The sequence below is a fragment of the Arachis ipaensis genome, chromosome B7, assembly GCF_059453495.1.
Source record: "Arachis ipaensis isolate K30076 ecotype BB chromosome B7, ASM5945349v1, whole genome shotgun sequence".
NCBI classification, from domain to species: domain Eukaryota; kingdom Viridiplantae; phylum Streptophyta; class Magnoliopsida; order Fabales; family Fabaceae; genus Arachis; species Arachis ipaensis.
In genome coordinates, this window is record NC_142442.1 from 12,593,881 (window position 1) to 12,665,969 (window position 72,089).

At 32.1% G+C, this 72,089-nt stretch overlaps 5 protein-coding genes and 1 long non-coding RNA gene across 6 annotated transcripts in view; 3 read left to right on the forward strand and 3 right to left on the reverse strand.

The window, feature by feature from the left end:
- The window catches only part of LOC107609506 (uncharacterized), a 3,453-nt gene extending 2,414 nt beyond the window's left edge, over positions 1 to 1,039 (forward strand). The window contains exon 2 of the mRNA XM_016311499.3: positions 1 to 1,039. This exon is cut by the window's left edge and continues 1,035 nt beyond it. Coding sequence (XP_016166985.1) covers positions 1 to 861 — 861 coding nt within the window. The 3' untranslated portion in view covers positions 862 to 1,039.
- A 13,476-nt stretch (positions 1,040 to 14,515) lies between these two features.
- LOC107608305 (uncharacterized) lies at positions 14,516 to 15,820 on the reverse strand. The gene is made up of 2 exons (XR_001612800.3): positions 15,332 to 15,820; positions 14,516 to 14,859 (listed from the first exon to the last, which is right to left on the reverse strand). It is a non-coding gene; the product is annotated as an uncharacterized LOC107608305 (long non-coding RNA).
- Positions 15,821 to 21,597: 5,777 nt separating this feature from the next.
- Positions 21,598 to 22,791, reverse strand: LOC107606597 (uncharacterized). Its single transcript, XM_088494456.1, has 3 exons — positions 22,176 to 22,791; positions 21,695 to 22,092; positions 21,598 to 21,606 (listed from the first exon to the last, which is right to left on the reverse strand). The coding sequence occupies exons 1-3, from the start codon at positions 22,789 to 22,791 to the stop codon at positions 21,598 to 21,600; spliced, it is 1,023 nt and encodes a 340-aa protein (XP_088350582.1).
- Positions 22,792 to 25,635: 2,844 nt separating this feature from the next.
- Positions 25,636 to 34,621, forward strand: LOC110264987 (uncharacterized). The gene is made up of 13 exons (XM_088494457.1): positions 25,636 to 25,646; positions 25,725 to 25,869; positions 25,963 to 26,230; positions 26,902 to 26,972; positions 27,063 to 27,152; positions 31,651 to 31,703; positions 31,789 to 32,054; positions 32,137 to 32,156; positions 32,246 to 32,717; positions 32,796 to 32,984; positions 33,124 to 33,317; positions 33,402 to 33,636; positions 34,296 to 34,621. The coding sequence occupies exons 1-13, from the start codon at positions 25,636 to 25,638 to the stop codon at positions 34,619 to 34,621; spliced, it is 2,340 nt and encodes a 779-aa protein (XP_088350583.1).
- Positions 34,622 to 34,627: 6 nt separating this feature from the next.
- Positions 34,628 to 35,962, forward strand: LOC110264988 (ATP-dependent DNA helicase PIF1-like). Its single transcript, XM_088494458.1, has one exon. The coding sequence runs from the start codon at positions 34,628 to 34,630 to the stop codon at positions 35,960 to 35,962; it is 1,335 nt and encodes a 444-aa protein (XP_088350584.1).
- Positions 35,963 to 42,175: 6,213 nt separating this feature from the next.
- On the reverse strand, positions 42,176 to 44,980 carry LOC107609169 (protein phosphatase 2C 37). Its single transcript, XM_016311023.3, has 4 exons — positions 43,847 to 44,980; positions 43,412 to 43,726; positions 43,067 to 43,172; positions 42,176 to 42,913 (listed from the first exon to the last, which is right to left on the reverse strand). Exons 1-4 carry the CDS (start codon positions 44,357 to 44,359, stop codon positions 42,576 to 42,578), a joined length of 1,272 nt encoding a protein of 423 aa, XP_016166509.1. The 5' UTR covers positions 44,360 to 44,980; the 3' UTR covers positions 42,176 to 42,575.
- Positions 44,981 to 72,089: the final 27,109 nt, after the last annotated feature.

Here is a 72,089-nt window from a genome sequence, read left to right on the forward strand (position 1 = left end):
TTTGAATTGGAAAACGATGATGGAACTGTTGACACATGTACTTATTTTGGTGGATTGTGTAAGATTGTGAAAATAAGTCAAAAGGCATTTGTTGATGATGTGGTGAATGCGTATCAGAAATTGAGTGACGAGAAGAAGTCTAAGTGTTTGGAGTTTTTGTTGGGCAATCATCCAGTGGAATTGTTGCATCCGTATACTAAGGAGTGGAAGGCCAAGTTAGAAGAGGAGGAGCTGGGATGTGATGCGCCCGAAGATGATGATGACAACCATGCTTTTGCTGGTGATCCCAATGAAACTGAGGTTCTTGATTGGATTGAGGATGAAGATAGTGATGATGATGATGAAGAAGAAGATGAAGAGGAAGAAGAGGAGGAAGAAGATGAGGAGGATGATGAATATGATGATGAATTTATGGACATGGAAAAAAGTGAAGACGGTAAATTTCACGCCATGGAAGATGATACGCTCATCGATGAAGACGAAAATGAGGAGGATTGGGATGAGGAGTTTGAAAAGGCAACAAAAAGTGCAGACGCGATGGAAAATCTGGCGAAGAAGAGTGTTGAGTTCACTACAAATTTATATAAGAAGCAATTGAAAATGATGGAAGGACAGGAAGAATCAGAGCAATCAGCAGATGGAGACGAAACCTTCTTGAGAGGGAAGCGAGCTAAGGTTAAACCGGAAGAGTGGAAGTACATTGGGGTTGGTCCATTTAGAAAAAGGATCAAGAAGAGCAAACTTCCGCCGGAGATGTTTCTGCAAGCAGCCATTAGGCCATTCACTTACCGGAATCTTGTTAAAGAGATTGTCTTAACTAGGCATGCAATTTTGGATGGTGAGATTGGTAGGAAAGATTAAAGGCAAGTTCCTTTTTTTAATTGAGGCTACAGTTGTGTAGATTGTAGAATATGTTGTCAAGAAAAGTTAAGGATAAAATTAGCTTACGGTTTAAGATGGTCTAGGACATCAATTTTGGATTATAAACTATTTATCTAATAATTATTTGAAATCAGAAGATAGTTCTATCTGTCATCACGTGGACTGCTTGATCAGAAGATAATTTCAACTGTTCTATTTAAAGATAATATAGCATGTATTGCTCAATTTAAGGGTAGATACATCAAAGGTGATATAATACAGCATATTTCTCCCAAATTCTTTTTCACTCATGATCTTCAAAATCAAAAAACAATTGATGTCCAACAGATCCACTTAAGCAATAATTTGGGAGATTTATTTACAAAGTCACTTCCAAAATCCTCCTTTAAAAAATTAGTACATCAGATTAGGATGCGCCGATTTTGAGACACTAAATGATGTTGACAACAGGGGGAGACTGTACTCTTTTTTCCTTGGTCAAGTTTTTTCCCTTTGGATTTTTCTTAACAAGGTTTTTAATGAGGCAGTTTCCGGATATTGTACTCTTTTTTCTTCACTAAAGTTTTTTCGCATTGGGTTTTTCTTTAGTAAGGTTTTAATGAAGCATAATCATAAATAGTCATCAAAAGAGGTGTGTTGTGATAAGAACAAATGAGGAGGATGCCCATTAATAATATAGGTAGCTGTGATTTTCAAAGGAGAGACTTAAGATTATTAAAAAGACCAACTTTTAATAGGAAAAAATTTGGTAACAAAAAATTTTTAGCCATAATTAGCCAAAATTTTTCATAATTTATTTCATTTATATAACTTAATAATATTTTAATTTTTTATCTCACTCTTCTATCAATCCACTTATCATATTTTTATCAGTCTCACTTATTAATGATATTAATTATAATATCATATCCTTAATTATTAGACATTCTTGTAATCACTATTTAATATTTCCTTTTATAATTTGAATGTTATATTTAAGAATACAATAAAGACTAATAACAATTAAAAACAGTAATAATAATATTCATTAAATAATTTTAATTGTAATTGATTTTTATTTTCTTTAATTCATTTATTATCATTGCAAGCATTGGCAAATATGAAAGCTTGGTTTAATAGATTTTTCATTGTTAATTTGAATAAAAAAAGTTATTTATTCCCCAAGCCAAAAATCACCATTCTATTTCAATTACAAGCACAATTAGGATATGCTAAGAAAATTTACAAGAAAGAGTTGAAGAATAATTTGAACCAAAGACAAACTCACCCGATGAGATTGTTATCAGTCAACTAATTTTTGAGAATATGAAAAACCATATTAGTTTTGATGAGGTATGGTAATAAGCTAATTTAATTTTTTTGTTTTTGTTTTTATGTGCATTTATAATTTTATTATACTAACTAACTTTATACACATAACATTCATAAGTTCATATATATAATATATAGGAAAAACTACCAAAAGTACCCATAAAGTTTACGAACGATGACAAAAGTACCCATAAACTAAGAAAATTAACGCCGTACCCATAAAAGATGAGTTCCGTATGACAAAAGTATTCAAATCTTAATTTTTTGTTGATTTTTTAATAAAATTTCTAAACTACCCTATATTCAACCTTAACTCACTTTTTCACCCTTTCATAACTCAATTTGCACCAACATTTGCCATGGAATCCAAAACTACTCCTACAACAAATCAGACCGAAATCAATAGTAGTGGTGGTGGTGGTAGAGGATCAGACCTCAATCGATTCACTCATAAGTTTATAATCCATACCCAAATCAAATTAATCAAACACCAAAAAATACTCAAAACATAAAAATTTTCAAATCCATTCATCCAATTTCAATTCACTTTAGCAAAACTAGAAATAGAAAAAGCCATCAACCATAAAAAATCAACAAATCCATTAATCCAATTTGAAATTTATTTCAGCAAAAATCAGAAGTAGAAGTAGCCATCAACTGGATCTTCTGTAAATCAATCTCAGCCTTCATAAAAAATAGAAGCAGATTAAAAAAAAATAGTATCATTTTAGTAGTAACTAAATCAATTTTTGAAAAGAAGAAAAATAAAATAAAAATATTTTTTAAAAAAGAAATACCTTTTTCTTCGCCGGCCGACTATAACATCGTCAATGGCAGAACCTCCATCCACATTGCCGCCTTCCTTTCTTCTCTGATTTCTCTTTACCGAACCCGCTTTCTGCATGCAAGAGTACCACGACCCATCTCTCTTCTCAGGTGTGCGACGACGGTGTTCTCCTCGGCTGGGTCAGACGCGCCACAACGACGTTCTCCTCGGCTGCAACAGGCGCGCCACGGCAGCATTTTCCTCAGGTTGGGTCACAGGTGTGCGATGAAGGTATTGTAGTCACCTTAATAGTGAGAGGGGAAGAGATTGGCGGTAATGGAGTAGGTGGGTAGCGGACGGCAATGAGGAGGTAGGAGGAGAGTTTCTATGACTTTGTGAGGGTTTTTGAGAGATAAATAAGGAGAGAGGAAGAAGAAAAGAGAGGGAGTGACGGTAGAATGGGGTTAGGGTGGGATAGTTTAGGAATTTTATTAAAAAATCAACAAAAAATTAGAATTTGGATACTTTTGTCATACGGAACCTATCTTTCATGGGTACAACGTTAATTTCTTTAGTTTATGGGTACTTTTGTCAGCGTTCGTAAACTTCATGGGTACTTTTGGTAGTTTTTCCTAATATATAACATCTATAATTACATACAACTAACATCTAAAGATTAAATTCATGTTTATTAGATATTACATCCATATACATATCATTTTTTAGTTATTACATAAGTAACTATCAAATTAACATAGATATTTTTAAATTTTATCATAATTGAATTTGAAAAAATGTCAAATTCTTAAATTAATTTATTCAATTGATAAATTTACTCATAACATCCATAATTTTATATTAATTACATCCATAATTTTGTACTCATAATATTTATAATTTCATATATATGATGTCTATAATTAATAAATTTTTATAATTAATATTACCAAATTTTAAATTATGTATCTTATTGTATTTTTTAAATTATCTCATATGTACACTAATAGGTCATAATTTTAATTATTTTAATATTTTTTATTTAATATTCATATATATGTTTATTTATTGATTTTAATATAACGAATTAATAATTATTTTTAAAAATTTATTTTTTAATTTTTGTTTATATTTTATTTTTATTTTTTATTTTTTAATAGTCTATATGTAAAATATGAATTGTATAGTAGAAGTTGTTACAATTTTTTATTTTGACCTCTATAATTTTTGTAGAAAAAATTGTATTTTAATGAGTAATAATGTGATTGAGAGATATTAGGGATTTGATTTGGAAGAAACTGAAATTGATTTTGGAAAGAATATTAATGACTCTAAATACGCAGAAAAAAGGTGGATGATAAGGAGGGTGAGTGATAAGAAGGTGTGTCACTTGCTTATCAAGAGAATAAAAATTTTTACGTGACATTTTTATATTGTAATTAATCTTTGGCTATCTAACATTACCGCTTTTAATAAAGGTTGAAAATGATGAATTTGTACATGTATAAATAAGGCTTCATAGCCAGAAATATAAGACACACAATAATAAAATATAAAACTCTCTCTTTCTATTTCTCTAGTAGATTTTTAAGTTACAATATACTAGTAAATATATAAATTACTTCTATTATATCGAAATAATTATATTAATAAATATTAATACTAGTGTCTTTTATTTACACATTTTTATCTTATATTTAGTACATTTTTTTTATTTATTTATTTTACAATATTTTGCAACCCCAAATCCGTTAGGGTTGAACTGCATTATTTGAGATACAACAAAGTAATTATTAAGATAATTGATAGGAAAATAGCAAATTTCTTTTTTTTTTTCAAAAAATAAAATAAAAAAGATCGAGCTAGTAAAAGTAAAAATACTTCATGGGAGTTTACTTGGGGTTTTTTTTGCCTCGAGAAAAAAGGTCTACTTTAGCTGGGGTTGGTAATGGGGTCCAAGCCCAATAGAGGAGTTAGGCTTGGTTTACTTAAGGAACAAGCAGTTGTATATCTCGAACAAAAATACCACCCAAAAAAAATATATCTCGAACCAAAAAAAAGGAGCTGTTGGATTGTGATTAGTTTTGAAAATAGGAGGACAAAACACCGAGAACAGAATACAAATCATAGAAATATAAAAGTTAGTATTTTTGTATTTTATTTAATAGTAAATTAAATATAAAATTGAACAAATAATAATAAAAAAATCTAATTTATTTTTTTTTCACATAAAATTTAAAATAAAAATAAAATAATAAAAAAATATAATAATAAAAAGTTAATAGTGATAATAAAAGAAAATATATAAAAAAAAATTATGTCTCTATGTCTTTCTCATACAAAAGAATACAAAATACACATGTGTTTCAGACATAATATTTCTATTTATATTTCACCTGCTAAACATAATTTTGTATTTTATTGTCCTATTCTTATAAACAAACATAACCTTATATATATTTTATTCCATCTCAAGACCAGTAAGAATCGTGAAAAAAAAAACAATAAGATAAAAAAAGTTATATTCCTTCTTATTAGTTATTAGTTATTACTCATTGCATAGATCATACGCATTACAATGAGCAAGATTTTTTTTTTTTTTGAGTGGGGGAAAGCAAGGATGATGAAAAATGTCTTAGAATCATGAAGCCTTCATCCAATATTCTTACTTGTTCATGTTCTTGATTATCTTCTTTCTTTTTGTTCTTTTTTGGTAGATTTTCATCTAGCTTATTACAATAACATCTGTTTTTCGTTGAAGTTGCTTATGATTCATATATTGGTTCATATGATTTCTCACCCTCAAATTAGAATAAATTATCATTTGTATCCATAAAAGATATAGATACTGATAAATGTACCCATATAAGAATAAAAGGACAATTGTAACCATGGTATCAATGATAATTTATTTCTTAAATTATTATGATTTTCTGGATGTTTGGGAAGCATGCTGGACCCATATGGCTGATATTTTGTGATCCATGATTGATATTGTTACATCATGTCTTAATAGTCAATTAGGGAGTCAAATTTTTTTGTCAATATCAACTATTTTTTATTTTTTTTTATTTTATATCCTAAATCATAATCCCAAATTCCAAATTTTTCAAAGGAACGAGGGTTAACAAAATAATTTTACAATAAAGAGTTGACTAATGGCTGGTAACTAATTAAAATTTGGTTCTCCATACTTATTTTAATAGTAATAGTAAGGGATAAGTATTGTTTTGGTCCCTCACGTTGAGGGTCGAAATCGAAACCGTCCCCAACGTAATTTCCAATTTAGAATCATACTTAACGTTTTCTTTCGTATTAAAATCGTCCTTTTAATTTTTTTGGACAAAAATACCCTCACCACTACCAACACAATTACCTCATCCACCAGCACTACCACCAACACCAACACCACCACCACAACCACTACCAGCACCACCACTAACACCAACACCAACACCACAACCACAACCATAACCACAACCACCACCACCACCACCAAGACCACCACCAAGAAAACAGGAAACAACACCAAACAGAAACGGAAACAACACCAAACAGAAACAGAAAGCAAGAAAGCAGAATCAAGGCGTGAGGCAGAGGCGGCGAGGCGTGAGGCGGCAGAAGCAAGGCGGAGGCAGCGACGTGAGGCGGCGACGCGGAGGCGGCGAGGCGTGAGGCGGCAGAAGCAAGGCGGAGGCGGCGAGGCGTGAAGCGGCAGAAGCAAGGCAGAGGTGGCGACGTGAGGTGGCGACGCGGAGGCGGCGAGGCGTGAGGCGGCAGAAGTGAGACGGAGGTGGCGAGGCGAGGCGGCAAGGCGGACTCCAATGGCAGTGGCTCGTCGTCCCCCTCCCCCCCTCCCCTTCCCCCTCCCTTCCCCCCACCCCCACCCCGTGTCCTTTCCGCCTTCCCCCTTCGCGTCGCTGTCCCCCTCCTCCTTCTCCTCTCCCCTTCCCCCCACCCCCACCCCGCGTCCTTTCCCCCTTCTCCCTTCGCCGCCGCCGCCGTCCCCCTCCCCCCTTTCCCCTTCACCCCCACCCCGAACCTGCGTCCCCTTCATTTTCTTCCTCTTTTTCTCCGGCTTCTTCCACTTCCCCTCCTCCTTCTCTTCGCCGCCGGCGCCGTCCCCCATCCCCCCCTCCCTTCCCCTTCCTCCTTCCCTTTGTATACCCTTTTCTTCTCCCCCAACCAACGTGTTTTCTTTTTTTTTTTTTAATTTTATAATTTTGTTTATTATAGGGGTAGTTTAGGAATAAATTAAAAAATTTTATTAGAAATGACGATTTTAAATTCAAATACGACTTTAAGGATGATTTTAAATCAAAATATACACCAGGGACGGGTTCGATTTCGACCCTCAACGTGAGGGACCAAAACAATACTTATCTCTAATAGTAATGATAATAACACCACTAAGGAAAATGAATAAGTCACGGGTCCAAAAAATTAGTCGGACTAGAAGAGACTAGTAGAGAGTTCATTCGCCAACTACCTTACTTGATTGACCATGATTGCCATCCATAATCCATAAACTTATTTCAACAAATTGGAAGTAGTTCATTCTTGACTTTCTTTTTTACATTCATTACTAGTATTAATATATTTGTTGCCTAGACGCTACTGCCAGTTGATGATGAAATTATGAGTTTTGACAATGGTTCCAACTTCAAACAGTTGAAATAATGCTTGTTCATTGTTTCTCATCAACTCATTGAGATTCATGAATGCTTCAAGATAGTAGTTATACTTGATACTTTGAACCATATTAAATCATAAAATTAGAAGATATTTTACTTTACTTATAGATATCTCTACTTGTAGTTTATACAATTTAGTATTTTGGTACTAATATGAATGAAGTTGACTAGTTAGAGAAGTTTTACAACAATAACCAAGTAAATGCATTCAGATATCTAAATTACAAATTTATGATATTTTATATTTTCATCATATTTAATGAGGTGATTTATATTGATTCTCGTTTATCCAACGTATCCATATCTTGATTTTATTTATTTATTTTGGGTCGTGATATCTTGATAGTTTTTAAATAAAAAATGCTATTTATATACTAAAATCAACCACTAAAATTAATCACTAATATATTTGTGTATAAATACATGTGTGCTTAATTTATTTTCAATATGTATTTGTATTCTAACATATATTTTATTTTGATAGCTGACTTTGATAGCTGATTTTAGTATACATGTAGCATTACTCTTTTTAAATATATACCGTATTCACGTACCATACTTTGTATTCGATTTGTACACCAACTTTAAAACATTGGTCCGTTTATTCGGAGTAACATTTTTTCTTAAATATAACCCAATATTTTTTAGGGTTTAGTGTTGGGTCGAAAGACCTTAACTGAATTTCCAATCTGCCCAAGCCCAACTCGTCAAAATTAGGTCATTTGCTTAGTTGCATTGAGAATTTATTACAACAAATTTGGCAAATAACAGCGAAAATTTTGCAACGATTCACCGAGATCGCTGCAAAAAGAAATCAATAATGTGGTGCAATAGGCAGTGTTGCAATGTTGTCAAGATTTAGCGGCGATTTGACCTGAACCGCTGTAAAAAAGACATTTTGCAGTGAAAAAGTGTGAGCTGCCAACAGCCAAAGAAATCGAAGGTCACAACAGTGCTAATAATTGTAAAGATACGGATTATTGAACTGTTAATGTCATTTGTATAGTTTTTTTTCTATGTTAAATACTTTAGATTTTTATTTCTTTGTATTCTATTTTTTTAGTGTATAATGATAATCACAAAAAAAAAAAAAATTTTTTTCTTAGAGGACCATATGATAAAAAGGATGAGTCTGAGCATCAAGGAGGCTATAATACTTCCATCTAGTAGAAAGATCATACTTCGAATTAACAGAGAGTTGTAACCAATTGATCAGGCGATTGGTTTATTAAATAAGTTTTTGGAAAGTTTGGGTGTTGACCTTTAACAATTTTTCATTTGTGAAAAGAGTTGAAGGACAATGAATAGGCTATCAAAGAACATGCCTATAACATAGTTAAGGTATAAGTTTTTAGTTTTTTTTTTTTTTTTTAGTTTAAGGAAATTTGATTATAAATATTTTTTGTTGAAAATTTTATACAAGTAGTTGAATTTTCGTAATTTGTATTTCACATGTTTAAATTTGATTAACTTATTTTGATTAACTTTTTTTTCCGTAATCCATTATCTTAGTTTTATACCTATTTAATGGTTTTGATTATTAACGATGTCAAAATTTTGTAGCGAGTCTTTCACTACGAAGACGACGATAGAAAAAAATAAAGTAGAAAATTATGCAAAGGATATAAAAAAAAAACTAGAAAGATACAAGATTTAAGTTATTTCATAAGTTTTATGACGAGACAAAGACTTTTGATGAGAATACTAAGTATCACCCATCAAAAATAGATGTAAATCACTGAAAATGGTTGATTCAATAGATGTTGAAAGATGACACAAAGGTAATAAATAATGAATTGGTATTTTATTCTATCTAATTTTAAACCCTTTGAAAGATGCTTAATTGACTCTGATAATAACAAAATTCTAAAATATCCTTACTTTAATTTCTTTTTCCTAAATCAAATATGCCTACGTAAAAGACTTCTTAACTTTTATTAATTTAAATCACGCTCATTTGTATTTGTCTTTTTATTTATAGGAGAAGTGCAGACAAAATATCTTAAATCGTTCAAAGCAAACTTACACATATTGGGAGTTTCAAAACATTCGCAAGACAAACAGATAAAAGAGGGAATCAACTTCTATTTTATTTCAATTTTTTTTTTTTGTAATATTCATTTGTTAGTTATATGTTTTTGTCAATATAAATCTTGTTATAGGAGTAATTACAGAAAAAACACATTAGTAGGGGAGAGATATGAAATATGGTTCATAAAAAGAAAGATGGTTCGTATATCCATGACGATACACGTGTTATTGGTGTAAATATTGTTTTAAAATTTTCTACTTCAATTTTTGTATTTATATTGGCTATAAATTTAGAGTCATTATAACCCAATTCTAATAGTCTATAGAAAGTAATTACGAATATTGAGAGTCAAGATGAATCCTCCAAGAAGCTTTCACAAAACGATTCATTTGCACAAGTCCTTGAAAATGAGCACTCAAAACGAGTTCATGGTGTAGGTTTTGTACTATGTCCAACTTAATTTTTTGGTAATACTACACAACAGTCGAACTCTGGTATGCAAATTGAAGAGTATCAGAAGATGATTGTAGAATTAAAGGTATAGGTAGTAGAAGAGATGGCAAAAAAATACCTAATCCAACAACAATAAGATAATTTGCCACATGATATTGCTGCAAAGTTAGATTCTTTGAGAAGAGCACTGACTTTATCGTGCGCTAGCAATTATGATCTAAAAAAAAACTATGAGTTTAAATCAATTGAAATAGATATTATAGAATTTTTTTTTGTGTTCATTGCTTGTTTACCTAATATTTTTTTTTAGTTTATAAACAATGATGCACTTATGACAAATTACTATTATATATAGTATTTTAATATATATTCTAGCATTTTGTTTTTTAATTTGATGGAATGTTATTTATTTTAGTTAAATTTTAATAGATTAAATTAACATAAAAAGTAACACAAAATAAAGGATATAAAAATATTGATTGTGACATACAATAAAAATTCAGTTATACCCAAAAGAAAAAACACAAATAAAAAATTTGGCGACAGTTGCTAATTCGCCGCAAAATGGACACTAAAATTTCAAAATTCTATTGGCATTTTGCGGCAATTATAAAGATGAGACAATTTCATTTTTCAATATAGCAATGGTTATAACTACCGTAAAAATAATCCGCAGTAAAATTCTAACTTGCAGTGGTTTGAAGAACCTACCACTAAAAATTTAGCAACGTTTAATTTTAGAGTGGTCCGAAAATCATCACTATCTATTTTCCGACAATTAAAAATTGCTGCTATCTGCCAAAAGTAATGTAGTGATTTGACATTCACATAGACAATAATTATAATTTTAACGACAATAACGACGACGACGATAATAATAATTATTATTTCATTAGTTAGATTTAAGAGATTGGATTTCACAAGGGTGTTATCCTTCTTGTGCGTTATTCAATCATCCTGTGTAAGATGGAGTTGCATCCACTTTTTGTCCTTCGACATACATGAATAAAATTATACAAGAATCTGATGCTCCAAAGTCCAAAAAATAAAAAATAAAAATTATTGGCCAATCTTTTTCATTGTAATCTTGGATGAATATAACGGTTTAATTTCTCAAGCTATTATTCCTTTACCAACATTATTCCCTATGGATCATAGTATATTTAGGAAATCATCAAAAGAGGAACATTCACCATCAATCTCAGCATAAAAGGCGTGGAAGTTTTAGATATGTGTGGTTGATTTGGCAACACCATGCTTCTAAATAAAAACATATTCATAAGGTTTTGTTCTGCCTTCCCTAATTTATCTAAAAAAATAGAAGGACGTTAGAGAAACGTGTGCATTTTATATCCCTAAAATATTATAACATGTGGAATTGTGGATGTAACTTTTTTCTCATATAAAAAGGAAAACAAGAAAATAATATTCTTCTCGTGATAATATTAATAATGTACGTGGCTCTCTTCTGATTTTCCAGCATGGAAACACATTAAATTTGCCACTTCCTTTTCTTCTTCTTATTTAATTATTTATTTTTTCATTATGGGTTTTGGCCTGTTGATTAGGACTCTTCTATAGTGTGTGCTTTGTTGGCAATTGATTGATTCTATGTAACAAGGTTTGGATAGAATAATAGCATATAACAACTATTGTTGCTAAAAATTTCTTTATCCTTATCCGATTCTATACCAGAGGCAGAATGAAAATGTGGTTTATGTTTATTCATGTCCTTAGAACCTTAGCTTATTACCTTTGAATGTGTTCATGTCAACCTTATCCTCACAACAGTTCATAACACTATAAAGAAAAAGGCAAAAAGGGAAAAAAAAAAAAAAAAAAGTGTTTTGTGTTACATGAAACCAGCACTATATGCTACACGTTAGGTAAATTAATGTGAATCATTTAATTTTGGTCCTAAGTCAATGCAAGAAAGAATGACTAATTTTGTATGGAAAATTTGGTAATCTAGAATTGGGGAGGGAGAAAGATTACGATAACTCAATAATGCAATAATAATGTATGTCTAGAAATTCCATTTTGATGATGTAATAATAAGCATGGTTCTCAATTCTCATTGAACATTTAGTATTTTGTATTTTTCAATGTTGTGTAATAATCAACTATGTGTGACTATTGTTCACCAGATGGTGCCATCTCATACATCTAGAAATTTAAGGGGACTAATCATATTAATACAAATTTCATGTCCAAAAGTTGGATTGGTTATCAAGATTATTTGATCCATGGGAGTGGGGATTGACTAATGCAATCATAGCTTTAAAAATATCTCTTAATTAATTTGGGTGGTAAACTAATATGTCATTTTTGTGTCGTTAGTTCTTTCTTGACTTCTTAAACATTTTTATCCCTCCTAAGTGATAACCTATCAGATATTAATACAGAAAAAGTTTTAAGTGTACCAGAAATATCGATGTTTCAGTTATTTTAACCGTTGATCTGAATTATAAAAAATATATATAATATATATTAATTGAAATCAATGGTTAAAACAACTAAAACACCGATATTCTTAATATACTTGAAATTTTTTTATTAGTATATATTTCAAAAGGTATTGTTGGAGTTAGTCTCATATCCATAATTTTTTTTTTGGGGTGGTGTTGTCATGTGCAGCATTTAATTTGAGGATGCCATGTTGCAAATCAAGAAGAATAACACTTGTCTCCTGGGTTTTGCCATATGAAGAAAGATTCAAAAGATTATCTTAATTTCTAAATTAGGTAAGCTAAATCGATCTTAAACACGCATTAGGTTATTATTATCATTATTAATTATTTTGTATTTATGGAACATGTTAGATTATTGTAGTGACTAATTTAAGGTCAATCTCAGTTTTATCCCAAAATTGTTGTATTATTTCATGTTATGTTATTCAATATATTCTTTAGCTTTTTGGTCAAGGGATACTAGAAATAATGAAAATAATTTTAGGAAATTAAAATGGATACCTAGATGGAACTGGTCCATAGGCCAACCAAAAGGGCATCAAATCTGAGCAAATCTAGTCCAGCTAAGAGATTGTGACCCTTAAAAAAGAGACCCATGCAACGTGGCCACTTTTGATTAAATGTTCGAGTGGGTCCAACAGGAACCAATTCCCAAATATCTATAACTTTTATAATTTTTCATTCCTATGATAAAATTATGTGGCATTTTGTTATAGGGTACAATTATATTATTCTAAGTTCTAACTGCAAACTAATTACTCGGTGAAGAACATATGCTAATTGCTGAGTAATTATATTTATATTACTCTTCCGTTTTCTTATCCCTCTTTTTTTAATACATAATTATTAAGAAAATTGTAATTTAGAAACCAATTTTATCAAACAACTTTTGATTTATAAAAATAGAGAATAATAACAGCATTTTTCACATTTGATATATTAAGAATATAATTAATAATTCAATAATAAATTTTACATAAGAAAAACATGATAAGTATATGCTGAGGAAAAAAAATTAAAAGTGAGAAATACCCTTTTTTATTTAAAAGAAGAAGATGAAGTGCTACTGTAAAAATAAGCAAAAATTAATCTTTTTATGATAAAAGTAAAGATGTAATGTAAATATATTGGATATTGGGAGAAGAGGAGTGCTAGGGGCCAGCAATTTTGGTGATTTGTAACCATTAAATAGCCATCAATGATGATTTTAATGGTGAAAAATTGGTGTGAGATTTCATCGAATAGATTACTTTTTCTTCTGGTTACATGCTGGCCAGAATTTAAAAAAATTGCTGGTCCACTAGACTTTTATTTGGGAAAATATACAAGTATGTGGTATGTCAGTTATGTAAAATGGCAGCCATGCAGGAGAAAGGCTCAGAAAGCGTTAGCTGCCTTGCGTTTACATCCAAATAGCAGGCTTTTTCATCAAACACAATCTGCATCTAAATAATTTAATAGTGCTATTAAACTAATAATATATAAATTTATTAATATAGATATAGAATTAATAATGGTATTAATTTTTTTTAAATTTAATAAATTATTTAAGAGTAAAGTATTTTTTATTTTAAAAAATTTACAAGTATCTTTAAATTTTAATTTATTCTAATTTTGTCTTTTAAATTTTTGAGTTACAACAATTATATTCCTAGTAGCTATTACCATTTAAATTAGAAGCTAACGTATATGAGTTGGCAAACTGATATCTGATGTGGTTCATAAGTGGTTGACTGAGTTAATAATTTTTTTTTTAAATTTATAAAAATATATAAAAGTTCTAATTTAAATTTTAATTTTTTCATTATCTTTGTTATCTTCTTCTTCTTTTTTTTCATTCTCTTCTAAAATCCTCTATTTTTCTCCCTGTCATGATTAAAAATTCCCTATAATAGAGTCATAAAACCCATCAAACTCTCAACCTTCAGTTATGCATTTCAAATTTAACAATCAAATATCAAACAAATAAATAAACCCTAATCCATAGATTACAAATTCAGATACATTGATCAAATAAACTCAATAAACACAATCTTTATCAAATCAAACCAAAACTCTCGCTGAAAAGAGAATCCTTCGTCGTCACTTTCTCTTTTCTGTTTCTTCGTCTCTCTTGTCTTCGTCGTTCTCACTTTTGCTCTCATTTTCTGTTCCTTCGTTAGCAATGAAGCTCGTTATGCTTTGTTTCAACGTTTAGAAGAGAATGACGCCATGATTTTTTCTCCGTTAATCGTCGAACAATGTGCCTCTCCACTGGGAATGAATGCAGATTGGATCGAGTTGAATCAGATATAGCCAAAATTTCAATCCAATCTACACTAAAATCGTAGGACCAAACCCAATATCCGCGTTTTTTAAACGATTCGCATATTTGCACATCCAATCAGATATCGGATATATTTACAAAATATAAAAATATTTAAAAAATTTTATTTTTATTAAAAATTATTAAAATATTAATAAATTTTTTTTCCTCTTTTAAATATATTTACTTCTAAAATATTATTAAATATATTTTTTAAATAATAAAAAAATAATACAATATACATAATAATAATTATTATTTAAAATAAAATATAAAAAAAATATCTACTTATTTATGTTATATGAATCTATTATCTACCTAAAATCCGTAATTCAATAAACAAATTCGATTCAATCTAACCCAATAGCATTGTAAATCAAATCAATATTCACAATTTTTAAATTAAATTCAAATAAATACCACACATATGGAGATCCAATTCAATCTATGAACAACCTTACAGCCTCCACAGCGTTGCTACCCATAATTCTCACCATATCGCCTAGACAAAGATAAGAGAATGGCGTGACAGTTTTCGTCCCTATTACTATTTGTGTTCCTATGTTCTCTCACTTCTCTTCCTTTGTGGCTAAGGAAAAGAAATCAGAGAGTGGTTTTTGAAAACAAGAAAGACTAATGGTTTAATTCACATAAAAGGTTGGAGCTTTGGATCGGTGATAAGGAGAAAGAATGGAGAAAAAAAAGGAAACAAAGCCCTCGTTCGGAAGGATTACATGGTTGGTGCTTTCAGGGAGCGGAGCTCAAGGCAGAACCTGCGGCACTTGACGAGTTTCAAATATGGTGGCATCTGTAGCAGTGACTACATACTGGATGAAGAAGAACTCGTCTCCTAATTTCTAGGTGTGTTGGTGTTGGGCTTTAGTCCAACAAAGATCCAAAATAAAAAAAATTCACATTTGGTATTTTATTTAGATTTTGTTAGGTAGAAAATAATTTTTGTAAATAATAGATTTTAAAATTAGCCTAATAAAATAAAAATATATTATACTCCTAAATTATTTATCTAAATTTTAATATTATGATGATCATTTGTACACCTAGTGAATTGAAACTCCGATATATCTATTGTTCACATTATTTAATATTTTTATTGTCTATTTATATTTTTTATTTTATTTTATTGCCATGTTAGATATATGATTTGCAACGTCATTAATACGTGTCCATAATTTAAACGTTGTTAATAAAAAATATATATTTAATATAAATTAAAAAAAATTTAAAATAAAATTGAGATATTAAAATATAAAAATATTTTTAAAATTTTTTATAAATTCTATAAAAAAATCTATTTTATTCATTATTTAATAAATTTATAATAAGCATGACTATTAATATATTAAATACTGTTAATAAATATTAGGGATAAGTACTTTTTTCGTCCCCAAGGTCTGGGGTCAAAATCGATTTCGTCCTTAGCCTTTTTTTTTTGTTAAAATCATCCTCAACGTTTAAAAACGCTTTAAAATCGTCCTTTTCTATTTTTTTGGACCAAATTACCCTCATCATCATCATTCTCCTCCTCTTCACCACCACCACCACCACTCCCTCACCCTTTCGGTAACCCCCACCCCCCACCCCCCACCCCCCACCCCCTCATCCCTCACCCCTCACCCCTCACCCTCCACTCCTCACCGCCTCACCGCACCCCCACCCCTCACTGCCTCCCCCTCACCCCCTCACCTCATCCCCCACCCTCACCTCACCCCCCACCCCTCACTGCCTCCCCCTCACCCCCTCACCTCATCCCCCACCCTCACCTCACCCCCCACCCCTCACTGCCTCCCCCTCACCCCCTCACCTCACCCCCCACCCTCACCGTACCCCCTCACTCCCCTCACCGTAACTCCCCCTCCCACCCCTCACCCCACTCGGTCATCATTATCATCATCATCAGATTTCATCAACAACAACAAATTTCATCAAAAATCACAGAAGAAGAAGAAAAGAATAAGAAGCAGCAGAAGGCAGAAAGCAAAAACAGAAAAACAGGGGCGGCGGGGGCTGGACGCAGGGGCGACGGCGGGCTGGACGCGAGGCGGCGACGAGGGGCTGGACGCGGGGCGGCGTGGGGCTGGACGCGGGGCGGCGGCGTGGGGCTGGACGCGGGGCGGCGTGGAGCTGGACGCGGGGCGGCGGCGTGGGGCTGGACGCGGGGGCGGCGGCGGCGGCGGAGGGCTGGACACGAGGCGGCTGCGGGTTGGGGGTGATGGAGGGTGGGTGTAGGAGGAAAGGAAAATTGTGTGTGGGGGGGGGGAGGAGAGAAACGAAGAGATCTGATGGGGGTGGGGGGGTGAGGGTGGAGTTTTTTTTTTAATTTTTATTAATAGTTAAGGGTAATTTGGTCCAAAAAAATAGAAAAGGACGATTTTAAAGCGTTTTTAAACGTTGAGGATGATTTTAACAAAAAAAAAAGGCTAGGGACGAAATCGATTTTGACCCCAGACCTTGGGGACGAAAAAAGTACTTATCCCTAAATATTATTATAGTGACATTATACAGAAATTAATTTCTAAATGGATAACAGAACGGTGAAGTGCAGATAAATGGATGCATGGAGTGATGTCCATAAATGTGGACCTGTGAAAATCAGAGACCTGCAAAACGCAGGTAACATTTTGCAGGAACAAGAAACAGAAAATTGCAGGTCCTGCAAAACGCAGGCTGTGATTGGCGTGAAAATGGAACAAGAAATTGAAACGTGTCCTGTATGCCGACAGGACCAAAGCTTGACCAACTTCGAACTGAGCAAAACGCAGAATGCGTTTGTTAGTGAACCAGAGCAAAACGCTGATTGCGTTTTGTAAGCTCCATACATGCATGCGTGCCACGTGTTTTGGGAGGGGTTCAGCTGGGTCCTTATAAGTGAGAAACGCAGATTGAAGAAGCATAGTTACCGAAGTAAACTCATTACCAAAGAAATAGTTGGGGGAGAGTGAAAGAGCTGTGAATCAGCTCGGTGAAGAAGAGCTACATGGTATGGTATAGGAAAAAAAAATGGTGCGTGACTATACCAAACCAGAAGATCATATTATTGAGTATTTGGATCATCCCCATTTTGTAAGTAAATTTTTTTAATATTTAACAATAAATATATAAATTTATTTAAATTTTATTTATTTGTGTTGTAATTAGTAGTATTGAGGTTATTAATATTATTATAATTAATATTATGTTATTATTAATTTTGCCTTATGTCTTAAATTTTTTAATACCGTTATTATTATTATTATTATTATTATTATTATTATTATTATTATTATTATTATTATTATTATTATTATTATTATTATTATTATTATTATTATTATTATTATTATTATTATTATTATTATTATTATTATTATTATTATTATTATTATTATTAGGCAAATTATGTTACCATGGTACAAAGAGTTTAGAAAAAAAATGAAGAATTATTTAAAAAAGTATTATTTTTATTCATATTTCTCATTTGTGATTATAAAGTTCTTATCAATATATAGACCAAAAGTACGTTAAGAGTACACTCGTTATGGAATAATATCCTAATAAATTACATTGATTTTTTTCTAATCCTCTTTGATATTTTCCTAATTTTATTCCCTAATTATGATATTCTAATAAATTAATCTCTTTATTATTATTATTATTATTATTATTATTATTATTATTATTATTATTATTATTATTATTATTATAGTGGATCTGTTAATGAAAATAATTTATTAATAATATTTAATAAAAATAATGTGTAATAAATTATTATTTTTTAGTGATTTACTATTATTTTTTATGATAGTAATAATAATAATAATAATACTGTCATCAACAGTAAATGGTTTTGTTAATAATGTTTACGTTGGAAAAAAATTATTATTATAGATATTATAATAAATGGTTTTTTTCAGTAATATTTTGTAATAATAATTAATACTGTATGTTAATAATAACAAGCCTTGTAGGTTATAGTTATTATAATAAATGGTTATTATTATTGTTATTATTGTTATATTTGGATAACTATTATTATAACTAGAGTGTTATTATGATTATTTTATAATACTAGTTATAATAGTGAGAAAAAGTTATTATTAATTTTTAATAATTAATAATACTGTTTAATAAATAATAGATAAATATTCGTGATTTTTTAACAGTTTATTATTATTATGTTTTAACCAGTATTATTTAGAATTTAATAATTATCATTTTTTTTTGCAGGCTATCAGAAATTTGTTGCCCAGAAAACTGGATCCGCCAGATACGTTGAATGAGGTAGCTGCAGTGACATTGGCATTGACTGGTTTTCAACATGTTTCGCGAGTGGGCGAAATGAGAGGTCATTCTGCACTACTGAGTGCTTTGGTGGAACGCTGGAGGACGGAGACTCACACGTTTCATCTTCCGGTCGGTGAAGTGACGGTAACACTGGAAGATGTGAGCTATATTCTTGGTCTCCCGATTAATGGGATGCTGTTACGGGTAGATCAGATAGCAGCCACCAGTTTTTGGTGGAGAACTGCATTGCGTGTTTTAGTCGGGAGCCCGGTCCGGACGATCACGTGTTGGAAAAGGTTAATATTGCTTGGGTCCGGCGGTGCAGAGACACCGAGCCGTGTGATACTCAGGAGTCTCTCGAGCGGTACGTCCGAGCGCACATTTTCTGCATGCTTGGTACAGTTGTGTTTCCGGATAAGTCGACCGTTTCACTGAACTCGAAGTTTCTACCGCTACTTAGGGATTTTCACCGGATTTCAGGGTATAGTTGGGGAGCAGCCAGTTTGGCACACCAATATAGATCGTTGTGTCATGCCTCACGATACAACTGTAAGGAAATGGATGGCCGTTTGGGCGTGGGAGCGTATGCCGTTCCTGGCACCTATACCCCGCGATCAACTCGGCAATATTGGTGTTCCACTAGCGCGACTGTATTGGCTTTTAGCGTTGTTGTTATTGTTATTATTATTATTAAGCTTATTATTATTATTATTATTATTATTATTATTATTATTATTATTATTATTATTATTATTATTATTATTATTATTATTATTTTGTTCTTCTTATTAATAATGTTATTATGTTTTCGTTAGGTGGAGTCATTGGCGCCGACATACGAGATATATACGGCGGCCCACTACGCATTTTAGGCGAGGTCTCGACGACATGGGAATTGACGACGTAAGTTGGCCCATATGTTCATATGCTCCACTCAGTCGCCTTTAGTGTCATTCGAGTGCATAGAATGGCACGCGACAGATCGGGTCAGACGACAGTTCGGGATGCAGCAGCTACCACCAGGCCCTGCGTTCAACCTTGGTCGTGATCACTGCAAGCGGCTGACAGGAGCACAGAACCATGACTGGGGACAGATTTACAGTCAATGAGTTAACAGATGGACATTTGACCGCTATAACACATTGCAGCTAGGCGAGGAGATTATTGACTTCCATCCTCTCCCAGTGTACTACGAGTGGTACACGCAGTAGTATGGGATTCACCTGCGGCTGTCAGATAGAGTTCCAGGCGGAGAGATTGGCGCCGATGAACCACAGCAGCAACAGGAAGAACCAGCTGGCCCTCACCAGGGAGTCCCGCCTCATGAGCAACAGGAACAGGTATTGTTTTTAATTCCTAGAAATGGCCACAGTCACAGTGTCGTTGCGCAAGGTTGACCGTGTAAATGGTACCATCTTGCATTTCGCGAACCTCAAACATCTCATTGCGCCTGTCAAACCGGTTGACCACAACGTTTCCTGCACGTCGAAAGCTTTCCTCAACTCTCTTCGTTGCAAATTCTGAATACGTGAATCCGTTGCGGCGACGCTCATGAGCCTCGGTACTCTTCCGAGTGAACAACTCATTCAGCCGATAAAAAGTTGACCGGACAAGGACAGTTACAGGAAGGTTGCGTGCACCCTTCAGGACAGAATTTATGCACTCTACCGAGTTTGTCGTCATATGTGCCCAACGATGACCACCATCGAATGCCAACACCCATCTCTCAACACCGATCTCATCGCACCATTGAGTATATGCCTCACCCCGCTCTTTAAGCCTTTGGTAGTTTTTGTTGTACTCCTGCTCCGTCGTAGAATAGCCTGTTGAACAAACCATTTAATCATAAGCAGATGCCACAAATTTACTATGAATAGAACCATAACATCAATTTGAAATACCTGTATTCACCACAAGTTTATGCAAATATGGAGCCTTGAACCTCCTCAAGAAGTTGGACCCGATGTGCCTGATGCAATACATGTGCCACGCCCTTGGTGGTGACCATGCACTGTTACTGCGAGCTATTGCAGCGTTGATGGAGGTATGGCGGTCAGAAATAATACCCACACCATCAATGGTAACAACATATCTCCGCAAATTGGTTAGAAAAAACTCCCACGCGTCTGCTGTCTCGCCCTCGACAATCGCAAATGCAATAGGCACAATGTTTTGATTCCCATCTTGTGCAACCGCTACCAGAAGTGCTCCTTTATATTTTCCGTACAGGTGCGTACCATCAACCTGCACCAGCGGCTTGCAGTGTCTGAATGCTACAATACACGGATAGAAGCTCCAAAAAACACGGTGCAGAACTCTTACACCTTGAACCTCCTCACTCTTGCGGTAAACGGAGAGCGTTTTAATTTGAACACGAGACCTTGGCATCTTCACTATCATTGCTTTCAACCATACTGGCAAAGTCTGGTAAGAAACTTCCCAATCGCCGAAAATTTTTGCGACAGCTTTCTGCTTTGCCAACCAAGCCTTGCGGTAACTCACAGTATAGTTGAACTTGCCTTGAACTTCTGCAATAACAGACTTCACCTTTATCGAGGGGTCTGCTTCGACCAATGGCCTAATGGCATCTGCAATTGTGTCTGAGTCCAACTTGGCATGATCTTGTGAAATCGTGCCCATGGTGCATGTGTGCTTGCCATTGTATCTCCTGATCTCCCAACAAGCTTTTTTTCGAATCAAGCTAGCTCGAATAAGCCAGTCACACCCTGCACCATACCCCTTGCATTTCGCATAGAATGTCTGCGGCTTAGACTCATACACAGTGTAATCAACTCCTCTAGAGATGGTGTAACTTTTGATTGCAGATATCACCGACTCTCTCGAACCAAATTCCATTCTGACACTAAACTCGTCATCTTCCGCCGCAACATTGCCTTCACCTACGACATACGCACCGCCATCAGTTAGACAAGGCAAATAAAATAAGCACTATAGAAAACTTCAGTTAATAATTATGACATACATGTATTCGCATACTCAGGAAATTCCAGAGCATGCATGGCTTCGAGATCTAGAGTCCGCATAAAAGACGGAACACCAAACGGGTGCTGGCTTACAATCGCATTTGCTTCATCTTGCACCGCCGGATTGCCTGCTAAGTCTCTGTCATCGTTTTCGTCATCGACTTCATAGTTAGCTTCGAATTCGTCTTCACTGTCATTATTATCTTCTTCCCAATCTATATCCCCGAGCTCATCAACATTGATCTCGTTGTCGACCATACTCATCCCCGGCTGCTGTTCAAACTCAACGTATAGCTCTATCATCGGCACGTGAGATCGGGTTTGTTGATAAATATACAACATCTGCTGCATACTGGTATCGTCAGTGATGGGCATTATTTGAAACTGTATTAAGCCACCAAATACTTGCACAGGACTTCTGTATAAAAGATTGCTCACCCTTTTCAAAATGTGGCTTTGAATGTTATTACAAAGACCATTTTGCAACTCGACAAAACCCATGGTACATGGAATGGCAAATGACAACGGACATTCACAAACAAAAGTGACTCCTTCATGTGTGTTTGTTACAACCTCACCGTTATAATATACTCGCAAGTTTGCAACACATTCCATAACTTCAGCCTTAACTAACTCTATTTTTTTGACACAGTTATCTGCCAAAAAAACACCTCTCTAAGGACTTTATGCAAGAAAAAACAAGAGAAGAAGTGAAGATGAAGATGAACATCACCGGACTTCATATTTATAGGCAAACTTGTGGATTTAAATATTATTTTGTGTACAAAACGCAACCTGCGTTTTGGGGCTTCTAAAAAAAATTTTCTGACCCTAACAAAACGCAACCTACGTTTTGTGGGCTTCAAATTTTTTTTTCTTTTTCTAACATAGTAAAATGCAACTTGCGTTTAGTATTAAACCGAAAAAAAAAAAAAAAAAAACCAAAACGTAAGCTACGTTTGGTATATTTTAAAATTCAAAAAAAATAAATAAACACAATCACTGACCCATAGCAGTGCAATATTTTGCTATGCCTCCATTTCATGGTGTTACTCCATGAACTTCTCCATTTACAAAAAAATTAGCCGACATTATAAACTCCTTTTAATATATTAATTTTAATAAATACTATTATAGTACTTATTAATTTAATAAATTCTATTATGGCTTATATAAACGCGATCACCATTCACATTACATATAGATATATTAAACTAATAATATATTATATATAAGTATATTGTAGAAAAGATGAACATCAAATAATTCTCCCAAATATATGTACCAGTGTCTTATATTATGCCGTATGCCGTATGCCGTACGCCGTACGCGTAGAAGTTTCTTCATCTTGAAGCCTTTAAATTTCAGTTAAATATATAAGTGTCTTTATTTAGAACATAGCATAGTTGTCAGAATTTATTCTATTATATAAAAATTAGATGTCTATATTTAATAATGAAGTTAACGTGATATGTTTTGGAGAGTATTTTTCGATTTAATTATTTTAATTCATTCAATATAATTTATTGCACTAACTTAATTATATCAACTAATTGATTTAATTAGATATATTAATATAACTAATATAATTTATTATAATTTATATTACTTAATTAATTATACTACATTAATTATAATTCGTTATATTAGTGAATTAGTCTTTTTATTTATAAAGTCTAAAATAAAATAAATAAATTGTTATTTATTCTAATTAAATTTATTTATATACTACATATGAATTAACATTAATTTATAATACATCAAACTTGTGGATTGTGATAAAAACGCAAATCAGAAAAAAATAAAACGCATACAATTATAGAAGAATTAAATCTATCCTCTTTATTTATTTTTAACCATCGTTTTAGATTTTAATTTTTTTTAAAAGAAATGATAGTGGAATTTTATTAGATAAAATTATAGAAGAATCTACGAAGCAGCATAAATTATTGTTCTTTTAATCAAATCATACCACATGTAAAAATAAATTAATTTAAATAAATCGAATTTGCATATCTGTATAAATTAAATTGAATAAATTCGATTTAGGCAAATACATAGTAAATTGAATTCATAAGGTTCGAATTACATGCAACTTCTGAATAATTATAATGATATGGGTATTGTATATAAAAATTAATACAAAAATAATTTAAATTTTGTATAATATTTTTTTTTGTATTTATGAGCTATTAAAAATGAACGAAAAAATGTTATATGAAATTTTATTTTTTTTGTATGGGTTGTACTAATATCATTATAATTATTTATTAAAACAGAGTACAACTAAGATTTTACTAAAAATTTTAAATATTATATTTTTATAAAATTTTAACATTTTTTATTATAAACACTTTTTGTAATTATTATAAATAATTTTATAAAATTTAAAAATGGCTTAAAAGATGTTATGAGTAAACTGTCTGACAAAAAACTGATTACAAAATCGGTCGAATCTGTAATTACTTGATGAACCGTTAGAACTGGCCGTTTTTTAAAAGGATTTTTGGTTTGTTAATAACTCCTCCAAACGGTACCATTTTGACTTTAAAAAAAATGAATCTCCAACGGCTTAGGCCGTAACCTGTAACCCAATCCCACTCCCACACTCCTCACTTATCTTCTCTGAAACTGACGTGAAATTTTGATATTGAAAGAGGAACCCTAGCTCTCCAAATCGCGAGTCCGCAGCCACCGCAGCGTCAGACTAAGAGAGAGCGTGTTGAGATAGAATTATCTACTATTGTAGTTAAAGCAATAGCAGAGGTTGAAGGTCAAGCGCATGAAGCAATTGACTAAGGATCATAAAAAGAGAATGCTTATAGTAATGGATGCAGGGTGAAAGAAATAAATGGCTTGCTGCGATCAACACAATCTTTGGTCATATTGAAGGTACTATTAACAAATCTTTTGGGAATTATATCAGATTAAGAAACAAAAAATTGGTGCTATATATCTAATTTTATTCTCATACCCTTTTTATTCTGTACCTCTTGAAATGCCAGTATCTATGATATAGAATGATTTAACAACATACAAAAATAAAATAATTTCATGCCTTTTCGAGACTTCTTGTGATTTACAGTACCTAATTAGTGTATGTAAAAATGGTGATTTCCTCTTCAGCATATATTGCTTCTTATTTTGATTTTTCAAAATTAAACTCCAGTTTGCAATGTAAATGAAACACAATAAATGTTGGCCGTTAATTTCTATCCTAATTTTAATAATTATTTTATTGATATGATTCAGATTCTTTAATCCTGAATAGTCCAAAAATTTTCTATTTTTTTTTAGTTGGATTTTGATAAAAATGTAAAGATTCTTGCAATCCTTACTAATACTGGGACTGAAAAGTGCTATGACTTTCTATAAGTATAGCATGGGTGATCACCACACTTACTATTTATCTATACTGAAATTCATAATATTTGAGTAATTTTATAGTGGCAGGTAGCAATGGTAGTTAGGTGAGTTCATGTGCCATGTGGATTGTTTCACAATATATTTTTTTATCTTTCACTAAATATGAGGTCCTTGATTTTTAGGTATGATCTCATCAAGTGTATCAATACTGGTCCAGCGCATAAGGTGTGGAAGCTTAAAGTACGTGTCATTATACTTTGGACCGTTTCTCACTTTGTAAAATCTGGGATGAAGGCACCTATTGAGATGGTTGTCCTTGATAAAGAGGTAAAATCTTCTCTTTGTATGTGAGATTTATTTTGGTAATGACTGAGTAATAAACCTCATTTATCTATGACTCTATAAAATTAATGCATTCAGGGAGATACAATTCAATGCACTGTTAAAGACATATTTGTTCCTATCTTTGAGGACCTACTCGCTGAGGGCAACGTGTACGTGGTCACTAATTTTAGAGTTACTTTAAATACCATCAAGTTCAAGTCTACTAGACATGAATTTAGAATCCACTTCAAGAGGGACACGATTGTGTGTCCGGTACAAGATTCTTTAGTTCCATTGAACGGATTCAATTTTGTTCCGTTCAAAACAATTCACGCAGAGTCTAAAGAAGATGGTTATTTAGTTGGTAAGTACTTTGTTAGATTAATCTATAATGCATGTGTTGTTTAATTCTTTGAGGTCTAATTTTTTAATCCTATATATTGTTTTGCACCATTTGCTGTCTTTTTTATTATGAGCATATAATGGACAGATATAGATTCAAGTAATGGTTGTTGCTATTCCTCTCAAGTCTCAAGTATTATAGATTCATATAATTTTCGTGAAATTTATTTAAGTAAAATTTGCTTCTCTTTTTATCTTGTAACCAAATATACATCCCAAGAGCTTATAGGGTGTAACCCGTAAGAAATTAGTTATTACCCATGAAAAAGAGTTCGGTTTTATTTTGGGCTTTTGCCATGAATGTTAACTTTGTATCTTTTGAATTGATTGAAAATTTTTACATAATATAATATAATATATTGTGACAGAGCATGTCTTATTTTAAAAGAGTTGAATGTATGTGAAGCCATTTCGTTGATCACGTTATTATTGTCAATCAGAGATGTTTGTTTATTTAACATGATAAAAATGTAAAATTTTGAGTGTAAAAAAAAGGGGAAGCAAGCAAGGATCCTACTGGTTTTGATGAGTTTTTCCTTGATAAGGAGTTTCTATTCAAAGTCGAAGAAGAAACTACTAGATGGTGCGATTCTTATGATGTATCGGTGATAAGTTCTGATTCTACCATTTTAGCGAGGTGGAGGAACACTCAAGACCCAGTAAAATCTGGTGTACCCCCTGCTGGTCTTGTTAACCCTGTTCAGGTATATATATATATTAGACTATGTATATTAAGACTTAATTTGCCAAACATGAGGTGTTATTTATTTATTTTTTCATTGTTTTCTATGTAGCCTCGAGGTGAAGATGAATGTTCTGTTTGTGATGAGTCACCTGATCCAATCGTGGACAATTTATCTACTACTAAAAGACCTGTTGTCAGGGTATTCATTTAGTCTTCACTTATATGGCCTCTTTTATATTTGAGATTTCATTTTTTGGTTAAAATCTTAATTATACTTTTTTGTTTTGTTTTGTTTAAAGAGCCTGTTGGATGAGTTTAACATGTCTGGTGCTCTTTCCATTAAAAAGTAGCTGCTGTGAAACATGAGATTTTTCATGTAATGAAGATAAAGGAGCATGTTTTGAAGGTTTGGTGGAGTCTTAGCTATAGCTATTATCTATTGAAAGAACTGATACTATTCAAATTTTAAGATATTTTAAATTGAACAATTGTTGTTTTGATTTATTTAATTATCTATATTTTTGGGCATGCTAATGACACTAGAAGTATTTTCTTCTTATTTTAATACAAGTAGAACATGACTCTAATATATAAGTCAATAATATATATATATATATATATTAGACGTTATTTATTGTTGATTAATTGATGAAATTCTTTAGAATAGATATTTTTTTACTAATGGAATATGAGCTAGTAATTGTGTATGCTATTTCTAAGCTCTTTATTTATTTTTAACCATCGTTTTAAATTTTAATTTTTTTTTAAAATCAGTAATAGTGAAATTTTATTGATGCTAGATAAAAAAGGCATATGAATGAGATAAAACTATCTTAAATTTGCTGCGTATGATGCTTGGTTTAGAAAACCACAATAAAAGAATGAGATGACCACATATTTGTTAAAATAGGAGTGGTTCGTGAAGAAGATGGCACAAATTTTAAGCAATCATAAATGGGACCGATATACATTATTCATATTCTAAATTCTTCAACCTAAAACTTAAAATCCCAAATAAAAATTAGTATATGAATTTTTTTGAAATAAAATAATAACAATATATAAAAAGTGCTTTTAATTTATTGTTAATTAGTCATTGAACGTTCAAATAAAAAATATTAATAAATGAGAGACTTATCAAATAAAAAATATTAATAAATGAGAGTAATTACCGAATGAGAGTGATTGTTAGGGTGTTAGTATTATATGCTGTTGTGGCTCACTAAAATAAGTTACATTATATTTATGACTTCATAAATGAAAATTTTTTATTTTGCTCAAAAAAGGAAATTTTTTATTTAAAATAAAATAATTTTTTTGATTTTTTCCAACAAATTATAACATATACACATTAAAATTTTAGCCCAACCCAAAATACAATAAATCTATATAAGAACTCTACAATTACATATAATTATCATGTTCAGTATTTGATATTTGATTATTAGATATTTTTGAAGGTGTTACTGTTGCACATTGCACCACATCTTTATGTAAGTTTTTTTTTTGTTTCAAATAAATTTTTTAAGTGTCGATTAGTCTTCTATTGATTAGTGTTTTCATTTTATTTTGTTCAACTTTTTTGCAATCTTACTTTTTTATGGTTCACATGTTATAAATTTATTAGCTTAGTAATTGAAAATAAATAATATTTATATAATTGTTAAATATTTAAAAAATATTAAGACTATTATGCACTCTTTAAAAGTGCTGTTACTACACAATACATTATGTTTTACGTAAGTTTCATATGTTTTATGTAAGTATTATTTTTTTATCATATAGATTAAAGTTTGTTAATTTGGATACTAATTTTTATTATTCACTTAATCTAATTATCCAAAAAAATTATTTTATTATTTATAAAATAAATTTAAAAATTACTTATCACGAAGAACATGCAGTACTATCTTTTAAAAGTATATTATTATTATTATTATTATTATTATTATTATTATTATTATTGAAACATACCACAAAGTTGTATTTAATTTTTAATACGTAATCTAATTTTTAATATTTAAAATTTAAATGACTAAAATTATTATATGTTGAATATTTTGTCCTTAACTAATTTTTATTTGTTATATGTTGATTAAAAAAAGTGATTTATTAATCACTTCTAAATTCAAATTTAAAAATTGTTGTGCATGAGTGTATATTTGTAATTAATTATTTAATAATATATAATATAAAAATTAGTTTGACTTATATATATACCTCTTTTAATTAGATTATTAATTTGTGAATTAAAAGTCACTGTTAATATATTTTTACATATTTAAAAATTAAGTTTTTTACTTTTTAAGTAAAAAATGATACCTCATAAATTAATCAATAAATAATCAGTATTGTAAGTTAATGGATATTTAAAATTTAATTTTAAGATAAGTATTAAAATTTAAAAATTTGTATTCGTAGCTCATTATTACGGGAGAAGTACATTGTAGATAAGTGACTTAACAACGATAATGTATCTCACTCCAGTCATACAATCCAAGATTGCAAGGTTAAGATGAAGGATAATTTTGGCAAGAAAACGAAAAAGACTTGATGATAATGAATCTGCTTTTTTTTGTGCTTCTGGTAAGTGTTCTTGTGAAACTTTTTTAATTTCTATTTTTTTTTTATGAGAAATACAGTTTAAACTATCATCATTATTGAGAATATTAACAAAGTAGTTTGTACTATACATAATTTTTTAGATATTTTAATTTAGTGATTGAAAAACTGTAAATAACTATTCATCTTTATAATTTTTTTTAGAATTCATATTTAATAAGTTATAAATTACATAAAAACGATGCAATCTTCAAATCTTCATGTACTATATAAGTTAATTAATTATTTAATATTATTTAAGATATACTCTGTCATAATTTAAAATAATATACTATTTAATCTAAATTAATACATAAAACTCTATACTAATTGGAAAAATATAAAATTTGATACTTTTGTGTAGATCTATTTAAGTCGATTTAAATAAATTGAAATTTTAAAATTATATTTAAAATTAGAGTTTTATTTATTATTTAAATTGAATTGTATTTATTTTTAAGTCATGATTGGGTATATTTTAAATAATATGATATAGATACTCATTGATTTAGTTTAATAATTTAAAAAATAATTCAATAAAACTAAACCAATACAAAAAAAATTTAACTAAGAAAGTATACTACTAAAATTGTATAAAATCAAATACGAGATTAGTTAATTGAATAATTATTATTTGTGTTTCATTTATTTTTCTTGACTTAACAGTGTTGATAAATGTGAAAGTTTTTTCACTGTAATTGACTCATATTTATCTAAATTTAATTTATATCAGTTTAATGACGAAAATTTTTTATATATTTCTCATTACTCATTCATAGGGAAGCAACTATCTATGTATGGTGTATACTGTGCCTCGCATGGAATTGGACAAGAAAATACTCCTCCTAATTATGTAAGACCTTCTACATCAGAGATAAGATCTAAATCTTTAACTCTACGGACGGATCTCTCATTGACAAGAACTTCACTGTCCATGTTAACAAATAGTACGTATAATTAGTGATTGCCAAATGATTTATACACCAATATTTAACAAAAAGTATACTTCATCGGAAATCATTTATATAACATAGATTTATTACAATTCTAACATACTCCGGTGTACAAGGACCCGCCAATAATCTAACGAAAGTCGTTCCGCAAAATCAGCTTCCATCACATTGCGGTTTCCACAGATCGTGCCTAACAGAAAGGTAATTTAGAAAAGATGATCATCATTATTATATTCTTTTTTCCTATAGTGTCTAACGTTTAATTGAATAAAATTGAACTTTTTGTAAAGAAGTTCTACTATAATTGGGATGCAAAAAAGACAATCTTTCTCTGTTGTTGCTTCGGTGGCTATTAATTTGGCACAACTTTATGAAGATGTAAATTTATCGACTGTTAAGACGCACCCACCAAGCGATGACACACAAAGTGGCCAAAATGTTGACCCTTTTGTTGATGATGAAGGTAATTTCTCATTATATCAAGAATTTAAGTTTGTAGTTTTCAAGACATATGAATTATTAGTAATACATCAATATATATGTTTGCATTTTTTATGATTTCTATTTATTGTAGTTTTGAATGGTTATGATGATTGAATTTTGGATGTGGATATTGAAGATAATTTTATACCATCCTCCGAAACCTTAGACGGTATGCAAAAATTTTATCTGTATGTTTATTTGTATCTTTGTGTACATCATGGACTAAATTGCATCGGTATGACAACTGAGTATATAAAGAGAGTTCATTTGGCAGATGTCTGGAATATAGGAAATTCTATTTATCAATGTCAACACTGTAAAGCATGGATGTGGTCTGGAGAAGGGCTTGCTAAATCCAAACAGTCGCCCCAACCAAAGTTTTCATTATGTTGTATGGAAAGAAAGATTGAGCTTCCTCTACTTTCTGTGCCTCCTAATGAGCTCATTCAGCTTCATAATGGAGGAGATCAAAGAAGTATTCATTTCCTAAAAAATATAAGGACATTTAATTCAATGTTTTGTTTTACATCAATGGCCGAAAAAATTGACCGTGGGGTGAGCAATGGGACTGCTCCTCCAATTTTTAAGCTTGGGGGTCAAAACTACCATAGCATTGGTAGCTTACTTCCTCCTGATAGTTTGTGACCAACATTTGCCCAGCTATATATCTATGACACAGAAAATGAGATTGATAATCGAATAGGCACACTTCGGTAATTTTCATGCAACCAGTAAAATTTTTTAGTTATTTCTTATTTGTGAGAAAAAATAACATAAATTTTATTATTTTTTTCACAGTTCCAATGAAGCTATAAATGAGAGGGATAGGGAAATTGTGGCAATATTAAGAAACATGCTAGATAAATATAATAGTTTGGCAAAGTGTTTTCGCTTTGCAAGAAATAGGTACCAACAGGAAAATTGCACAAACATAAAGTTTAAGTTGATTAGTAAAAGGACTACAGATGGCAGGACATACAGCTTGCCATCTGCATCTGAGGTAGCTGCATTGATTGTTGGCGATGTCAAACAACTTAGCAAAGATAGAGATATTATTATAGAGAGTCAATCTAGAAAACTCCAGCGGATTGATGTTTTTCATCCATTTTATTTAGCCTTGTAATATCCATTGTTGTTTCCGTATAGGGAGGATGGATTTCATTTGGGTATTGCAACATCAGATTCTATCTCCGCTAGGCCTACAAAGAAAAATAAAACAATTACTTTGCGACAATTCTTTGCTTTTCGACTATAGAAAAGGACGGGTGAATCTCCGTTAATTCTGAGATCAAAGAGATTATTCCAACAGTTTCTGGTAGATGCCTACACAATGGTGGAATCAAAGAGGTTAAAATTCTTTAGGTGTAAACAACCACAGTTGAGGGTTGATAAATACAAATGTCTGCATGAAAGTCTTATAAACGGGGATGTAGATGCTGCAAGGCTTGGCAAAAGAATCATTCTTCCCAGTACTTTTATCGGTGGACCTAGGTATATGATGAATAATTGTAAAGATGCATTTACAATTTGCAAATATACAGGATATCCTAGCTATTTTATTAACATGACCTGTAACCCTGAATGGGATGAGATAAGGAGAGAAGTGACTCCCATTGGATTGAAGGCAGAAGACCGTCCTGATATATTGTGTCGAGTTTTCAAGATCAAGCTTGATGGTTTGATTGATGGCGTAAAAGAGGGAAAAATCTTTGGCAAAATTTTGGGATGTAAGTCTGTGTTTATGCAACACTTTATTAAAATCTTATGTTGTAATGCTTTGCTCATTTGTCTTTTTCAATTTTCAGACGTTTGCACTGTAGAGTTTCAAAAGAGGGGGCTTCCACATGCACATATCCTTTTATTCATGAGTAACAAGTTCAAGCCACAAACACCAGATGACATAGACAAACATATAACAGCTGAGATTCCTGATGAAAATGAAAGGGCAAATCTACATGGAGCTGTTCAAAATTACATAGTACATGGTCCATGTGGTCCGTACAACAAGAATTCACCTTGCATGAAGAATGGATTCTGTTCAAAGTTCTATCCTAAAGAGTTTAGACAGCGAACACTCACTGATGAGGCCGGAATGTGTACTAGACAATAAGTTCATTGTTTCGTATAATCCAGAATTGTTGCTCAAGTTCGGGTGCCACATAAATGTGGAATACACATGCCAAACAAGTTTTATTAAGTATCTGTTTAAGTATGTACACAAGGGTAATGACCGCGTAACAGCTACTCTATACAATGCTGGTGATTCATCAGAAGCCACACAAGTTGTTGACGAAATTAGGAATTACTACGATTGTAGGTACATTTCGGCATGTGAGGCAGTTTGGCGTCTATTTGGATATGAAATCCAAGAGAAAGAACCATTTGTGATTAGACTTCCATTCCATTTGGAGGATGAGCAACCTGTGGTTTATGGTGAAACTTCTAATGTGAATGATATCGTCGAAAGAGCAATATCTCATAAGTCCATGTTTTTGGGATGGATGGCGGCGAACATGTCATATCCCTGTGCTCGAAGTCTGACTTATGCTGAGTTTCCAACCAAGTTTGTTTGGAAGGACAATTCTTCAAAGTGGTTTCCTCGAAAGAAAGGCTTCGCAATTGGAAGGTTGACTCATGTACTTGCAGGTAATGACGAGTTTATATTCATTTTTTATCTTACTTATTTAATGATTTAAATTTAAAATCTTAACAGCCTGTAATGTTCAAATAACTTTCAACAGTTATAATCTGTAGATTACACAATTTTTTATTTTTCTATATTTTTCAGAAAATTATTCTTATGCGGATGTGTAGCTATATAATAATTAAAATAGCATAGCTTAATCCATTTAACAACTTAAAAGTCGGATTTTAACCAAGTTTTTTGTGGCAAATACCGAAGAATATTACCAATGACTTCTCTTGAATACTCAAAGAGGATGTATGAGTTTTCGAGATATAAGAACAGTAGGAGGAACAATTTATGCTACGTACAGAGATGCATGCTTCGCCCTTGGACTCTTGCAAGATGACAAAGAATCATTGATGCAATTAAGGAAGCAAGCTCATGGGCCTCAGGATCATATGTTAGGAGGTTATTTGTCATTCTATTAACATCCAACAATATCTCAAGACCAGAACATGTCTGGGATAGATTTTGGCATGAACTCTCAGATGATATTTGTTTCGACAGCGAGCCGTGATGAACATGAGGGGTGAGTTTTTATTAATTACAATGATAAACGTTCTTCCTTATTGATCATTTTTAGTTTGATTGAATTTTTACAGTATCGTATAATATGCAGAGTTAACAATGTCAAATGATGAGATTAAGCAGTTGTGCTTAATGGATATAGACAAGATCTTATATTCCTATGGTAAAACCTTGAAAGACTATCCTCCTATGCCTTTAGCAACTGAAGTTGATAGTCCTTTGTTAACCAAAAGGGTTATTAGGGAAGAGCTAAACTTTAACAGGGATGATTTAAAGAAAAATGCCTCAGACATGTTAGCCATCGCAATACCTGAGCAGAGATATGCATTCGATAAAATTGTTACAGCTGTGTATTGTGATGAAGGGGGTTTTTTCTTTGTGTATGGTCATGGGGGTACTGGAAAAATATTTCTCTAGAACCTTATGTCTGCTGAGATTCGCTCAAGGGGTGATATAGTGTTAAACGTTGCTTCAAGTGGTATTGCATCTTTACTTCTTCCCAATGGAAGAACGGCACACTCAAGGTTCAAAATACCGCTGAATATAACTGAGGATTCTGTATGTAACATCAAACCTGGTTCCCCTCAAGCAATGTTGTTGTTGAAAGCCAAACTTATAATTTGGGATGGGGCTCCAATGGTTAGTAGGTACTGCTATGAATCGCTTGATAAATGCTTGGGTGATATCATGAGGTGTTCTCCAACATATAGCAAAGATTTGTCCTTTGGAGGAAAAGTGGTTGTACTAGGTGGAGACTTTAGACAAATTCTTTCTATCATTCCACAAGGATCGAGACAAGATATCGTTCATTCAACTGTGAATTCGTCTTACCTTTGGAAGTTTTGTCAGGTGCTCAAACTAACAAAAAATATGAGACTCTTTGTAGGGATGACTGCTTCAGATCAAGATGAGACAGAGAAATTTGGTGAGTGGTTATTGAAAGTTGGTGATGGTCTAATATGTGACAATATGGATGGTGAATCTGAGATATGTCTTCCAGGAGATATTGTTATTCCTTCTTCGGACCAGGCATTTGATGAGTTGGTTCATTTTTCTTATCCAAATATTTTGAAAAACATGTCCTCAAAGGATTTTTTCAAAGCAAGAACTATACTAGCTCCCACACTAGACATTGTTGAAGAGGTCAACAACCATCTGATGGCTATCATTCCTGGAGGGAAAAAATTATATCTTAGTTCATATTCTATTTGTATGGATGAAGGGAATATGGAGAGTCAACTAGATCTCTGTAGTTTTGAATTACTGAATAGCATAAATTGTTCTGGTTTGCCTCTACATAAATTAATACTCAAGGTTGGTGTTCCGGTGATGTTACTGAGGAATATTGACCAATCTAGTGGTCTTTGTAATGGTACAAGACTACAAGTTAGGAAGCTTGAAAATCATGTCATAGAATGTGAAGTTTTAACGGGTAACAATGTTGGTCATATTGCTTTGATTTCAAGAATGAATATGGTACCAACAAATGAAACTGTCCCAATTAGATTCCAACGAAGACAGTTTCCCATAATAGTATCGTTTGCCATGACAATTAATAAGTCTCAGGGACAAACTTTATCTCATGTTGGATTGTACATGTCCAGACCAGTTTTTACATATGGCCAACTATATGTGGCACTTTTAAGAGTTAAGAGTAAGAGATGTTTAAACGTTTTACTTATAAATCACGTAAGAATGTCTGCAAATTCAACCATCAATGTTGTTTATAGAGAAGTCTTTGAAAAAATAGTATTCTAATATAAATATTTTAATTTTATTTTAAATTCTGTATCAGTGTATAATTATTTTACTTTAAAAAATATAAAATAATTATTACTCACTTTTTTTTAAGTTAAACTTTGATTTTGATAATAATTTTATAAATTTCTTAAAATAATAATTATTTTGTATTTTTGTTTTAAATATCGAAGCATATAATTTTTTTTTTACTTTTATAAATTTTTCATGCTGAGCACGGGTTCATACACTAGTTAAATTAGTAATTGAACTGTTAAGTTATTAGGTTATTAAATTACTAATTTGATTAGTAGATTATTGATTAAATTAATTGATTTAATTTTATATAAATAAAATTATAACATAATTAAAAATTTAAAATTAAAATTTAAAATATATATATCTTTGCTAATATTTTAAAAATAATTAAACTATTCTAAAATAATATGAAACAAAAATAATAAGTATTTTATTATTTTTATTTTTTTATAAATATTTTTATTTATTTTATATTAAAATAATTATTATTTTTAAATTTTAATAAATTATTAATTAGTCTATATCTATTAACTATTATACTATATATATACTACAAGTATTTATTGAAAAAATAATATTAATAGATATTATATAATTATGAAAAAAATAAGTGAATTTATAATATTATTAAATAAAAATATAATTAATTTAAAAATGAGTGAGTTTATAACTAAAATTAAAATAAAGGGTAAAGTATACTTTTTATCATTGAAGTTTGGCAAAAGTTTTAAAAATACACCTAAATTTTATTTTGTTTCAATTTTGTCCCAAAAATTTTCGATTTGCATCAAACATACCCTAGACGGCTAAATTTTCAAAAAATTTAAGACCAATCTAACAACAATTTATGAAAATTATGTTTGATTTGTTTATGTTGAAGGTTGTTCTTATAAAATTGTTGTTGAATTAGTCTTAAATTTTTAAAAAAATTAGCCGTCAGGGGTATATTTGATGCAAATCAAAAACTTTTGGGACAAAATTGAAACAAAATAAAACTTAGGAGTATTTTTAAAATTTTTGTCAAACTTTAGGGACAAAAATATACTTTATCCTAAAATAAATTATGTAGAAGTAAACTATTTAATGAAAGATATCTAATATTTAGAATAAATCAATAAAACTATAGAATTGAATTGAATTATAGTGTTTGGAATGTTTATCAAATGAATTAAAGTTTTATAATAGACAACTTTATCTTTTATTAATATAAGGGTTAAGTATTTTTTTCGTTCCTAAGGTTTGGGGTCAAAATCAAAATCGTCCCCAACCTTTTTTTTGTATTAAAATTATTCTCAACATCACAAAATGTTATAAAATATTATTTAAATAATAAATATATTTATATATTATAAATTATATGAAATAATTAAAAAATATATTTTTAACTAATTTATTTCAACTAAAAATTTGTTCACTTAAAAAAAAAATAGATTAATCTAAAAATATTAAATTTATAAAATATTATTTATTAAAAAATTAAATGGTTCTTCATAGTTGATTCTAACGACAAACTAATAACAAAAAATCAAGATGAACTATCAAGAACTAACTTGTTAAGTGGTCTAATGACATGACAATTGACAAGTAAAAAAAAATGGTTATTAATGATAAATTATAGCAACTAATTCATGTTATTAAAATGGAACAAAATTATGCTTTTTTTGCTAGTGTCATGATTGACACAACTTCAATTGAAATGTTGAAACGTATTGGCAAACGCTTGATGTCATCGGAACACTAAAAACGACGTCATTCCCATTTTCAGTTTCCTTCTCCCTTTTCCTTTCACACTCCTTTTCTCCTTTCCCAACTCTTTCTCAGTTCTCCTTCCCCTTTCCCTTCTACGCTCCTCTTCTCCTTTCCCTTTTCCATTTTCAGTTCTCCTTTCTCTTTTTCTTCCACGGTCCCTTTTTTCTTCCCCAGTTTTTCTCTCCTTTTTCCCTCTAGGCTTCCCTTCTCCTTTCCCAACCCATCTCCAGTTCTCTTTTCCCTTTTTCTTTCTCTTTTCGTAATCACTGTCAATAAAAAATAGTATTTTGTAACTGTTTAAGCAATTCAGAAGAAACAAAATCATAATTTGTTAATTCACAGAGAGAGATAATGGAAGATAGAAAGAATTGTAGAAGGCAGACCTCCTGCAGGCGTTACCTCTCTTACTGCCGTCGTCCCCTTTCGTCAATTTGCTTTTAGGTCACCATGGCGCTTCCTCTAGTGCATGTGCTTCTGCTTTCCTCTGCTCCGGCGGCCTGCTTCTTCCTTCTGCTCCACCGGTCTACTCCGCCTCTTCTTCCCTCATTTATTCTTTTTTTTTGCTGCTTATGTTTTAATTTTTGTTGTTGATCGATGTGATGTTGTTGTATATTATTGTTGCTGCTGCTATGATTTATAAAAGTTTTTGTTATTTAAATCAAATTATTGGTTTGAGCATGATTATCGAATGTCTACATAAACTAATATGAATTTGATAGTTTAACTATTGTTTGCAATGATAATGTTGTTGTTGTTGTTACTGTGAATTTGAAGAAGAAGAAGAAGAACAAAGTGAAGAAGAGAATTTGTGAAGATAATTGGGGATTATGTTTTTTTTTATAAATACAAAACGATGTCGTATTGGAGATTATGTATTTTTTTTTGGTATAAATACAAAACGATGTCGTTTCAGTCCTTTCGTTGATAAGGATGGATGGAAATCATTTTAGGGAGAGTCCCGGAGTACAAATTCGAGAATAAATTTAAGTAATTATTAATTTCAGAGATCACTTTAAGGCGAGTGCAATCGTAAAAAGAACAAACTTTATTCTTTCTTGAAAAATACTCTTCACCATAACATGATGAATTTGCAATGTTGATGGTGGAAAATATGAACTGTGAAATACTATATACAGAAAAGCATGAAAACAGTTCCGTACAAGGCCTAAGTCCACTAAGTAAGCTACCAACTTAGTTGCTTAACACACCCATTTAAAATATCTCCCAAAATACCATAAATCAAAAGAGATTCATGAGAGAAAAAATCAAAGCAATTAGTATGCAAATAAAATACATACAGTTTAATTGTTACACAAGAAATCACATGGAATTATAAAAAGCCTATAAAAGTCAATAAAAAAATTGATAATCGAGTTAATCTTTGAAAGATAGATCATTCTTTAAATTCATTTTTAAAAAAAATTATCAATCATATTAGTTTATAAAAGTTACAAACACTATAGTTTTACTAAAACCATTTGGAAGGAGGTGGATTCACTTTGAATTAAAGTTTTTACTTAATTTATATTAATCGATAAAATTAATACTAAAGATAGGTTGAGTAAGTTTGGTATAATTAAATTTAGTGACAATTTATATGTGTTGTATGATAAAGATATAAAGAGTGTATATCATTTATTTATTACAGGTGAGTTTTTATGGCAGGTGTGGTGTGTTTGGGCTTGTGATGATGGCCGTTCATGAGCTATTTCAGATACAGTAAAGAAACATTTTAAAAGTTAAACAGGAATAACGAGAAAGGATCATAAAAAAAAGTGGTTGATAGATTTTTTTGCTATTGTTTAAAATATTTGGTAGGAAAAAAATCAAAAGAATAAGGCATAAGAAGTTGTTGATGTTGCTCAATCTTCATTTAAAAGCTACAAAAAGTGGAGTTGTGCTGATTCCTTTAGTTATTAATGGTAATACCGGAGATGAGAAAGGAATATGGGTTATAAATAATCTTTTATTCTTGTTATTTCTTTCTTCTACTTTATTATGTTGAGTTTTGTGTTTCAAAAAAAAAAAGATTACAAATTAATTATTTTTGTCTCTCTGTCACGTAATTAATAGTTTCTGTCAACAATTGATAATATAGAACATTAACTAATGGTATACATGAATACATGATATCTAACATGTCTAATTAGATGCTGAATAAATATATTCATGAAAATCTATTAATTTAGTCATTTTTTTCAATTATATAAACTATAATCCTAATATAACCTAACGGCACTAAATTAATAGATTTTCATAAATATATTTGTTTTTAGAGTATCATTTTTATTACTTTTAAGAAGTGAATTGATTTAGAATTGTAATCTGCATTGGAGTTGATTGATGAAATAAAACAGGCATGACTTTAATGAAAAATCAATAAAATTTTGCCACTCATATAATTATATTAATAAAATAATTTAAAAAAATATAAAATTTTAATTAAATTGAAACTAACCATTAGATCAAGGGACACTTTTCACTTTTAATTTTAAATCATTGTTTATGACAAATACTTCTACAAATGTTCAAAATGAAATTGAAACTGAAACTAATATTGGAGATGCTCTTAGGATATGTTAGGTGTCATGTATGATATGAGTTAACATTTTATATCATTATTTATTGACAAAAACTTTTAGTTGAACGAGTAAAGAATAAAAATATTAATTTATAATTTTTGAAAAATTAATTTAATTAATAAAATCTTTCAAAAATAAATTTAAAAAACAAACAATCATCTAAAAACTAATTTAACTGTTAATCTCTCCCGTAAAAACACAAAATCTTTAGCTTGGGAATGAACCTAATAAAACATGTTCGAATCTAATAAGGGAGGTATATAGTTCTTTATGCTTATAATATACTTTAAGAAGCTATTTACTCATTTAAATATCAAAATATTTTTGCAAGTAGCAATCTCAATTGGTGCGGAAAAACCATCCGGGTTATAGTTGATGGGAACAAAAACAAAGTAACAATGGGTACAGGACAAGCATTGGGGCTTTCATATGTTTATGTGTGGTATTGGCCCTTAGCAGTAGGGACTAGGGAGAGTGTAGTGGGAGGGTCAATAACTCCCCTTTCGTTTCAGCATCTTCATCCATCCTACTCAGTTCCCACTCCTTTTTTCACTTTACTTTTTTGTTTTCTTAAATTCTTTCTTCCTTCTCAACCCCTATTCTCCTTTGAATGACTTGTCAACTTTTATGTTGCTTTAGGATCGGAGAAGGATATATATATATTTATATCATATCAAAGAAAATATATTTACAATTAGAAAAATATCTCTTAAAACAAATTGTCCTACACTTGTCAACTATCATATGAATATATAATTTAGTATTTCTTTTCTGAATTCCAACACTCAATCAGTACCTAACTAGTAACGTGGAAATCTTTAGAAGAAAGAAATTCCATGTTTGAAGTGAAAAGAAAAGTCGTGGAAAATTTGTACAGGGAAATTTGGTGTGAATATTCAGTGTTCCCATTTGGGTAGAAATGAATAACAGTATAACACATTAGTTTGTGTTTTTTTTTTTTTTTTTTCTTTTTTTTTTTAAATTTATAACATGGCCTCTTTTGTGACAACTCCTCTGGTAAAAGTAGTTCAAAATCCAAGTCTTTAAAGAAGACAACGATGACGATTGATGATTTGACGACGACGAAAATGAAGATGTACGGACAAAAGGTAAATGCATATTTGTGGATAGTGATTTTATAATAGGCTAACTTTTAAAATTAATTTAAAATAATCTTAGATAATTTATTTATTATTAAAAATTTATTTTTAATACATTAATATTATTAAAAAATTTATACAATTAATTAAATATATTTATTTTTTTAAATAATTATTTATACAATCAATATATATGTGTAAAACTCTGTAATAATTTATCAAAATTAAATTCTTGTTATTAATCCAAAAATGAATGAAACATCTATTATTTCTTCTTTTAGAATATATGCATATAATATTATAATCTAATTCGCATATTTTTCTTTTCATCGTTTCCTTTATAGTTTATATAATTTCTACACCTCCTTTTATGATTTTTTTTTCTCCCTTTCAATTCTTAAATATCAACTTTATATAAAAATAATTATATTTAAATTTTAATAATAATAATAATAATAATAATAATAATAATAATCTGTGGAGGAGGAGTGTGGTTCTTATTCCATTCTTAAGGACGATTTCGACAATCCAACAAGAGAGTTGACACACTCCCCAATTAGGGACATTTTCTTAAACTCTCTTTAAACAAGCCATGGGGTCAAGAACAATAGCTTATTTGTTTATAGTATCTCATTCTATTATAGTTTCAAAATCTTAGCCAATATAATTAGTGATTCAATATTAAGTTTGGTTTTCAAAATTTCAGTATATTGCCGGTATTGTTCATAGTTTCTTCAATTTTAGTTCAAAACCACGGACCGAAGTAGAATGCAAAAGTACACTAATTGCCATACGAACACAGAAACGTGTCACAAGGCCTACTTAAGCCCTTTGGGTGACACTTCTTTTTTTTTTAACTACACTAAACTTTTTTCTATAATTTCTTAGCACTCCCCCGCCCCGAGAAACTTACAATTCCCCCCTTTTTAATTAAAATTAAAACAGAAAACCTAGATTAACTTAAACTCCATTAGACCATTACTATCACATGGAATAACAACTCCATTTTTTCCCCCCTTTCTGTTAATATTTAAATCCTGTAAAATGGAGGCGTTATGCCCATTCATTCACAAACTGCCCATTTTAGTGGTCATGGACGGTTCCATTAGTAGTAATATTTTTTTCCTCCTCCATAATCATGTCCGCTAAGATTAATTAATTTAATCAACTTTGTTGTTGACGTTGATCCCTCCTCAAATCAACCACCACCACGCTAACATTGTCGGAGCTGTGCCTCGCCAAAGCCAGCTTCGTCAGAAGAATCGAAGCATCGGAGCACGCCTTGTCGGATCCATCCGCCGCCACATCCCTCCCCGGAGACCCCGGCGGCGACGGCAGCTTCTGCGCCTTCAGACACATCCTGACCACCCCACACGCCGTGTCGTTAGAAACAACATCCCAAAGCCCATCACTCGCCAGAATCAAACACTCATCCTCCTCACTCCGATCCGTAACAGTCACCTCCGGTTCCGAAATCACATAAGGCTTCAAATAGTTATCACCTGCACAACAACAAAAACAAGATCATGTTATTACAGTTTACAACTACCCCAATAATTCAGAACCGCACACACCATGCTATAATGCGCCACATGTGCGAATCTTAAGAAACCTTTTTTGGTTAAAGTTGAGTTTTATCGTGCGCACTCACTCACCTATGGCTCTTGACATGGCCAGCACCCCAAGCACTCTTGGACCGTCCCAATAGATCACGCGCCCACCGGCGTTTTGGACTCGGAGCAACTCGTCCGGTCGGTCCGGCTGAACCGGAAAAAAGAATAAAACAAATCGGGTCAGATCACATGCACGCACTAAACCACTTAAACCAAGCACAAGCGCGTGCACAGCATGTGCCATGCGTAACTAATTTGGAGGCAACATAGAAAATTTCAGATCCCAACCCTCAATCATTTCCTTCAAACATTTTTTTTAAAAATTATTTATTTTTTAAAATTTAATTAAGAAAAGAGAAAAAATACTAAAACGATTAACTAACTAACCTTGTGATCACTGGAGAGGGGGATGGCGACACCGTTGCGGCAGAGTACGGCGCGAGAGTCGCCGCAGTTGGAGACGATGATTTTCTCCGGCGTGACAACGGCGACGACGGCAGTGGAGCCGACGGCGTCGCAGTGAGGTTTTTGGAGCTCGCACCTGCAGGTGGAGGTTTGATTGCTATGGCTCCAGCTTTGAACCTCGTCATCCATGCGAGTGAAGCTTTTCTCCATGGCGGATTTCCATTCAAAGTTCTCTTGAGATTTTCCAATCTCATCCTTCACAATCCCGTGAAGCCTCTCCTTGCACATAGTTGCAACCTAAACAAAACCGAAACGACGACGTTTAGTTATAACTATGAACCAGATCTACGTCTATTACACTTAAGTGGTGAGAATTAACAAAAACCATGCTGCAGACAAGGTGTTCGAGTTATTTACATGTGAACATCCATGACCGTCATATACACCAAAGAAGTGAAAGGGCACGTCGTTTTGATCGTTTGTGTTTGTGCCGTTTTGAACTTGGCAGAAGGAGGGACGCACCGAAACTGCGTCTTCCATGTCCCTCCTCCTGCCACATACCGATGTGACTCCGTACTTGGGACACTCTTCAACAACCTCCTTTTTCTCCTTAGAAATTAACGTTGGTACTTCCGAACTACTACTTGCTTCGTGATTTGTTGATTCCTTCTTGATGTTAAGCTCTTCTTTGAGTTTACTAGGGTTTGATTTGGAACTCTCAACTGCGTTCTCGCACTCCCTCGCCGGAGAGGCAGAGAGATCCAGCTTCTGCCGCTTACGGCTGCCTTCGGGAGGCGGAACCGCCATGTCGGCAATGTATTTCAACGGCAGGAGGTCCAAACTCCGGCGAGCTAAAGGCCGTGAAGAAGTTGGCTCAATTGTAGCTGGATTCTCTCCGTCACCAACAACACCACAACAAATCCCAGCCATATTCCAAACCACACAGATCAAACAACAAACTCTTGCTCTTCAGAATCCTTCAACTTTTTATAAACAACAGAACCTTGGAAGATATAGCTAGCAAGCCTAGTACGAGATTGAGATGGTGATTGTGATGATTTAATTTAATTTGATTCGATTCCGATATGATATGATATGATATTTAACTCTATGGAGAACGGAGCTTATAGGGAAATAAAAGAATAGCAGGGAAAACGAGCAGATTTATAGTGGGAAGAAGGGGTGATTTGGGTAAGAGAGAATTCGAACGGGCAGGGAAATTAGAGACCCATGGAAACGGGTTTGGGGGAAGCTTTTCTAGGGAATGAGGGAGAGAGAAGGGGGGCACCTGGGGGCCACATTAATCACGGGCAGGCTGCCCGTCACCGTCACGGGCATGATCCGACACATACAGTTGGTATGACGTCGAACGACTGAATTCCAGAGATGCGATCCTAACCTTTGATCTGATCGCCAAAAGCTCGTTATTTCGACACGTGGGGTACCTGTCCTCTAGAGACGCCAATACGTGGCCCAATCATAACATTCCACGGTAGGTTGAAATATTGTTCCTTTTCTGACACGCATGTGGTCCTCTACTACTTCCTTCACACACTCCATCTCTCCAATTTAATTCTTACATATAATGCTTTTTTGCGTCTCTTTTGCATTTTTATTTTTATTTTTACTTTTATTTTTCGGAGTGACTGTTAATTGAGACACTCGGCGAAGGGATGTTAACACGTGGCAGCATCGTGGAATACGAGATTCTTGTTTGGATTCGTGATATCTGCTTAGCTCCACGCGCCCTCCATCGCGGCATCACTCATCCGCTTTTTCGCTTGTCGTTTTGTCTCTCTCTCTCTCTCTCTCTCTGCCAGTGTTGGTGTGGTACATAAACATAAACAGGTAACACTGTAACAGTAGTGTTTACAAGGGAAAGCTCTTATAAAAAAAAACTGAAGTTGAAAAATAAAAATTGAAAGACAAAAAAATAAAAAATTAATATTAAATTAAATTTTTGTATTATATTTAATATAAAATATATAAGATTGAGTTATATTAAATATTTTATTTGAAATATTAAAAAATTATCTAAATTTATTATTTTTGAACATTAATTAATTATTAATATTTAAAAATATAAAATAAAATATATTAATAAATTATTAAATTAAAAAAATTAAACTAAAAAAATTAAATTATTAATTAAATAATAATAAAAAATAATATATTCTGATAACATCTAATTTTTTTATCTTATGTAATTTAAGATAAATATAAATATAAAATATTTTTAATTATTAAAAAATATTATTTTAATTTTTAAAAATTTTAATTTTTTATGTTTTTACTTTTTAAAAATATTAAAAAGATTAAAATTTTATATATTAAAATTAAATTTTTAATTCTAATCTCAAATACTGAACTTTAATCTTTCAGACTCAGTTTTAATATTTGAAAACAAACACTAACGTAATACTTTGTGATGAATTATATTTAGTGTTAGAGTCTTGGAGAGGTTCTGTTTGGCAAGAAATTGGACACCAAATCAACCATAACTAGGCCATGTTACTTGTAAACGGTGGATTAGGTCTTTATCATAATTGTAAATGTGTCTATAGATTTGGGCCATTTTAAAATTAATGAACAGCGTTACGTGCTTTGTTGTATTTTTTTATGCGCTTTTTTTCACGAAAACCTCGCATTGGGTTCTCCCGGTTTCAATATTGATATAATATGCTGTATTTGATGAGGAAAAACCAAAAAGTAAAAAATAAAATCTTCGAAAAGTCTCAAAATGGTGTCAGACCAGGAGCATGGAGATGGAGATCCTGATTTAACAAGCTTTAGTAAAATTTCATAGAGGCCTACTCCGTTTCTATTTACTAAAATTCTTTTTGTCAATGTCTTATATTATCGTAGATCTACGTTTATTTTTCTTTGTGGCAGGGACGATATTTATGAGTATTCATGAATATTAAATTTTATTTTTTAATTAATATAATTATTTTGAGAATTATTTAAAATTGAGTTATTTTTTTATCTGAAGGTAAATTTCTGACTCTATTTGAAGTAGCAATAGACTTCTATTGATATTGAGGTATTTATCCGACTTTCTCTTGAAGAGGTAGAGGTAATACATGCAAGAGATTCCGATATTTAAATTAGCAAGAATTTAAATAGATTTATAGTAAATTAGGTTCTGAATATACATGAGGATGTTAGTATATTTATAGTAAAATAAATAACTATTTTTTAGAGTAATTTCACGTTTAAAGGTAGATGACTGTTCTTTTTTTCTATAAAAATTGTTGAGATTTTCCTTCTAGATGAGTGTGATATATCTTAGGAATTAGTTACTTATTTGAATAAGTAGGGTCTGACCCTTATCGCAGTGTCCGACCTCATCACAGGTACGGGTGGATTGAGTTGGATCTCTTTAATTGAGTCATATTCATTTTGGGTCTGGTTAGGGATCTTGGGTCAGGGTATAAATGGTGCCCCTACTTGAGTTCGAGCTTCATGAGGTCGAGCTCGAACATTTGTAAGTTAGCCTGATTTCTTGTGTGTTAACCCATCACGTCAGGCACACTGCCTTCCTAAAAGCTAGGTCTGGTACTCAATGTGTTTTTGCGAACTTGTAATGTTACGTCTTTTCGTAGTCTTGGACACGTTACTCAACGGTTACCTTAGTAACCGTGCGTCATAAATGAGGGGTTACGAAATTACTCTTTTACTCTTAGTATCTTATAAATACCTAAATTCCTTTCTCTTTCTTCTTTTTTGCTTCTTCATCTATGTTGTTGCATTTTTCATTCTTTCTGAAAGAATTCTTCTTTTTAATATATATATTCCAGACTATAGGACTTTCCTGGGTTCCGGTGTACTCGACCACAAAGTTGGCTAGATATTGGGATTTGATTGCTGACTGAGTTTCATACCTTAAGTTGAATTTGGACAGCTTTATTTCCCATTGTAGCATCCGACCTACAGTATTTGTCTTCTGGCAGATATGTTTCATAGGTTGATTAGTTCAGACTTTTATGGTATGAGCTTTGAAATAAGGTCGGAGCCTTCTGGAAGTGAGCACAAAGGCATATGCGAACTTCTCTATTTTTTGATAGTTTAGTTCTGCTCCTTGTAGATTTTTGCTAACAAAATAAATTGGTTGCTATCCGTTCTCATCTTGTTAGACTAAAGCTGAGGCTATGGCCCTACTTGCAACTGCTAAGTACAATACAAGTTCTTCTCTTAAAACATGTCAGGTGAGGATTGGTGGTTGACTCAGAAAGTTTTTGAAGTCTTGCAAAGCTTGTTCACATTCCCGAGTCCATTCACATTGGCACTCTTTCTTGAGTATTGAGAACAGGAGTAGAGACTTTAGGTTGATCCCACAAGAATCTGGATAAGGCTGCTATTCTTCCATTCAATTGATGGACTTCCTTGAGACAAGTCGGGTTTTTCATCTCGAGTATTGTTATACATTTGTCCGAGTTAGCTTCGATACCCCTTTATGTGAGCATGAAGCCTAAGAACTTTTCGGCTTCCATTATGAACGTATACTTTAAGGGATTTAGTCTCATCCTATATTTTCTTATTGTGTTGAATACCTCAGTTAAGTCAGACAAGAGATTAGTGTCTTTATTTGTTTTGACGAGTATGTCATCAACATAGACCTCCATTAACTTATCGAGGTGGGATGAAAACACCTTATTCATTAGCTATTAATAGTGACTCCTGCATTTTTTTTAAAAAAAATGCATCACCACATAACAATAGTTGGCCTTTGGAGTGATGAAGGAGGTATTTTCTTGTTCCATTTGTATATCAGGATTTGATTGTATCCCGAGTATTCGTCCATAAAAGACAAGTATCGATACCTTAAAGCTGAATCTACCAAGGTATCAATGTTGGAAAGTGGATATGGATCCTTAGGACAGACTTTATTGAGGTCGGTATAATCAACCTATATTCTCCACTTCCTGTTATATTTTTTCACGAGTACCACATTAGCCAGCCACAAATACCTCTCTTATGTATCCGACCTCTAATAAAGCTTGTACTTTCTCTTCCATGACTTGTGCTCTTTTAGGATCGAGTTTTTGTCGTTTTTGTTGAACAGGTTGTGAGCCCGAGTAGACAGCGAGCTTATGAATCATGAGGTCGGGGTGTCTCCCAGGTATGCCGGAGGCTTTCCAAGCAAAGAGTTCAGAGTTTTGTTGTAAGAACTTAACGAGATTTGTTTTCAATTCTTTATCCAGGTTAGCTCATATGCTTGTTCTTTTCTCTGCCTGATTTCCGATTTGAACCTCTTTGGTCTTTCCACCAGAATGTGGTCGTAGTTCTTCTAGTGCTCGGACACCGCCAAGTTCAATGGCGTTGACTTTTTTCCCTTAATGCTTCCTCGTAGATTCAAGCTTTCATTATACCATTTACGTGCCAACCTCTGATCTCCTCTTATGGTAGTGATTCCCTCTGAAGTTGGAAATTTCATGTAGATCGACCACAATATGGTCTATACTCAAAGTTCTGGACTTCACACCTTTACCAAAAGTGGTATGCAAGGGGATGAAGCCGAGAGGTTGGATGGACGTGTCTCCTAACCTGAAAATATTGTTGGGATAAGCTCTCAGCTCTTTCTCTTCTAACCCGAGCTTGTCAAAACCAGGTCTAAATAATATGTCGATCGAGCTCCCCTGATCTACCAGAGTTCTGTGGAGGTTTGCAATGGCGAGTATCATTGTAATCACAACAGGATCGTCATGGCCAAGGGTTACTCCTTGAGCATCTTCTTTGGCGAATGAGATTGTGAGTAAATCGTGAACTTCATATTCTTCACTGACTTGGTATACTTCTTTTAGATGTCTTTTGCGAGAATACTTGGTTACCTTTCCTCCTGCAAATCCTTCAACTATCATGTGGATGTGCCTATCAGGGGGTTGTGGAGGCCGATCTCATCAACTCCTGTCTTCATCACCTCTCTTCCTTTTCCTAGATTGTTGGAACTTTCTAACCGACCTTTTCTGGGCAATTTTTCTATCACATTTTTCAAATCGTAGCAATCATTAGCGGAATTCTCGTATAGTTTGTGATACTCAAAGTATTCCATTTGACTTCCAGCTTTCTTGTTCTTGATGGGGTGAGGGGGTGGAAGTTTTTCAGTGTGGCAAATCTCCCTGTAGATATCAGCAAGAGATACTCGCAGCGGGGTGTGGTTATGGTATCTTCGAGGCTTGTCCGAGCTATATTCATCCTTTTTCTTTGTTTCTTTATCTCGAGCTTGATAAGGAATTTTTGCCTTGAAATTTGTTCGCTAAGTCGAAAATTCTCCTCCACGTTGATGTACTTTTCTTCCCATTCTTGTACTTTGTATAAATAGGTCGGATGTCACTTTGTTATGGATTTAGAGAATGAGCCTTCGTTAAGGCTATTAACTAACCCCATTATTACTACTTCTGGAGGTAAATTCTAAATTTTCAAGCAAGCTTTGTTGAATCTTTCCATATAAGCCGGAGTGTTTCCCCAACCTCTATTTTGACCCCTAGGAGACTTGGAGCATGCTTGACTTTATCTTTCTGAATGAAAAATCGAATGAGAAACTTCCTTGCGAGATCTTCAAAACAAGTCACGACCTAGGTGGTAAGCTATCAAACCACTTCATCACCGCTTTAGTTAATGTTATTGGGAAAGCTTTGCAATGGGTTGCATCGAACGCATTAGCCAAATAAGTCCAACTTTTAAAATTACTGAGATGATGTCTTGGGTTAGTTGTTCTATCATAGAGGTTCGTGTCAGGGCTTTTAAAGTTTCTTGTGACTCTAGCCCGCATGATCTCTTTTATGAACGGATCTTCTCCACCAAAAGGGCTTTCTTCCCAATCTGCATGATTGCTCTTGTCTCATAAGTCGGCTTCTAACTTCAGAAGCTTTTTTCTAATTCTCTTCTATGTTGTACTTCTCTTTGCAGGTCTCTTTCAGCTTCTCTTTGTTACTCTATCTCCTGCTCGAGTTGCTTCAGTCGGCCATGATGCTTGTGTACAAGTCCCATTATTTCTGTTGGGTGCAGAGTCTCCTCATTCTTGGGTGGATGTACGTTTGAGTTGATTCGCCTGGGCTAAGGGTTTTCTGATGTTCCCTCTCCATTAGGATTACTTATTCTATTTGGTTGTGGAGGTATCACGAGTGCTCGGTCATCATTATTGTGCTCTAGTTCAGATTTCGATGCCGTATGTCCATTTTCAAATTGATTGTCTGCCATGATTGGATGTAACCTTTTAGGTCTCTGACAACAACACTAATGTTCCGAGGGTTACCTGAAATTGGGTTGCTTTTGGGCCTGAACGTGAGGTCCATACTACTTTTTAGGCAGCGTCCGACTTCTACTAACATCGAGGTGCCACCATCCATGTTCTTCTTAAGGAGGTGGGGGTGGTACTTGTAAGGGACTCCGATACTTAAGTTAGTAAGGATTTAAGCAGATTTTTAGTAGATTGGGTTCTGGATGTACTTGAGGATGTCAGTGTATTTATAGTAGAATAGATAACCAATTTTTAGAGTAGTTCCAACTTTGAAGGTAGATGACCGTTCTCTTTTTCTAGAAAAGTTGTTGAGATCTCCCTTCTAGATGAGTGGGAGATATCTTAGGAGTTAGTTACTTATTTGGATAAATAAGACCAAACTCTTGTCATGGTGTCCGACCTCTATGAGGTCGTGTAAGGTGGATTGAGTTGGATCTCTTTAATTACGCTTTATTCATTTTGGGTTTGGTTAGGAATCTTGGACCTGGGTATGAACAATAATCATAATAAAATTCTATATAATTTAATTAAATATATTAAATCAAACATAATTTTAACACCAATTTAACATAATAATAAACACATAAAATTTTTAACATATAAATTAAAATAAAATAAATTAGAGTTACTTACAGAATATATATATATACACACACACACACAAGAACATTGAAAAAAAAATTTTCACGAAAATTTTACGAGTCCCTATAAAAATTTTGCAAATTTTCATTAATCTCTTCGTCGTAAATAATCCACGCGTGCGAATTTTTGGGCCAATTCTATTTATACTAAAACTCACTTGCAAAAGAGCAGAAATTATTTTAGATATAGAAAAAAGAATGGTGTTTTGTTTAAATATTGGTGTTTGGGGTGTTTTACAGACTTGTGAAGGTGTTAGAAATGTAGTCCAACATGCAGGTAATATGTTGGAGGAACAGATGACATTTATGCTTTAGACCCACCCCTGGTGTATAAAAGCAGATGAGGAGTGGGACTGGGTTGCATATCATTTTCGTTCCCCTTTACTATCACCATACACCATACATTCTCAGCTCACCAAGCCAAGGTGCCTTGATCAGTGGCTCCAAACATGCGAAAGCCATGTGTCTTCATCTAAGCAACACGCAGGCTGCGTGTTAGTGGCGCTCTGCCACGTGTCAGCCATGCAGCAGCACGCAACATGCGTGTTGCCCCGTGTCTCTATGCAAGAGACAGGCCTCGCTCCGGAAACAGGCGTCATTTATTGTGAGGGTTGAAGGTTGGTGCCACGGATATATAAAAGGGTGGTGGGGTAAAAGCTTCCTTTCATTCCATTGTTGGAGGAAAGTGGGGTTGGGGTTTCGTTTCATTTTGTTGAGAGTAGTGGGGCTTGGAGTTTCATTCATTGGGGTTTAGGTAATTGAATTAGTTTTAACATTGAGAGTGAGATTAGAATATTTAAAATGGTATGTAATTATATGTTTCCTGAAGATCATGTTATCAATTATTTGGGACATGCTAATTATGTAAGTTTGTTATTTTTTATTAATTTATTAGTATTTATTTGGTTAACGTTAGTTAATAGTTTGTTATTATTTATTTGGATAATATTATTCTAAATGTACTATTAAATATTAATATAAATAAATAATATAATTAATAACAATTTTTTTTTAGAAATTAATCTTAATCTTATGCTATTTTTTTATTCTTGTGTTATTAGTATGTATATATATTTTTTTATTATTTATTAGAAATAATATTTTTGTTAATTTTTAAATTAATAAATAAGACATATTTTTTTAAAATTTTTTGGTATAATATTGTGGTTATTGTTATATTATGTAAATTTTGGTGATTAAACTGAAAAATAATAAAAATATTTATACATAAAAATTCAAATTTTATGTGGTTTTTTATTTTATTTTTTGTTTTAACATCAGTATTAGGATTATAAACATATATTTTGTTAGCCAATAATATATAATTATATGTTATAGTGAAACGAATAAAGAATATCAATGTAAATAATAAAAAATTTGAATTTTTGTAATTATTATTTATTTTATTTTCTGTTAAAAAAATTTATTAATTTATTCTTTTTGCTATTTATTAAATTAATTCCTTTTGTGGTTGAATTTTACCAGGCTAATGAGAATCTTCTGCCCCGTAAGCTTGACTAGCCAGAGACGTGGCATCCAGAGGTTGACCAAACCTTACGAACCACCGGATTCTACCAGCTCTCGAGAGTTGGAGTCATCAGAGTGCACTCCGCGATGCTAGCTGCTCTTGTGGAAAGGTGACGGCCGGAGACACATACGTAATGCAGTGGGTGAGGTTACAGTGACACTGGAGGACGTGTTACACATATTCGGCCTACCGATTGATGGAAAAGTTATGACTGGTTGGACCAATAGCACTCACGACTTTTTGGTCACCCAGAGCCTCGCGATATTCGGCAGCGAACCCCAAGTGAACAGTTCCTCCAAAGGCTACATAAATCTTTCATGGGTTCGCCATATTAGAGACACATAGCCTTTGGACACATAGGAGTCTGTTATCCACTATGTTAGGTGTCACATCTTCTGTCTGCTGGGTACCACCCTTTTCACGGATAAGTTGACGGCATATGCTCACGCAAAGTATCTACCATTGCTCCAAAATTTTGATCAAATCGGCAATTACAGTTGGGGGTCAGCTTGTCTCACGCACCTTTACAGGTCACTGTGTCGTGTATCACGGTACGATCGTAAAGAGATGGATGAGCCACTTGATTTATTGTTTGCTTGGGCGTGGGAGCGTATGCCGTGGCTGGCGCCAATTCTCCAACACCAACTTGCGCCGGCTAAGATACCGATGGCATGCAGGTAACTGCCATTATTTTATTCGAATTTGACTTATATGTTATTTATGGTTTACTGACAAGATGTAATTCAAACTATGTGAATAATGTTTTGTGTTGCATATTGGAGTCATCATCCACGGACCCGAAAATGGATGTCTATAACTCAAGTGTCTATTAGGCACACAATCGACTTTATGGAAGATGTCAATATGGGTTTTGAGGTTTTCTGTTATAATTTACAGTATTATTAATAATCTAATGTCCCTCAAAATATTTTGCAGTTTGTCTAGAGGCCGTATGTCGGCATCATCATTCCTGCCGAACTACACGCACACCTTGATGTCTGTGACACAGTGGAGCCGTTGGTGTCATTCGAGTGTGTCGAATGGCTTCTTACGAACTGAGTGGTTCGCCGGTATAGATATGGACAGTCTCCCCCTCTGGCAACACAATTCATACCAATTGACATGCATTGCTATTCTCTCCGGAGAGTACAGCACCATGACTGGCGCGGGATTCATGACGAATGGATACAACAATGGGTAACCACCGCAATAGTCATTTGCGAGATCGGGGTCTATAACCAATTATCGACTTCATCCCGTCAGTCGATTACTAGAGTTGGTACATTGGATCATACGGGTGTACTTGAGGCTATCGGATGTCATTCCTCAACATCCACCCCAGCAGCCTCCCCAGTATCCACCGCAACAGCCAATCCAGCATCTACCCTAGCAGCCAGCATAACCTTAGTATTTCAGTCGTTTTCTTATCATCGCCCACAGCTATCTCAACACGATAGATCGAATCATGGGTAGGCCAGCCATCACATCATGCATCATAGACATCAGTCTCACCGCAGATCACATCATAGCGATCACAACCAGCACAACAATCTTTGATTCGAGCTGGAGGACATTTCCCTATTCTTACCATAGACATTTGGAAATTACGATATCATCCGTCGATTTCTTGACAGTGGTGGTCCTGTTGTTGATGATGCTTACATCCCAACCATCCCATCACAGCAGTACTCACAATTCCACTGGGCATCGGTCGACGGTTCGTCTCATCGACACCATCCACTGGCTACACCAGATAGTCGAGACAGTGTATGCATCGAGTCGCATATTCAGATCGATCGAGGTCGTATGAATGCATCACAACATGCTCCGATCGATATGGACTTGAATGAGCTGACACAGGAGCATGTTAGCGAGTATACCCCTGGTCCTTTTGCCCCGATAGGTGGGTCAGGTCCAGTAGAGGGATAGGCAGAGACAGGTGGGTCTAGTCCAGTAGAGGGACACACAGATGGAGGTGGGTCCAGTCCGACAGAGGGACAGGCTGTTGGTTGGGGCCACCAGTACAACCTACGGACAGATGTCCGTCCACCAACCAGGTTTACACCGTCAAGTGTTAAAGGTATAGCGAACAAGGCGATGGGATTTTTCAAGAAGAAGCTGTAAGTTGTTAGTTGAACTTTGTTTATTTCATCGTTGTATTAGTTTTCAGTTTAGTCGAACTTTGTTTACTTCATCGTTGTATTTCTTGTTTTCATTTTCTGTTAGTCAAACTTTGTTTAACTTCTCATTAGTCGAACTTTGTTTATTTTCATCGTTCTATTTATTGTATACATCGTTGACATACACTTGCCAATCCAGTCGATGGTTAGCATAACACGCAATAACATGGCGACATGGAAGTCGCTCCACCTGAAAATGCCCACAGTTACACCTTCGTCATGCAAGATCAATAACTAACACTTTTTCACTAGCCATTTACTACGATTTACTATGGCCCGAATTGACTCATGACGATCGGAGATTATACCCACAACGTCTCTTCTTACAACATGTGTTTGTAAATTATTGAGAAAAAAGTGCCACACATCAATAGTCTCACCCTCTACAATGGCAAAAGCAATCAGTATAATATTTTTATTCCCATCTTGCGCAACTGCAACCAAAAGGGATTCTGTCAACCTGAACCAACGACTTGCAATATTTGGAAGCTCTTATGCATCGATTGAAACTCTGAATACCCGATGAAGTATCCTAACACCGTCCACCTCTTGACTCCCGTTATACAGGGGTCGTGTTTCTATTTGGACTTGTGAACCAGGCATCTTCTGAACCATTGCCAGGAACCACAACGGCAAAGCTTGGTATGATTCTTCCCATCCACCGAAAACCTTGGCTATTGACTTCTGCTTTGCCAGCCAAGCCTTCCGGCAACTAATAGTGTAGTTGAATCTTGCGTGTACTTCCACAATTATAGATTTGACCTTTATGGATGGGTCGGATTCAACCAATGGCTTCATAGCCTCAACAATCGTGTCCGAGTCTAACTTGGAGTGACCTTGTGAGATTGTTTTTATGGAACACGTGTGCCTCCTGTTGTATCTCCGAATCTCCTAACAGGCTTTCTTCTGTAGCAAGCTGGCTCGGATAAGCCAGTCGCACCCACATCCATAAGTCTTTCACTTTGCATAGAACGTCTATGGCTCGGATTCATAAACAACATAATCGATTCCTCTGGAGATAGTGTAACTCTGAATTGCCGCAATGACTGATTTTCTTGAACCGTATTCCATTTCAATTCTAAAATCTCCATCCTCAAGATCAGCAACAGCTATAAGAAAACAAATTTGTCACTCATCGATCCACTAAAACAAAATCAAGTAAACATACTACCCACTGCTCACGTACCTATGTTTTTCATATTCGAAAAACTTCGGTGCATGCATGACGTCAAGATCCAAGCTACGCATAAAAGGTGGAACGTCCATCGGTTGACTAACTATGGCTGGTACCACTAAAGTTTCTGCCATTGCCTCACCTCCCCCACCACTGTCCTGGTCCTCATCTCCGGCTTCGTACGTAGTTTCAAACTCCTCATCGCTATCATCGTTCATTCCCAAGTACGCCTAAGCTCTGTAATGTGGCACATCTACGTCATGTTGAACCTCATCTGTATCAATATCCTCAAACTTAACGTATAACTCAATCCTCGGGTGTTGCACCTGAGTTTGCTAGTGAATATAAAACATCCACTGAATACTACTTTCGTCGATGATTGGCATAATCTCAAAATGTATTAGGCCGCCAAATATGACAACCAGACTCCTACAGAGAATGTTGGTCACCCTTTTTAAAATATCCGCCTCTATGCTTTGACAGAGCCCTTATTGTAGTTCCACGAACATTATAGTGCATGGAACCACAAATGTAAATATATTCTCACACGCAAAGCTCATACCCCAATACGTATTTCGTCCGACCTCACCGTTGTGGTAAGCCACTATATTTGCAGTGCCCTCCATCGTACCGACCCTGGAGGAAAACACCTCTCTCACAATGGAGCAAAATGTTTACGAACTTTGATTTTTATAGACAGAAGACTCACCTCGCAGACTACGTGTTGCAACGCCATCCAACCAGCGTATGCTACGTGTGCAACACGCAGAGTGCGTGTTGCTTGCCTTGTTGCCACGTGTGAAACACGTCACCTGCATTTTGAAGGGATGAATGCCACGTGGCAACACGTCACCTGCATGTTGCGTCTGATTGTGACACGTGTCTAACACGTTATTTGCGTGCTGAGTCAGCACGTTACCTGCATGTTGTACCTGCATCTCTGCAGCGTTCACCCACTTGTATATACACCAAAAACTTTCATTTTCAGGTAAAGCTCACCTCTAAATTCCATATTAAAATTCTTTAGTCGCAAAAGAGACCTCTTTTTCTTTATTATAAAACTTAGTTTTTTTTACTTAGGGTTTGCAAAAAGAAAATTTATGCTATTATATAACACGTGTTATACATAGTCTAAGTGTATTAATATATAAAATATTTTTTTATAATATTTATAAGTACCTAAAAAATTTTAAAATTAGTGGATATTAAATATTCTAAATGTACTTCAGAAATTATACAAATATTATTCACTAAAAAATGCAATAACAAAATATTGCCATATGAATGGAATCAATATATGAATTAAACAATGTTATTATGTTAAATAAAAAATATTCAATTTGAAAATACGCTCTCTTTTTTATCCTTGAACAAGTTTGAAAAACGCTTAATGAAAGAAGATTTTATGGTTAGAAGTGCAAAAAAAGTGAAGATAAATGAAGATGGTTCATCGAACGCACAAATGGATACTGGTATAAAAGACAAACCTTAAACTACCCATAACATAAGGGACAAAGCCATGCCTAATGAAACTAATCTTATTGGTATGGAGACGGGTTTTAACATTGAAAGTGACATGGTTCCTAAAGTGGAGTCTCCTCCAAAAATTTCATATAAGGACAAAGTTATGGCAAACGATTTTGGAGATAATTTAAATCCTCAAGATATTGTTCAGATGGCAGCGGGAGATTACATCTTGGATCAAGACTGTGACTTGACTGTTTTAGCTTCTCAGACTACCTTCAATCCTAAGCCAAGTATTCAATTCTCCCTCATCATTAAACCCTTGGTAAGAAAATCAATCTCTCTTTTATGTTATGGAGAGGTAGGTTCTTAAGCGATAGGTTAAAAAGGATGTTATTCGTGTGAAGATTTAGAGGAAAACTTCTCCTTGATTAGATTTAGTAACATTGATGACTATTCCTATGCTTTGTTCAAAGGCCCCTAGATGATCCCAGATCACTATTTTCTTGTTTAACGTTCAAGAGACCTCACTTCCTCCCTCAAAATTCGAAGATCAAGAAGGTGGTGATATGGATTAGGATTCCCAACCTCCCAATAGAGCTTTGTAACACTTACTTTCTTTGGAAAGTGAGAAAAATCCATGAAACCATGCTAAAAATTGATAAACATATATTTATTATACAATCAAGAGGCAAGTTTGTCCGGATTTATGTGGAAATCAACCTTAGTATACGAGGAATAATACATAATCTATTTTAAGTATGGACAATTGTGTTGAAGAAAAGAGATCGAATGATGGAAATAATTACAAGGATATTGCTAGTACAATCAACCAACCAGAGAAATTTTCTGGCGAAAGAAACATCTAGGAACAATCCCGTAGTACTTCGGGGGAGGTGAAAATGGGAAAGAAATCATTTCCAGCAAAAAACGTAGAACAATCAATAATATACAAATCATTAATTTTCCCTAAAATCAAGAAGCTTTAATGAGAAATCATGATGAATCTCTTTTTGGAGTTTGGATGATTGTCAAGAGAAACTCAATAAAAGAAAAGAATCATAATCAAACAACAAAAAAGGAAGGAACATAAAAAAATCTGATATCTAGATTTAATTTGCTAGCAGAAATTGATCAAGAGGCTTTAATATAGGAGAATCAAACCCGAAAGAAAGTTGTTGGCAATGGAAAAAGGCAAGAAAATCCTCAAGAATTTAGAAAAAAATTAAGATCTAATCAGGATCTCAAAATTAAGACCCAGAAAGCAAAAAAATTAGAATCAACCCAGCATACATAAGTAAAATACAACAGAAAATAAAAAGAAAAAAAATTTGAAGAATAGAAATTGAATCATCATTCTTAGAAGAAAAACAATGCAAAGCTGGAGGTAGTACCAGCTCAAACAAGTGACAGCAGCAAAAAACAAGGAAAACAAGGCCTTCATGAGGAGTATCAATTTAGTTGGAAAGTAAATCCGTGGGAGTTGAATTGGGTGGGAATGGGAATAAACAGACACAATACGGATTCTAGGTTTTGGAATCTAGATGAGTATTAGCGTTTGAAAAGAGAGTCATTCTCAATTTTTATGGACAACCTTCCGGAAGATATCTCAAAGAGAGAGCTATTCAATTTGTTCAAATGGACGGAACGAATAAACGATATATATCTATCACAAAAGCAGAAGAGTGGTCAGATTTACTTATTTACATTCATACGATGCATGACAAAGGGAGGGGCTTTGAAGGCAATAGCAGAGATGAATCATATGAGATTGAGAGGAAATAAAATTTTTGTAAGGGAATCTAAATATAGAAGGGGTATAGAAGTGAAACGTAGTCCAGCGAACGATAAAGTCATTGTCAAAAGAAATCCTAACGTTGGAGAGGCACCTCAAATTATTATCTCTAATTCAGAAGTAGTATTGACAGACAACACTTAAAAGAGTACAAAAACCAGAGGACCCTCATAGTAATGGGTGGACAAAAAAGATAGAAGTCACCATAGCTAAGGAGAATATGAGTTGGCTACAGAGGAGCTTAGTTGGAGGTACAAGAGTAGCTATTGACCTGGGATTACTAAAGGCAAAGGTGCAAAGGAATTGGCCTCAGGTAGAACAAGTCCGAGAATTGGAGGCCTATAAGGCTATGTTAATCTTTGACAGTGTGAGGAGTGCAGAAGATGCGTATACCTTTAAAACGAATAGTCTGCAAATTTTAAAGAAGTTTGATGGGGATTCTAAGAGATTTGATGGGGCTAGTGAGGATTCTGACCGAACAATCTCTTGTAGCTATGAGTATAATAGTGAAAGATCAAATTTAAAGAGTAACACTAATAATAATGAGATAATATGTGAAAGTGTGAGGCCCATTACACCAAATCATATGAGGAAGATCTCAACATGCATTTTGGGCCAACAAATCATAAGCCCAAATGAAGAAAGGGACTATAGACTGGTTTTGGACAAGTCTCAAGGAATGAAGCATGGGCTGGTCTTGGAGTGCACTCAAGGAATGGATCAAGTTAGTGACGCATGGACAGGTGATAACAATGCATCCCTTCATCTGTCAAATTCAACGGCGCAACCGGCAAATGTTCAGGTCGCGATACGGTGGAAGAGGATGGAAACAGAAATGGTTCAGGGACCTAGATCATGATAAGAAGTGAAGGGGACGTCTCTTTTGCCGTAGACGCAGCGAGATCGAGATTGAGAAAGGGGAAACAAGTCATGATGCTATCAATGGAGATAAATGCTAGAACATCTAAGAGGTCGTGGATAGTTTGAGAAGGAAGTAGCAAAATACAGAACCAAAGGGAAGATTATCAGGAGTGCAGCGGTTGTAAGGAAGCACAAGTTGATAAGGGTCACATTGAGTCAAACTTGAGGGATAGAGCAACGGCTCTGGATTATGCATGTTCAAATGAAAAAGAAGAACAATATACTGATGGAGAATAAAAAAACTCTGGTATGGATGCAAGCAATGTTATGAAGAACGAGAAAGAACGAAAGAGATGAGAGGAATACATGGATGAGAACAGGGAAGTATGGAAGTTAGCCACAGAGTCAGGGGCCATTCAGTATAACAATGATGATGACATTATGGCTATCTTGCAAGAGCAGAATGAAGCTTTAACGATTAAAAGAAGATTGGCAAAGTAAAAGGAGAAGGCAAGAAGGAGCAGACCAAAGAATTGCAAAAAGATGTGTAATAAGAACTCAAATGATTTTTAGTTCTTGTAATATTAGAGGATTAGGAGGTGTTAGTATTAAGTTTGGTGAAAATTTTTCAAAAAAAAAAAAAAAATCTCGTAAGATGGATATGCTAGAATTAATAGAGATAAAGAAGTAGGTTGTGACAAAATTTGATGTAAAAAGAATTTGGAAAAACGAAGGAGTGGGATAGAAATTTGTGGAGTCTAAAGAACATGGGGGATTTTGCTAATGTGTGATGAAAATATTTTTAGGATGGAAAACTGATACAAAAGAAAAAGGTGGACATGTGTAAAAGGAGGTGAGGGAGAAAATGATTAGTGGGTTGTCAATGGAACTTGGGAGGTTTAAGGCTACAATGTGGTAGTTTTGAAAAGCACATTTTCAAGGCTTTTTTTTGTTTCAAACTAAAAAAGATTTGTCATAAGGGAATGTGGATTTTGGGAATGGGATAGAGTGGGTTTGGAACTTCAGTTGGAGAAGAAAACTACTATACTAAAGAAACTGAAACTATTAAATGAACTACATGGTGTCTTGCAATTGACAAAGCTATTAAGAGATATAGATGTCATTGTGGTATGAAAATTTGAAAAACTATACTCTACCACTATCTTCTTTGTGCAAGTGTTACAAAAAGATATAGTACTGTAGGACATGTCAAATTTTAGTTTCACTGAAGACATATGGAGAGGATTGGTTGCGCTAGGAGTTTAATTATTTACTTAGTTTGCCTTAACTAATAGAGCTAATACTAAGGATAGATTGAGTAGATTGGGTATAACTGAGCAAAATGATATTGTATGTGTGGTGTGTAATAAAAGATGTTGAAAGTATATACCACTTGTTTGTTGCGTGTGAGTTTTTATGGCAGGTATGGTGTAATTGGATAGTTGATGCTAGATGCCTTTGGACAATACAAGGACCAATAAAAGAGCATTTCGAAAATTGATTGGATTGCCTTTGATCAACGATCACTGAAAAAATGGTTGATTGAGTTATTTTTCACTTTTGGTGTATTTGGGTGGGAAAAATTATCGGAGTTTCACAAAAAAGCTACAGTTGCCGCGGTGGTCATTGCTGACTCTTTTGAACGCTATAGGGTATGGAGTTGTCTTATTTTCTTCTGTCGTTGATGACAATGCCGGAGATGATGAAAGAATTGGAGTTGTTATTTTACTCTTTTATTTTTGTTTCTATCTTCTGTTTAATGTTCCATCTTGTTGTGTTGAGCTCTTATGTATAATTAGTTCGAATGATTTTTTTTAAACCGAATCAAACAGAAAACCAAACACCCCCTAAGAACGAGGTCTTTGAAATTCTAAAAAATCTATTTTCTCTTTGTTCAACTAACGTTGCTAAAGATAGTTTCGCAGTTTTAAATTACTTTCTAAGACTGATGATGAGGCTGATATTTCTCTTTCTAAGTCAGTGACAGATGAAGAGATAAAATATGTTTTTTTTTTTATATGGCTAGCTAGAAAGCCTCCAATGATAACGGCCTCCTTTAAATTTTTTTTAACATTCTTACACTTTGTTTAGATAAACGAAAGGAAAGAAAAAAAAGTAGAAGAAAAAGTGGATCTTTTATATGTTATTTGGATAAAGAGAAAATGAATGAAAAGAAAAATAGAAAGATTTTTTTTAATAAAAAAAAGTGAGAAGAGAGAAAATCATAATAGAATAAAATTACGTTAATATCTCTATCTACATTATATGTAAATTAAAGTGTGCATTATATGTGAAATAATAAATTTATTTTTATTATAAAATAAAATTATTTTTATGTATTTAATTTTTATTATATTTTATAAATATTATAAAATATTATAATTTTATATATTTGATTTAAATTATTTAACTAATATAATAATATTTAAATGTGAATTTTTATTATAATAATATATTAAATTTATTAAAATTAAACTTATATTAGTAATTATTAATAACAATATAACTAAGAGTAGTGGTATTATAAATATTTAAAAGATAATATTTTTTCTTTATTTTTTTAGTTGTGACGGAAAAAAAAAATAGTGGAACCCACAAAAATTTTGTTTTTTATTTTTTTGGTATCCAAACAAAAAAAATATTTTTTATTTTATTTTTCTTTCACCTTTTTTTCTTTTTTTTTATTTTCTATCAAATCATGACACTTTATTTGGATAAATAATAAAAAATGAAAAGAAAGAAAATAAAAAAAAGGAAAAAAATAAAAAATAATTTTTTATGTATTGTTTGAATGAAAATAAATAAATAAAAAAAATAAAATATTTTTTTTGTTTGAATAAAAAAAGTAAAAAGAAAAAAATTATAATATAATAAAATTACATTAATATCCTTATTTACATTGTGTATTATATGTAAAATAATAAAATTTATCATCATCATAAAATATATATAAATATTTTTATTTATTTTTTATTATATTTTATAAATATTATAATTTTATATATTTGATTTTAAATATATTATCTAATATATATAATATTTAAATTTAAATCTCTATTATAATAATATACTAAAACTATTAAAACTAAGTTTATATTAATAATTACTAATAACAATATAATCAAGGATAGTATTAAAAATATATAAAAAATAAATTTTTTTAATATGTGATAAAAAGAAATTTTTTTTGATAAAATTCACAAAAAAAATTCTTTTTTTTATTTTTTTTATATTCAAATAAAACAATATTTTTTCAAATTTATTTTCTTTTCATATTTTTTCCTCTTATTTTCTATTTTCTTTGACCCTCCATTTGTATTCGGACGAAGTATATTTTCTGAAACCCCATAAATATCAGTTCGGTTAATCATATTCTTATCTCCTTTATTGCCAAAGTTGATATTCTTAAAAAAAAAAAAAATTCATTTCAGACCTATAAATTTGTGCAATATTTGTTATAGGATCATCATTAAAATCTTGGTCACATACATATTTAAAATAGTTCATGTGGCTAAGCTTATTTCGAATACCCAAACCATAAGTGATTTTATGTGTCTTCATTTATACTAACTTAAATTTAAAAAAAAAATAATTTTATAATATAATATTAAAATAATAAAAACCTGCCTTTATATAAAATTATTAGTTGAGAATCATTAAATAATTTAATATATTTAATTAAATTATTTTTTAATAATTCTCGACTAATAATTTTAGGTGAAATAACTGCATATTAGAATTTTTATTTAAATTTCCAGTCGGTTGAGAATGGAGATTGAGACGCGTGTAGGATTGCATGTCAAATTGCATTGGTGCATGTACACCATATCTGAGTCTCCACCGTAGTGTTATCGTGCGACGCGTGGCCACTTCTTACTCCCACCTCCACCTTCTTCCTTCTCCGCACACACCACGTTGCCACGTTTCTCATCATTTTATTCCCAATATAAACTTTTTTCTTTCCCAAAATAAACTCAATTTTCTGCCGTCATTATTTTCAATCACAAACAAACATAATCCTCAATAGGTGGTCAAGTTGTCACCCTCAATAATCATATTAAATTAATTAATCTAATTTTCTAATTATAACCTTTTTCCTTGCGATTTCATGGGGGACACCTGTCACATGTTTTCTTTTCTTTTTTCCTTTTCTTTCCCCCAAGCCGGAGGATTTTTTGTGCACATTTGCTTATAGTATGTCTCCAATTCAAGTAATCTTTGCAATCACAAAGTAAAATCATGTAGACCACATCATATACAACAGATATTATTATGTCTTGAGATAATATCTACGTACAATCAATCTTTATTAGGTACACAATGTCTGTGTGATGAATAAAAAATATTGTTTCTTAGCTAATAACCAAAACTGTGATCTCTAATGAAGCATTGGAACCTAATAAAATCAAAATGACTTCACTAAATTCTTAGTATTAAGAGACAATGTTGATGTTAGACCTGAATTATCAATCTCTTTCGGTTTTATTTGGGATTTTAAGTTCTCTTCAGTTTAAATAGAGCCCATTAATTAGCATAATAACAGTTGTCCCTAGCCTTACATTGTTTATTTAATTTAATTATCACTAGTCGCTGTCCAATTCTTTACTTCAGTAGTTTATCATAATGATAATAAATGATTGAAAATTTGACAAAAAGCATGAAGAGGGAGCGTTATGCAAAAATAATAACAATTGTATTTAATATAATAAATTCTAAAATTTAAAAAACCATAATAAACGTAAATATAAAATAAATTTAGAAATTTATTAATATATAAAATTATATTATAATTTTTTTAGTTTTGATAAATACAAATTAATTTAAAAAACTATTTAAATATTTTAGAAAAACATTTTTTACTTTTTAAAAATCCAAACACAAGCATATGATCATTCTAATATAATAAACACAAAATAAAATATTTATAAACACATGCATTTTATTCGAATATTTATGGTAATATTTAAATAAATATTTAAAAGTTACATAAAAAAATTCGAAATAAAATTTGATATCTAAATTTTTTATTTTTGAAAAAATATGGTCATTCACAATAAATTATTTTTCAAAAAATATTCACTTGAAATAAAATATTTTGGTAATAATACTTGCTAAATCTAGTTCTTATTTTCTAATAATATTTACAAAATTTTATATCAAAATATAATCTCTAATGTCTTTTTCTAAAAATATATTTTATATTTTATATTTAGTTCTTTTTATCATATTTTTAAATTTTTCAGTGACTTATTTATGCGTTAGTATCTTTTAAAATTACTTTTAACAATATAAATTTTGAGTACTATTTTAATAATTTATTCTTAAAAAAGTAATTAATATTTAATATAAGCATATATGGGAATTATTGGTAAACACTCCTAAAAACGTTTTGTTAATAATATCGCCTAACCTAACCCAGAAAACAAAATTACATAAATAATTCTTATAGATATTATTAACCGCCTCATTTATAAAAGAAAAATTGTATGAGATTAAGAAAGAAAGTATATGTTTCATTTTTTTATTTTCTTAAAAAGAAAACTTTAACTAATACTTAGTATATTGTTAGAAATAAAAAAACTAAAAGCTTTTTATTGAAAAAATAATTTTAAAATTATAATAATAATAATTAATAAACATATATAAGTTTACTTTGTTTATAATAACTTTTTTAATACTTTTATCAGTTTTCCAACAATGTTTTTTGTAAAAAAAAATTCGAAATAATTAAAATTAATATTTGCATTATTGTTTGTGTCTATTTTTTATATATTTTTATAATATAAAAATATTTGTGGTTATCTTTTTTCATTTTAAAAACAATTTAAAAATATTTGAGCAGAATTTACGGTAGAATAGAAGTGTGGGATACGAAAATGGAGGAAGCTGTTGAGAATGGAATGCAATTTTCAAGAATGAATGAAAGTTTTAGGGGTGTTTATGGATCGGATCGTATCCGCAAATTTGCGGTAATTATTTGCATCCGATCCGAAAATTGCGGATAAGATCTGATCCGCAGTATGATCGGATTGGATAGGATCCGATCCACACTCTTTACGGATCGGATCGCGAATATCAGTTCTACATCCGTGTATTCAATCTGCGAATCTGAGATCCGCACAATAATAATTAAAAAAAGTATATATATATATATAGAAAGTTTAGGGGCAGCAATTTTATTGAATTTTGGCCAGCATGTAACCAGCAGATGAAATCTTACACCAATCACACCATTAAATCATCATTGATGACTATTTGATGGTTACCAATCACAAAAGTTGCTGGTCCTCTAATATTGGTCATATATATATATATATATATATATATATATATATATATATATATATATATATATATATATGGTATTATATTTACTTGTTTGTATGTTTTAGTTAGTAGTTATTATTCATATATTATTTTATTTTATTTTCGTTATTTAGAAAAAAATTGATTAAAAATATTTTAGGAATAAATAAATTTAAAAATGTAAAAGAAACATTTTTATTGAATTTTTTTTACATATTTCTATGATTAAAAAGAGAATGTTCAATTATGCGGATATACCCGATATCCAATCCGCAAATATGCAAATCGAATCAAATCAGATCTGATATTAAAAAATGCGAATATCATATCCAATCCCATCCGCGTACATCTCTAAAAAATTTATATATTATTTGGATATTAGCGGCCATGATAAAGGGCCAACATACCCGTGCACAGTTTACACAAAAATTCATATAAATGATGTCATTGTTTTAATAGTAAATTAAATTATTTATTTTGTGTTATTTATTGTTTTGATATATTAGTAATTATTTTATAAAAAGATAACTATGATTTAAACATTTTAATTTAAAATAATAAATTTACATGATTAACCTTCACTATCAAATAATCAATATCATAAAAAATGATTTAAGTTCTCTTTTAAAACACAATTTCTCATATTAACAAAGAGAGTATAAATGTATAAAAGTAGACAAAAAAACACGTTACAGAACGAGAAAGGGTCATGTCCCTCTGCCTGTGTTGAGTATTGGGCTTTTTGAGAGTAATTTTAGAGTAGCAATAACAATAATAGTTTAATTAGAGAGTTGATTTTATTAATTAATATCAATTAATTTTTTATTTTTTAAAATTTTTAAATTTTAAACATTTATAATATAAAAAAAAAAATAAATTTTCAATACAATTAATTAATATTAATTAATCAAAAATTAAATTTTATCTTTATTTTAAATAATTTAATTAAATATATTAAATTATTTAATTATTCTAAAATATTATATTTATTTACACAAAAATAATTCTAATCTTATATACAGAATATATATAGAGATGGTAATGAAACTCCTATTTAGTAAAACATCTCTTGTATTTGTCCTATTTTTATTTTTATTATAAGCCTTTGTTTATTTTTCTTCGTGAGATAGAGAAAAAGAAAGAGGAATACTCGCAAGTATCAATAGATATTAAGTTTTAAAAAAATTAAAAAAAATAATATAATCATACTAAAATTTAATACATTTTAATAAAATATATTAAATTAAAATACAATTTTAATACAAATTTAATATAATTAATATATATCAATAAATTATAATGTAAATGATATAATCTTTTTATTGTCACTTAGAAGTTTTGAGTTTAAATCTTACTTTTAATTAAAAAAAAATAATTAGCATATATACAAAAATTTTAATATATAAATTAAAATAAAATAAAATAAAAAAATTTTCCACAAATACTAAGAATGAATTAAAATTACATATATAAAAGGGCATTTAAATATTTTTTTTTTCATGAAAATGGAAGATTACTATAAGCCAAGTACTTCAATTGCCGACTCTATATCCAGTTATTCGGGTCTCCATGACTCCATGGTCGTAGATATTTTGCTGTTCTTGTTAGTCTTACGTCGTGGATAATGTTGCAGATATCCGGTGGTGGTGCAGTCTTTTTCTCCATCGCTAACTGAACATGGAGAACACATGACATATAGTGATGGACTGAACACACATGCATGGCTGCATGCATGATTGATGCCGTCATTACTGGTTAGATGAGGTCTGATTTAATTGGAAGGAAGAGAGGTTGGTGTAGCTGAGACCTCACTCAAACTATGCGACACTCTTCAGAGTCACAGGTGACGTGACCAAAACCCAAACCATGTGACTAACACCGCCTACACTAAATCACCAATACACATCCACATTCTGCAAATTCACAACCTTCACTATCCACTATTCACCACGTAGAAAAAAAGCCCACCGTTTTAACATGTAAAAACAAAAACCCACACTTCTCAATGTTATATTTCTTTTATGACTTTTTTTTTCCAATATGTTAACAAGCAAATATTTAAATATATTTCTGAAGAATATCAAAGTAAAAAAGTGTATAGAGGAAATAATTTTTGACCAAAAAAAAGGAAATAATTTGTTTATGCAATATCGGTAAAAATTTTATAGTCATATTTTTATTAAAAAATAATTTTTTATTTTTAACAAGTATCTTTATTAATAAAATATTTTTTTTTCCTTTAAAGCAAACAATCACCATTTTATATTTAGAAAAATTTATAAAAAAAGTTACGATCTCAAAAAAAAAAAAATTTCAACAAATTAAAGATAATAGCTTCTCGGAATTTTTTTACTTATGATTTTTATAATAAAAAAGATATAGTAAAAAAGTTACTACCAAAAATAAGCATGAACTCCTTTAAATTAGTTATCCCGAGGCACTTGCCCTAAAAGAAAATTTGTTCCAGTGTCAACTAATTTGGCTTGAACTAAGCCAATACAGTGGGAAAATTCTGAGTGCAAATTTTTTTTTATCTAAATACAATCACACCTATTTTTTAAATAATCATTCATACAGTGAACGTAAAAAATAATTATTTTATTGATGTTATGCGATTAGATATGTGTGTAAAATAATTTTATACTGATGGACATCGAAATTAAATTTTTGTTTAAATATGGTGTTAGCAACTAGATGCTAACTCAGTTATCTACTCAAGTGTCGTCAGCTACCCTGCCACTACAAAGAAAGAAAAAAGGAAAAACTAAAAAACTGTGTTTTATTGTGTGTAAACTCTCTGAACTAGATTAGATTAAGTTTTTTTTTTTAATTTTGAATATGAATTTAAATTTAAATTTAAAATTATTTAAATAGTTTGGATTAAAAAATCAAACTATAAAATGGATATAATTTGATTTATATTTTTTTATTTAATACTAATTTTTTTTAAATAGTCTAATTTGAATTGAGTTTAAAATCCAAAATCTAAAATTTTTTTTGCTAAACCCTATCCATAAGAGTCAAATCTAATGATGAAATTATTAAAAATTTATACTACATTAAAATTTGAAATGAATGTTTTACAATTTTACTCTATTCCTATATTAGGTTACACAAGATGTATATCAACATTGCATAGTTTGAGTTTCTTAAATTTTTTTTATTAGATGAATTGAATAATTCTCCAATACTAAATATTATAAATTTATTTACATCACATTTTAACACATAATACTTAAGAATTTCATCCACTATTTGTATTTAGCCAAATTTTAAACTCGGATGTACTCTGCATTAATTGCAAACACAAACATGATAACTATTAAATTAAGTGTGTGTTTGGATTGAAGTTTATAAACTAAAATTGAGATAAGCCTCAATGTAGTTCCTGAAGTTGCACTTGAGCCTCATAGTAGTCCTTGAACTTAAAAGTTCCTCAGAGTCATCCCCAAACTTGCACTCCGAGACTCAAACTCGTCCTTCCGACAATTTCTGGACACCTGGTGCAACTGGAAAGTTGAGTTGGCAGGCTTCGTGACACGTGGACATTACAACGGCTAGCTGATATGGTAGAGTAAATTGTTCGGAATCAATTTGGTCCCTCAAATCAAGTTAAAACCCTAATCCCCAATTTTGAAGCCCACAGTGCTCTGTCTTCTCTTCTCTTCGTTTCTCTGTTCTTGTCTTCCCCACAGCGCTCTGCTCAGAATAATTGCTGCTTTCATTTGCTAAGTATAATTCCTAACACTGTATGTAGAAAAATCAAAGCACCAGATCATGACATAATCGTAAATTCACAAGAAGTACGATTAATCATAGAAAATTTTAATTTTCACAACATATCCGACTTCACCCAGAAAAAAAAGTTGATAACCTTTGAGCAACAAAACTCAATACACACAAGCTTAAAATTTGCAGCATAGAACGAATATACAAAATATTTCTGGTGGTTTTTTTATTCCCTTAACTATTCTATCTTAATATTTGATGTGACAAAGAAAGAAATGGGGAAAAGGGTAAAAGTTGACAATACAGAGTACAAACTCTAATTTCAAAAGGTTTTCAAATCACAATTCAGTACTTCAGTTCTGACTAAAAATCATATATGATTTTTTGCCCCACCATAGTCATTATATTTTAGTTTCTGGTCTTCCTCTATCAAGAATGGAAATTCTATTTAATTAAAAAGAGTAATAAAATAAGTCATCAACAAATAGAAGCTCCAAACTCCAACGCAGCCCAATTCAACATGAACAAAGAAAATCAGGTTGGTCAGTTACAACAATTTTAATTTTGCAATGCAGCAAATGAAAGAAAAATCTTGAAGAATTTATAGCTTGAAGGGGAAAAAAGAGGCTTACCAAATCTCAAGGTGTGCAGGGTGAGAAGACCCTTCCTTCAAGGCATCAATGAGTAACTTCTCATTCATGACGAGACACTTTACCAACACTTTATTTAAAACCTTTTTTGGATTGACATAAACAAAGACATATTCTTGGTCAAGTTGGTTCCAATTCTCTACAGACACCTCCTCTACACACAATCACAAACCACGTATTAAAAATGATCAGTAAATGCTAATTATAAACTTCAGGCTGCATATATCAATTTGCTACATCTTCTCTTGATACCAGAAGGTATCTTCTAACTTCAGCTTAATTGACTTGATCCTCATATTAGATTTCATAGCCTAATCCTTCGTCTAGTATAGAAACCCAAGGATAGTGCACTTTTCCAGCATGAATTGCCATTATTTATGGTTATCATGGTTCATTAACAGCTACCACCTTAGAAAGCTGAAATTTACTTTATAATCTAAATAATGAATCTCTGTAATTCACTCAATCAATCACATATCAGTATTTGATGATTTTCAATAAATCATCAACTCAAGAACAAATAATCCTATAAAACTCTCTTACACCGATTAGATAAAAAATTTTCTACATAGCTAGTGCTACAAACTTAGGGCACTTTTCGTTTCCCTTTTTACTTTCTATGTTTTCTAGTTCTTGCAAAGAAAGAAGTGAAAACAGAAAACAAAATTTTCAATTATTTTCACTAAAGAAGAGTGATAATTAATAATATTTGGATATTTCACATAAAATATATCAAAATTAAATGATTTCGTTAAAGAAAAAAGAGAGAACAAAACGGGGAATCAGTGAAAGTGTTACCAGTGGAGGGATGTGAGAGGGCGTCGTCGAAGAGGGCTTGGGGGCCGGTGGCGGTGAGAAGGTAGCCGGAAGAGAGGAAGGTGGCGTGAACGACAATTGCACAGACGCCATTGATGAGTGTAGTAGAGAAGAAGAGACCTTTGTGTTTGTGTTGTGATTTGAAAGGGGGGAGACAATTCGTTAGGGTAACGTTGAGGAAGGGGGGTTTTTAGCGTGAAACGACGTCGTTTCATGTCATTTTGGTGCCACAGCAAATACTACGTCGTTTCTGTTATGCCAACGTGTCAGGAAAGA

Excerpts from the sequence above, each read along its gene's own strand:
- LOC107609169 (XM_016311023.3), bottom strand. The coding sequence starts at position 44,359 with ATGGCTGGGATTTGTTGTGGTGTTGTTGGTGACGGAGAGAATCCAGCT. Across the intron at positions 43,727-43,846 it reads ACGGTCATGGATGTTCACAT|GTTGCAACTATGTGCAAGGA; the intron begins GTAAATAACTCG and ends GGTTTTGTTTAG. Across the intron at positions 42,914-43,066 it reads GGCCATGTCAAGAGCCATAG|GTGATAACTATTTGAAGCCT; the intron begins GTGAGTGAGTGC and ends GTTGTTGTGCAG.
- LOC107606597 (XM_088494456.1), bottom strand. The coding sequence starts at position 22,791 with ATGGAATGTGTTGCAAACTTGCGAGTATATTATAACGGTGAGGTTGTA. Across the intron at positions 22,093-22,175 it reads TCCTGAGTATGCGAATACAT|GTGAAGGCAATGTTGCGGCG; the intron begins GTATGTCATAAT and ends CGTATGTCGTAG.
- LOC110264987 (XM_088494457.1), top strand. Across the intron at positions 26,973-27,062 it reads GTCTTGTTAACCCTGTTCAG|CCTCGAGGTGAAGATGAATG; the intron begins GTATATATATAT and ends TTTTCTATGTAG. Across the intron at positions 33,318-33,401 it reads ACGATTGTAGGTACATTTCG|GATGAGCAACCTGTGGTTTA; the intron begins GCATGTGAGGCA and ends TTCCATTTGGAG.
- LOC110264988 (XM_088494458.1), top strand. The coding sequence starts at position 34,628 with ATGTCTGCTGAGATTCGCTCAAGGGGTGATATAGTGTTAAACGTTGCT.